The sequence below is a fragment of the Corvus cornix genome, chromosome 4 (genome assembly GCF_000738735.6).
Source record: "Corvus cornix cornix isolate S_Up_H32 chromosome 4, ASM73873v5, whole genome shotgun sequence".
NCBI lineage: Eukaryota > Metazoa > Chordata > Aves > Passeriformes > Corvidae > Corvus > Corvus cornix.
Window position 1 is genome coordinate 13501021 of NC_046334.1, and position 72089 is coordinate 13573109.

Consider the following 72089-nt stretch of genomic DNA (forward strand, 5'->3'; position numbering starts at 1 on the left):
AAAGCATGTGTTTAAAGTCAAGCATGTGCTTAAGTGTTTTCCTGAATAAGTAAACTTAAAGTGAATGAACCCTATGTGAAGAGGAAACATCTTTTCCACGTAATTGTTCCATGTCATACCAAAGTCTGAGCTTCTGTTAATATATTTTTCTTTTAGTTTAGAGAAAAAAAATGGATCACATGAATTCCTTTTTTCATTGCATATTTTTTCTTTAGTTGTAGGATATTATATTACTGTTAGAGCAAATCTCTTGTTCAGGGATACAAAGGAATAAAGAAATATTCTTTAAAATGTAGTGGCATGTCATCATTGGTCTGTAAATTTATGAACTTATATGAATATTAGTGTTTCTTTCAGAGAGATTATGGTCTACCTTTGATTATTTTTTGGAGAAGCCTCTTTCATTTGTCACCTGTGCAGTCATTTATAAAACATTAAAGCTTATATATAGCAAAATCAATGAAGGAGTGTTGTTTTTTGATATTTTTAATGCCTTTTTTAAAGGTAATCTGTTTGTACCTTATTACTAGTGAACTAAATGGCTGTTTAGGATTAACTTGTTGTTTGTCTGTTGATAACAATGGCTGCCATTTTTTAAAATTGAAGGCTAATATTTGCAGTATGAAAAATGAAATATTTTCAGCTGTAGCCCAGCAGCAGGACAGTTTTAACTTGCTAATACTTTTGCATTGTTTTGGGGAATGTATTGAGTCCTTGTTATGGTAATGCAATTTGCAGTGTTAAAAAAATCTAATGTTGGTATTTCATGGTACAGAAATCTGCCCTACCTTTTAGGTACCAGGTTTCCAGAGCAGCAGAATGGTGGGATATTCTGAAGAGTGGAGGTTGCCTTTCAGGAGTTAAAAAATTATGATGCTCCTTTTAAGAGTGTTCATTTGCTTTCAAATCCAGTTCAAAATCCTATTATAAATTTTGAGCATGCTGAGAACTGCTGCAATGCTCTCATTTTTACAGTTTTCTTTTAGTTTTGGCATTTCCCCAACTTGCCTGATAGCTGGCATTCTGACATATATATGTGTTCAAGTGCTTTCAAATCCAATTAATGCACAGAGTGCAAAATGTAGCTCCTGTACCTTTCAGTAATTGTGGGAGTTACTCATGGCATCAAATGAACAGAAAAAGAAGACAAGTATGAGGAGATACTGTGGGGTTTTTTGATGTCTTTATAAAGCATCCACCATACTTCACCCTGTAACTTTTGGGAACTACTGTAATGGATGCAGTACAAATAGATAGAAGGAAAAAGAATATTTTTAGTAATATGAAAGAATTTAATTTAAATTTTAAGATTCTTTACCTAAACCACGCAGCTAATTATGTGGTTCCTTGAGAAGAAAATAGGAAGAGGATGCTCTTAATCTCCCTCTGGAGGAGGAGCCTACATCTCTCCACTAGAGAGAAAACCCAAATATTTGCCTCCTTAGGCGAACCTCAGCCCTTTGGAATCTCTTGCAAGGCTGCCATATATGGCATATATATGGCATTTTTGCCATGGTGTACAAGGCATTGGCAGCCATTAAATCCATTATTAGGATGGCTGCTGATTATTTGACATTGCAACTGCTTGTTGCTCTTTTCTATTTACCTTCTGCTCATTTCACAGGAGTGCAAGATTATACCCAGAGCATTCGGCATCTCTGCAAGTCTGTTCTTTGTGGAGATACCAGGCACAGCATTTGATGATTATCAGGAATGTGCAGATATGTGTTTTTCTGGGGTCTACTGAGCTGGGAGAAAGACTTCAGTGGAGTCCTATGTATTTTGGATCAGGCTCATTGTTCTGAAATTTCACTCTGAAAAATAGTGGTCATCTATTTAATTCTTTGTGAACATCAAAATTGAAGGTAATTGAGAGTTTTAAAAATAGGACACAGTGTAAAAATATATAAGAGATGTATTAACTCTAATTTTTTATAGCTGTTTTCTATTATATGAATGTAATTTATTGTGCCCGCAGCAACCTGAGGACATGCTGGAAAATTAGATGATTCATTTCAAGTGTTTTATCCTAGTGAGCAAAATTTTAATCAGTCAGTTTTCAAATCCCAGCTCTGTTATTGGCACAGTCTGTAAACTTGGCAAGGTCAGAGAAGGACTCCATTTTAGACACAGCGTAGCATCTCAGCTAAATCATTACTGCATATGGTTTCCTTTATCTGCATTACAGGATTTTTAAGGAAATAGAGCTGTAGAAAGGTGCTCCTCGGAGGAGCTATGACAAAGGTAATCTAACAACATAAATTACGATGAATGTAAGATTTATCTTGAGCTATGGTTGTTATTTCCTATGCAAATATTTTACAGCCTCACCGTAAAAACCCCAAACCTGTAAACTAGTATAAAAGAAAGTAAAAATTTCATAACACATGGACCACTGTCCTGACACTCTCACAGGTTTGTGACTGCATTGTTCACTGAGCATTGTAAGTTTTACCGTGCAGTGACCCGGACCTGTGTTATCAGTTTGCTCTACCTCAAATCTTGCTGTTAGCTTTCATCAGGAACCTTCTACTTTAGATGATGTTGGTGTTAATTCAGAAATGTAAAGCAGTCCAGTATCCAATAATCAGTTGACTATGTCAAATGCGTGCTAATGCCAACGTAGGAAAAAATCTAATTGCCTTAATTACTAGGCAATAAAAACAACAAAAATTATCATGAACTAAAATTCTCAAAAGTAAAAAATGCCTTCCTTTTAAAGGGCATAGAGAAGCCTAACATCCACTGAAAGCAAATAGAATTCGGCCCCAATACTCACAGCTGGATTTTGCAAATGTGACATAGACTCCCAAAAAATACTAAAAAAGTTTTAGCCATGGATGACCATGAAAACTACAAGCTCTTCAGGGTGATAGACTGATACATCCCAACATTATACTGAGAGTGGAATCATGAAACACATTGGACACTGCATTTTTTGAGGTAGGGGTTCAATATCTTCACAAAGCAAATGTAATTTTTTTCCCCTGGCTATCAGAAATCAGAATGCATTTCAAATAACCTGCCACATTAAGAATCAGAAACAGACTAAGCCAAAACAGTGACTATTATTAGTAAATCATAGAATAAGAGAATAGAAGCCATAAAACAAAAGATGTTTAAAGGGAATAACATTTACAAAGACTCAGAAATGTTTAGTGGAGTGTTAAATTAAGTAAATGTGTAAGCAAGTTGTTACAGACATTAAGAAAGGCCACAAGTAAATTAATTCTAAGTAGGAAGGGATGTAGGATTATATATATTGTAATACATACCTATATTTATATATAAATACGTGCACATAAATATATGTATAAATGGATATATGTCATATAGATTGATATAGATATAGATATAAAAACACATATATGTATATGAATATGTGGATATTATAACCACAAAAATCAAATGAGTTAAAAAAAAAATTTCCTATGTCCTGTGTACATCTTGCATATCTTTCCAAATTTGTATTAAGGCAGTTCAATTGATCAGTAAATTGAAACGTCTTCAGTTTTAAATATTGTCTCATGGTATATTGCTTTTCTATTATCTCACTTCCAAAAGTTTTAAATTACACTGCTCCCAAGCCCCACTTTTGATTTTGTTTTGCATTACTTATGCTGCACTTGGGGATTTGATTTAGTGGTGAACATGGTGGGCCTGGGTTAATGGTTGGATTTGGTGATCAGAAGGATCTTGACAGATGGGACAGATGGGTGGGGAAGAACTCTCTGAAATTCAGATTCAGGGTCCTGCACCTGGGGAGGAATAACCCCAGGCACCAGCGCAAGCTGGGGACTGAGCTGCTGGGACCAGCTCTGTGGAGAAGGACCTGTGGATCCTGGTGGACAACAAGCTGGCCATGAGCCAGCAGTGAGTCCTTGTGCCCAAGAAGGTCAATGGTGTCCTGGCGTCCATTAGGAGAAACATTGCCAGCAGGTCAAGGGAAGTGCATCTGGAGTGCTGTGTCCAGATCTGGGCTCCTCAGCACAGGAGGGACATGGAGCTCCTGGAGCTGGTCCAGAAGGTGACAAGAAAGATGATTAAAGGACTGGAGAATCTCTCTTATGAGGAAAGGCTGAGGGAGCTGGACCTCCTCAGCCTTCAAAGGAGGTAAATGAGGGGCCCTCATCAGTGTCTGTCAGTGTCTGCAGAGAGGTTTCAGAAGAGGTTTCCAGGCTCTGCTCGGTGGTGCTGAGCAACAGGACAAGAGGCAATGGCAGAAACTGATGCCCAGGAAGTTCCACCTGAACACGAGAAAGAACATCCTTACTGTGCAGTGACCACACACTGGAACAGATTGGCCAGAGAGGGTGTGGAGTCACCCTCACTGGAGATATTCCAGAACTGTCTGGGCACAGCCCAGTGCCAGGTGCTCTTGGATGACCCCACTTGTGCAGGGAGGTTGGACCAGATGACCCACTGTGGTCCCTTCCAACCTGACCCATTCTATGATTCTGTGATTTATGTGTCTTCTTAATTAAAAGGCCAAAAAACTATAACAGGTGTGCAAATTGGAATCCATTCTGGACCACTTATTCTGACAGATAACTCAGATGAATTCTCACAATAGTAAAAATGGAGTGATGCTAAGGAAACTAGCATTCCAGTGTAATCACAGATTTCAGTTTTCCCAGGAAAACAGAGGATAGTAAGTGAGCGTGGGTTCTCAGGTCTTTTCTGGAACTTTCAGGACAGATATTATGGAAGTAGAGTGACAACAGAGTTTTTGAAAAATGCACTTTTAGTTAGAATTCAATGTAAGGATTTTTGGAGTAATTTTTAGTAATGGTCATTACCTTGTTGAAAACCATGTCTAAATAATATTTACAGGGATTGAAATAAAAAATGCGTGTGTTATGTATCTTATTCTTACTTTCTTGAGTGAATATATCTACTTTATTGAGACTTTCATTAAGGTTTGGGTTTTTTCACCTGAATATTTTTTGGAGGTCATTTTTTGGGAGTGGTTGCCTTTTTGTTTTAACCTGTTAATTGTAAAATCCCAGATAAATGCCTAGGTATGACTAATAGTGATGCTGCATTTCTTTGAAAGCCCTAATGATGCCACCCTACCAGCAAAACAGCAGCATACAGTGTCATCACACACAGATGCCCGTTTCTAGTCTATTTTTCACCTGTGTCTCTTGACTTTCTCTGAAATCGCTTCATTTTTAAAGAATTCTGCAAGAGTTGATATATGAGGTTCTAGGAGCTGAAAAAATCACTGATCCATTTTAATAAATACTATATTGTCATGCATTTGCTAACTAATTTATCCAGTGATTCATCAGTTTAGCTTTCAATATACATAATACCATTAAGATTTAGTAGATCATATATTTGATTCAAAAGATGTATTAGATTTGGTAGGTCCCCGACTTCCATTCAACATGACTTTATCTGTCTTATGAGGATATATGTGATTTCCAAAAGCAATGTATCTGGTTTTGAAAAATCCCGCAGTGGAAAGGGAAGAAAAAATAATTTATTACAAGGAACGCAACATTCATTTTAGAAATCTGAATATAGAAGTGACCTAAATTTATATTAGAATTTCACAGCAAAGCAATATACTGTGCCTGTCTCACATTTCCCATACTGAAAGGAGTATTTTGATAATGATAACTTCATTGCATGTATTGCTGAGTCCTGAACTGAAAACCACTTTGCTCTGTAGAATAGAAAAATCAATTTAGCATAAGGTGATCTCATTACACTCTATTTATCCAAGATTACAACAATTTAGAAAAAGATTGAGAGTGAAAGTAATTGTTCTTTTATTAATCCAAGTAGCTTTTAAAAAGAAATCTACTGATTAGGAAGCTCTTCTTGGCTTCTAACTTGAATCTCCCAGGACTTTTTCTGTGAGGTTCTGATTTCAGTGATGTGTTCTGGTGATATCATAAGCAACAGTGGCTATATCTTGCTGAAGTTACAGAAACAAGATGAAAAACAGGTTAATGTGATCTATTAATGCTTTTCAGCGTTAATTTGCCATAGAAATCCTAATATTTTTAAATGTTCTGCATATATGCTCTTGCCAAATGGTGATTTAAAAGCTGAAGCTTTAGGCAACCCTTTCACTTTTTAGGGATGTAGATTTCTGATTTTAGTTTGAAAAATTACTACAGTGCTTTGAAGATGCAGTGCAATCCCCTGTGCACCAAGGTTCCACTACTGACCCTTCTGGATGTCAAGTCCCTGCCTCATATCCCTTCACGTATGATTTCCTGCCAAACACAAGAATAAAAATCAGCTGAAGAAGTGCTTGTTATGTTTCCAACTTGCAGCTACAAACTTTATCTCACTGTGCCTGTGAGCATTCAGTTGGATCTTACAATTTTTGATTCAACTCCAGTGAATCAAATAATGCAGCTGCTGAAGCAGGGTCATGCAGTCTCTACAGGCTTTTGTTCATTTAACTTTTTTATCTTAAAAAATCCCCTCAAACCACCTTGTAGACTCTCACACAAAATTCAGCCATTTAGGTAAAAAATGGCAAAGAAGGCAGAAGTCCTTATTTGGTAATTTAACCAAATATTTCCTTACCTTGTGGGGAAGAATGGTGGACAGAGGGTCTGAAAGTAACCGAGTTGGTGGTTTATGGGTATAAACCAAAAATATGCAAGGATCTCTGCAATGTAGCAAATCCATGGTTTCTCTGCCCCAAATGCCAACTTCTCCTTGGACTGGGACCTGTCCCTGCACTCTGACTCTTTGCAGGCACAGGTCTGTCCAGCTGTACTCCAGACTGAATGTGCATAACCTTTTAGAAAGCAGAACTTGCATTTTTAGTGAGGTCAGGTGCTCTAGCTACTTTGGTCTTTTTCATGCATTTTGATGTTGGCAAAGAGAAAATTTATGGCAAACGAAGCTCTTGTGTGACACCATCAGAGTGAGGTGCATATTTGGTGGGTTAGTAGAGTGAGATGTAGAATAAATGGAGAGGAGACTTACAAGGACTGGTAAAATGGAGTATTAGTTTAGAGGTACCTTTTCGTTTATTTGGATATCTCAGACTGAAAAATGCTCTGCTGCTTTGCAAAGAGATGTACAGTTTTTTACATAAGGCCCCAGTGCTAGATAAGGTAAGGGAGTATAAGGCCATGTCCCTGTTTTGTAAGGCTGTATGGAAGATCAGCGACCATGGCTAATACAGCTATTGTGCTTTTTAATGTTTTTTTGCTGTCAAAGTAGTACTTTGGTCATATTTTAGGTCATAGAAATTCCATTGGAGATAGTCACCCGGACTATCAGTGAGTGGAGACAGCCCTCAGGTGTAGCACAGAACCTACAAAGAGGTTCTGAAGAAAGAAACCTTAGTATATTTGAATTAATTCTTAGTTTTTCAAATTTGAACGTCATTTGGCTTTGAGAGGTTGAATTGAAAGATCTTCATAACTTAAGTTGTTTCTGAGTACTTCTAAGTTAAAAGTTCACCATGGTTAAAGCTGTAACAGATGAGCAGGAAAACAAATGTTTTTAATTGTTTCTCTCTTTCCTTTCCAGAACTAATTGGAGAACTTTGTGCTTCTTCAGTATTCCACTCTCCCAGTAAAGAGAGGTACCACAGCTGCTGTCTTAATCCTCTTTTTTTGTAGTTATTATGGGGGGTTTTGGTGAGTTTTTGTTTGTTCATTTTGTTTTCTGGTGTTTGTTTGTTTGTTTTTGTTACAAGGTGTGGAAAAATGAAGAAGAGAGCTACATTTTTAGAAGAGAGAAGTTTATGATGCTTGAGAGTATGCTTCAGAGCTATGTCTGTAGACAGTGCTGGGCTAGAGGATCTGCTGAGTGAGCAATGCAGGTTTCTTCAGAATGAGTCTACAGCTATTGTGGCTTCATAGAGACATTTTGATTCCCAGAGAACTGACAATGAAAGTAAATGCAATGTCTACATTGTATGCTAGGGCAGCATGAGTGGTCTACTACATGGCCACTAAAGGCATCTGATTGACCAAAACCAGTTAGACTTCTTCCCACATTGTTTGAAAATTCGATGTTAAGATGCCTACTTATTCCCAGCTGTGATAAAGTAGCAGTTTATGATTAACAATTCCTACTTCCTTTAGCAATGTGCCCGGTAAGTCTTCAGCTTGGACACCTAAAGTCTCTAAATGACTCATTGCTGGGGATTTCTCTATTAGTATGATATGCTATCCTAACTTCTGATACTGTTCTCAGAGTTGTGGAAGTAATATTGCTTTAAATATTTGTTGAACTGATCTGTAAATCTAAAATTCACACTTCTTAGAACTTTAATTTGTTAGAATATTTAGATAAACAGAAGTGTTGACTGCAAAAAATGGTGCAAAGCTGCAGTATCTCAATATTGGGGTTTTGGAAAGATTATTCTGCACCTCAGAATACTGAAAGTCTCAGTGTCACAAGGCTCTGAGTGTGCATGTTGTTTCTGAACAACTTAAATTTAGCTTTTTCATGTTATATTTTGAACTTGGTGTTTCTTTATGAAGAACTTCTCTGCATATCCCTGTGGCACAGACAACAACCATCTATGCAGTGTCAAATAGAAACAACTGTAAACATCTGTCAACAGTGATGATTTTTTACCATCTCTTAGGAGAGCTTCAGAAGTTCTGTTTTGAAAGGTTAAACTACAGATGTTCAGAGCTGCTACTAAAATCTCTCATAGATTCATAGATTTTTTTTTTCCTTTGGAGTACCTTCACCTTTTCCTCCATTTGTCAGCCACATCTATTATATTTCATATTGTATTTCTCTCTTGCTGGACATTTCCTAGTTGTGTGTCTTGTTGCTAACACCATTCCATCTCAGATACACTTGTGATGTGGTACCTATTCTGTTGCGCTGTTTTCCTGCAGTACTGTTTTTATCCTATATTTTCTTTTCCATAGATATGTTTATCTTTAGACTGACATAATGCTTTTCTTTCTCCAGCAGCTTCAGATATTTGCAGCTGACCCTATAGTTTCCTCTTTTTTTCTTAGCCTTTAATATTTGCAGTTATAAGTCAAGCTGATATTTTTATTTCCCAAGTGACTGCTAGAGCTAATACCATTTTGGGATTGATCCGCAACTTTGCAGAAAGTAGCATTGCTGTGATGTCATTGCTGTACTTTCCTGCAATGGCCACAGAGTGCTCTTGCCTCTGCTTCCCCATTAAAAACAAAATTCAAACAAACAACCTCACCCCCCTCCCCTCAAAGCAAACCAAAAACCTGGGCACAGTTTTCTTGGAAGAACCTTTAAGAGAAACCTGACACCTCTTAATTTAAAATATCAGTTGTTTAAATACACTAGATAAGCAAAGCTTTCTGAAAATGTTAATTGACTGATTTTATGTCTATTAGGGAAAGCAAAAGAAGTCAGGAGGTCTGTGGGTGGTGTTCTGAGTGTTGATAACGGTATAGTGGCCACAGAATGGTTTGCAAAAACTCCAGGGGTTGTGTGGTGTCCACAGCACCATTTTACAGATGATGAAAACAAGTCAGAGCACTTTAGTTATGAAGCTGAAATATTGAGCCTGTCTTGTGAATAGCCAGGGGCTCCCCCTTCCCTGATCCTCTTTACACAGAGTTGACTGGCCAAATTCCAGGCTCTTTGCCTTTAAAACTATAGCTGTGGCATCCTGCATGTGCTTGCAAAACCTCTAACAGAGGTGCTCAGCAGATTCCCATAACAATCCATGACAGTGTTTCCTACCTATTACATTGTTTTTTCCTCATAATTAACCTGTATCTACCCTGCTGCAATTGTAGTGGGTTATTTCTTGTTTTGTTGTTGATAGACCTTACGTTTTGCAGATGACTGTGTACAAAAGCTCTTTATTTTTCCCCTTCTATTGTTTTATTAGTTGTCCCTGTGAAATTAAGGTATCTTTGTGTGTGTGTGTGAATAAGAGGGGCTTTCTGTGAACAGTAATGCAGAGAAAAAGGGGGATAAAATGAAAGTGTCTCCAAAAGCCCCCTTTCTCTTTCATCCTATATGTTGTGCACCTTCCCACCAGCTAAACTTCCAAACATATTGAGAAGCTATACCTTTAATGACACCACTCCAAGGTTATTCCTTGCTATTTAACAGCTGGTAGGAATGCACTGGGGAACACAGATAGAGTAAGTCTAACCTGGGTTAAAATAGTAGTTTGAAGGTAAAAACAGTGTGGTCAATTTACAAAGAATTGCAGGTTCATTTCTTGGAGACATCCCAGAAAAATAAGGCCCGGCTCACTGCATCTGCTCTAATAAAATCCTCCTTTGACTAAACACTGCTCCTTCAATATTGTCATTTTCAAGAATCAGATCAGGAACTCCAGGATCATTTTGATGAAGAAGTCATCTTTCCAATGATTGGAATTAAGAAGTTTCTCACAGAGTCTCCTGCTGCTCGAGCAGTCATTGCTTCTGTAACGAGAGGTTACCCTGCCGTGATGGTATCAAACTTTTCTGCTTCCCATGGTGCATTCAGAGGTCAGCTGCAATGAGAATACAGATGTCTGCTTAACAGAATAAAAGAGAAACTGCAATTTTATAAATCATCATGAACAAGGTAAAAATTGATGTCTTAAGAAAATGCCATTTCTTTTTTTGTTCAGATAGGAGGAAAAGTGCAGAGGTTATATTTTTGAACATCCTTGGGAAAAGGAAGAGGTAAAGGCTCTGCAGAATTTACAGTCACGGAGAGTAGTGCTGGTTTTGGCTGGAATTGCCACAATGTGAAGGTTGAAGGGGAACTTTCTTCATGCATTCACATTTTTAAAAATTATTTTCACCTGTGCTGTAATTCTGAGATGATTTTAGATAAAAATAATCTATGAAGCTTTAAATTCAGGGTCAGTGATATCGAATAAAGCCTTATTTTCAAATATGGTAAATCCATATTCAGGAAGGAAATGGTTGTGCCATACATCTAAATTATTTGATAATTTTTATCTTGGCTCCTTTGCTTCCCTCCAGTTTGCTTCCTACCAGCTATTTATCATGGAACCTGCTGTCACAAAAAATATTGCATGTTATATTTTACATAATTATAGATTTCTTCTCTGTATATATTTTCTTTCCCTGCAGAAATTATCTACATTGTTATTATTATTTGTTGCTATAAATATTACCATGTATCTGACAAAATAAAATCAGCATAATCTAAAGTAAATTACTACAGATTAATATTTCATACTGTTCTCTGTAACAGAGAATGTTTTAAAGATACAACAGGAATTTATTTGGAAATATCACACAGAATACTTCAGGCTAATAATAAACAATATTTAAACCTTTAAAAATGAAGCTGCTGCTGAAAACCTAACAAATTAAGAGTATTTCTAGGTGATTAGTCACTGTGTGTACAGTTCTTTGAAAGGAAATGCTCCATCCTTGGTTAATTATGAGTGTCCTTGGAATTATTAGATGCAGTCTGAAAAAATATGAAAACATATGGATGTTCATTTTAATTGTTGATGCCCCTCTTACCCTTCTGGGTCTTCCTTCCCCCCATTCCTTTTCTAAAATGTATTTTCAAGAAAGCTGGATCACCTACCCTTCACCAGCAGATGAGGATTCATTTAGTACATGGTCTGTCTGTACATGCTACTGCTTCTCTCTGTTGCAATTTATCTTTTCTGTTGCAGTGGGATTTAGTAATGCCTCTATTTTTCACTGTTTCAATGAATTCAAAGCTAGAAAAATAATGGAGACTGGCTTCCTGCATAACATGTGTGAGTAAATCTTACATGATGCTGTCACTTTTGAAATGTATTTTTTAGATAAACATCCAATCTTGATTTAAAGATTCCAGATTATCGAAAATCTAACACCTGAGTTTCATCAACAGGTATCTTCAGTGTAAACAAGTTCACTTCCTTTTAATTCAACATGTTGGTTTTTGCTGTCTAATTTACTATTTGAAATCTTCTCATATAGGCTCAAAGAGACTGTGATTTGTTGCACAAAACTTTTCCTGATATTACAGAAGATTTTCTCTCTTCCTGTAAGTAAGGAAATAAGAATTTGATAGTAGGTCCACCAGGTTTATATCGTATTTGTTTTTTGGGAGTAATACTATAAGTGTTGCTGTTTTGCAGGTAATGAAATTTAATTTTTATTGAGAATTGATATTGGCTATCTATGGTAAGGTATTTCTAAAGGAATCATCCTTTCAACTTTCACACATTTTTTCTTTATTTGCAATGTTGTTGTTTAAAAAAAGAGAAAGCAACAGACCCCAAAAGCCACACCTCCAAGCTCTTATCCCCCCCATTTAATGTCTCCATATGTAGTTTCATCCTCTATTCAAATCTGAATTTATCTTAATCCTTCTTTGACTGACTGCTCCATATCACTTTGTCCCTCCTTTATGAAGGAGTGGTGAAAGAAAATATATTCTTCATAGTGTTTTCAGCTGGTGATTAAACTTGTGTCTTTACTGTCTGGTCTGAACATGATTGGTGATAAGACAACATTTTCTTAACCCTGGCGTTGGCTCTTTTCCTGATTTCTTGGAAATTAACACTTCCAATCTCTCATTCTAAGAGCAATGATATCCTTTCTAGTGATACTCACAGGAAGCAAGGGAAAACACCTTCTACAGCTACAGAATCAAACTATTTAAGTTGCCATCTATCTGTATGAATTCTATACATATAACATGCACAAGTTCCTCTAAACAGGTGGGACTTTTACATTATCTCCTTCCATACTTCCTGCTGGTTTACTCTGATCTTCTTTCAGCATGAACAAGTACTTTTCTAGCATTCTCTTGATTAAAATATGCATATTGATCTTATCTGGCCTCAAGGCAGATTTTTCAGGTGTCAAAATATGCTTTAATTGACTTTTGAATATTTTCAGTTTTTTCATATGTTTTTAAAAATTAAAACCCCAGATTAAACACAGTGTTCCAGCATTGGTGACTTCAGTTTTTGAATTTGGAAATAATCAAAAGAATCTACTTCTTTTCAATATCCCTTTACTCTCTCAAGGATCAAATTAGTTCATTTAGCCACAGTGTTGCACTGGGAGTTCACAGAAAGTTCCTTACCCCCCCACAGTTTTAGAATCAGTTTTTTTCCAGTGTTCCATCCTGTAACTATGACCTGCATTCCCTGTGCTTAGATTTATGTCTTTGCATTTGTCCTTATTAAAATTTATCTTGTTCAAATGAAGCCACCTAGCCAACTGAGACAGGTCATTCTATAGAACATTTGCCTTATTACTTGCCACTCCACCAATTTTTGCATGCTCTTCAAGTTTTACCAGCAATCACTTTGTATTTTCTTCCAGATCACTGAAAACGATACTTAAGGTTTAGATGCTGGCTAGTCCACATTCAAAACACTGGTTGTTTAGAGAGGCATTCCTATAGATTCCTTTATGGCTGAAGAGGAATGCAGAATATATTAATAACCCTTATAGGTAATAACAAATTTATCATTTTAAAAATGTATAATTAAAAAAAATTAAAAGTATCATTAAAAAATAAACCTTAATTATTTAAATGCCATTTTAGCCCATTGTGTTTAATACAATTCATTTTTTTAATATGTATTTAATACTCCTTACTCTGAGAAATCAGCAAGAACGTGTTAGCTCAGAATGTGGAAATATGCCAAATGCTTTACAGTCATGTAAGTACAGTATATTAACCAATTTTCTTCTCTCAAGCTTGCAGCCAGAGTGCTCAAGGTACAATCCTCCATTTCCATAAAATCAATTAAACTTTTGGGGAAGATAAGAAAGCCACATTTCACAATTCTTTTTTCTAATAGCAGGATATAAGCTGAAAAATGTTATTTAAATTTTAAAGCAGCAGTTTATTCTAAGCTTGCAGAAGATTAGTGCATTAAGATGTCCCTTCTGGACTGTGAAAAAGGAAATTTGGAACTAGAAAATGGAGTCAGGTGCTCTGGTTATGGGGATGGTCGCACCTCTGTCTCCTTGTTGGTCTGTTCCTAATGAAGCAGCTCCAAAACAGAGTGAGCTGACCTAAGACAGAGCTGACCTAAGACAGAGTGGCTGCAGTCCCTTGTCCCTCACACTGCCCAGAGCTCTGTGCTTTGTGTCAGTGTTCACCTGTGGAATGCAGGCCTGGGGCATTAAACCAGCTGAAAACTAGGAGGGTGGTGATGATTTAACATCAGATTTAGCAGCCTGTGCAATTTTTTTAGTCTGCTGTGACTCCCCATTTTGTAAACTGAGTCACATGATTTTTCAGTTCTTTGACTGGCAGGGTCTTAAAAAGTATTTGGGTTTGTCTAGCTCTGTTTTCTGCTGGAGCCAATGGGACTTACCTTCCTGCAAATGATGGGAGAGGAAGGAGTTATTTACTCAACTGCAACATTTCCTTATGGAGTTTGTGCTCAGAAAATAGCTCCAACGCAGAGGCAGCTGTAAGGAGAAGAGATAAATCTTTCTTTATCGTATTGCACATTAATTTTGTCATGCAAGCACCATCTTGGTGATAAGTTTTTATTTGTCATCAACAAAACTAAGCTATGTGAGCAAACACAGAAATTATGCAGAGAAGTGTGATGTAGCAGGCATTTACAACGGGAAGTGACATGTATTCACAGATAATTTTTTCTGCAGGTAGATGATTAGAAATTAAATACATGTTGTTGTTTTCCATAGAAACCTAAAAAGAGTGGTTCAATCAGATTAAATCATTTATAGATACTATGGGCCACATAATTACCTACACAATACCTCGAGCTGCAGGCAAGTCTCCCTTCAGTAATTTTCACTGCTCTATTTCTTTAAAAATCTAAATTCATTGGCTCTGCAAACAGAAGTATTTAAGTCTTTTCTGTAACTACATCTTGAGTCACTTCTAATCAGCTTTCAGTCTCAACATTTTCCTGAAACTCCTCTCAGCCAGCCAAATCTTGGAATTGCTTGGAATATCTTCCACTCTTTTCCTCTCCTTTATTCCACTGACATTTTCAATCCTATCTTTCCTTTCAAAATACTATCCCTTGCAGAGTTTGGTGAAATTTCTTCTAATTTTCTGCCCACCCCTCTGCTTAATTCTCCAGCATCTCTTTCAGCATGTTTCTTTTCACACTGAGAGTGCCAAGGGCTTTCTATCTGCTCCCTCTGCACTGAATCCACCACAATTTTACTGCTGACTTATTTCTAACCCATCTCCTGCAACTACCAGTCTTGGTTCTCGTCACCCATTTTGGTAGGATTCCTGTCTCCAGCTTTATCGACCCCAGACTGTGCATCTCTCCAGATCACCTATATTGCCTATCGTATCCTTTCAGTCCTTCTATTGTCTCTTTCCTTCTTGCTAAATTAAATTGTTTCTATTAATTATCTCTGAGTTTCTTCCAAAGCTCCACTTTTGTCCTGTGTACTTTTACCTCTGCTAAATCTTTGGTGCTCTCTAATGAAAACAAATGTGATGAGTGCTACTTTTGTGCCTCTCTTATGCCTGACAAGATCATATCCTTCTTGAGACAAGCTACATAGGAAACTTCTCCCTCTTGCACATGCCTTCTAGAGCTGGTGTCAAATAAAATGTCTCACATAAATAATTAATTTGTAATGTTCAGGGAAAAGGCAGTTGAGCATGGCTGCATTTTCTTCCTTTTCACTCCTATTTCATGTTGCCTGTCTTTGATTGTAGGTGCCTTGAATTTGGGATTGAATCTCTACCCAAGTTTGGAGAGTGAATAGCCCAGTATGGAGATAATGCTTTTAGAAGAGATTCTCTTGGCTTACGAAGAACAAACTCCATCACAGTATTTAAATATTTACTACTGCTTGCTGTGTTAAGCACATATACCCAAATAACTTCTAGCTGCCTTATCCTGAGTGCAGTGTTACAGCTGTTTCTACTAAAATTCCTGAAAACTCACATGGTTCTCCTCATTTATGTGATTCTATTGATTTGGCATCAGTAAGCCAATAAAGCTCTTGAAGCGTAAATATCACCTGGCACCTGTAATTTACTAAGCAGAAGACAACATTGTTTCTGACCATTGAAAAGATTTTCAGCTGGGCGCCAAAGAAGGGATAAAGGAAGGATTGTCGCCCTTTGACAGAGATGAAATCAACAGAAGAATGAAAATCTCTCTTATTACATCTTGAACAGAGCATTGGTGGAAAGGAAGTCACAAGCTTCAAGGAGACTATAAGAAATTCTGAATAAGGATAAACCTCTTGAGGGAGGTCTCAGATAAGCTAAGTTGTAAAAGACCTTTAGGATATTCTCTCCTACTTAAGAGTAATTGAGGCCTTGAAAATGAACCCCTCTTTTGTGGTAAAACAGCCTGCAGCAAAACCAGGCTCAGTGTTTAGATGGATGAAGGAGACTAAAATATGGTGCTAATACTATAGTAATTCACCTCTGCTGAACTACCGATAGATAATGTCTGTAAAATGATTGTCAATTCGACTTTTCTTCATTAAATCTCTAGTAATTTTCCCTGTATGAGCATTACAAAATGCGCCAGTACAGTGATCCTTGTTAGAACAGGGACCTACTCCATATGTTTTCTAGATAAGACAGGGATCTCTGTACTTCATATCTGTGAGCCACTGATAGTGCTGCAGGTGTGACGGAATACTAAACAGCAGTAACAGATTTGAAACATAATTACAAGTATTTGATGACATTCATCCATAGCATAATGGGGCAGCTGTATGATTAGACTGTCCTTAGAAAATTGAATTACTCTAATACATGAAAATGACTGTTATCTAAATGGAAGACTATTTGCATAAAATAGGCCAATGTTAAGTGACCAGCTGCTAAATAGGTATAAAGTCTGATCTCATAGTTCTGGGTCAGAGATGGATGGGTTCTTGCCAAAGACTTTTGGGCGCTAACCCTATAAATACAAATTTGGTAGTCAGAAGGAGCTTCCAGATCCGAAAACTGCAGCTCAATTTATTAACTTCTATTTTTCATTTTTTTTTTTTTCTATGAGAACAAGCTACTGATTTTCTTTACAAACAAAATCAACAATTTCTCATAAATGGAAATAAAAAGAATAAAAAGTCAGGTGATGACATTCCTTTTCATAATGGACTTGTGACATTCCTGAGATAGTTGTTCGATTCACTGTTATCTTATTCAATATTGTGAGCTTGGAGATAATTCAGTGTAACAGAAATAATTAAAAACTATAAGCACCTTAATAAAAAATACAGTCACTTTATCAACAGAAATGCAACAGGCCCATTTCTTCCCTGCAACTTTCTGTACCTTATTGCAGCTGGGAATCAATTCAAACTGTTGTGAGAGCTCCTTCTATTTTGGAAAACAGCAGCAAGTCCTGTGACATTGCCTGAGAAACCTGTCAAGGTTTGCAAGGCTTGCACGTACCTATCTCCAGAAACAGCTGTGGGCCAAGAGGTGAAAGGCTTTTTCTTTCATATATAAGTTTTAAACACAAGGAAATTCAGTGCTTTACTCTTTGCCCACTGCTGCCTTTTCTGTCATGAGGCCACATTCTCATGTGGCTTGACATTGGGATTTTTCCATGTCCATTAATAGATTTATGCAGCTCATGAACTACATCATAATCTTCATGGTCTGTAGGCTATAATATAGATTTGTTTATGAATAATAAACACTAACAAAACTGCATTCTTTTCCCCTTAACCTTTGGAGGATTGCACCTCATTTCAAATACTCTGTTTCAAACCAACTTCACCATAAGTACCCATGTAGATATAAAACTAAATATATTTAACTAAATTTAGAGATCAAAACCTAGAAGTCAAACCTCAGCAAATAATAGTAGGTAGAGGAGACTAATACTGTGATGCATAGTTAGATATATAAGTGATCCAGTTAACTATATAAGTGATCCCCTTGTAAAAGGTGATAGTGATGTGGAACTTGCACTGGTTCCTTTATTTAGCTGAGTTTAGGCCCAACAAGGAGATGTTGACTGATACCTGCCAACTTATTGTGTGGTTCGAATAGTTCTCTCCAGGAATAACACAAGATGAGAGCTTTTCTGGAGAGAAAGTGTCTAAGGCAAAGTTGTTTCTACAAAGAAAATCCCTAAACAACAGAGAAAAGGGAAGAAAAAAATTGCTGAACAGCAATGGGGGGGAAATCTGAAATTTCTATTTTCATGAGCTTTTACTTTCTTCCGGTTTTGGTACCCTAGTCCTTGAGTTAGAAATATAGTGGTAGCTTAAATTATCTCTTTTTCTGCGTGTCTTTATCCTTGCACTGGTAAAAATGTAAAACAGACAATTAGATCTACTCTACCTAGTTAAAATTACAGTTCTTTAGTAGCTAATGGGCCAAGATCCTCTTAGAGATTAAACTTTCTCCCCTAAAGACAGCTTTCTGAAACCTTGAATTATACTTGCCAAAGTGAACAGAGTGATTAGGTTGCATCTCTTTTAATATTTTCTTGGTTTGAGAGTCCTTTCTTCTGTAATACAAGGGTAAGGTAACTACAGAAAGGTTAGCATGAGTGTAACTATATTAGCACACTGTGGTAAATTGTCATGCTCATCATGAAATCTCTGTTTCTACATGGTGGAGTAGGCTTGAGCTGCTACTAAAGTGAACTCAGAAAAGGTTTGGGGACTTCTGAAAAAATCAGACCTCTGGAGTGTGTTCCCTCACCTAACTGAATATTTCAGTAGACTCAATGCAATTATTTATCAGGGCAGGACTGGCACAGAATATGTGAGTAGTCTCCCCTTCTTAGCTATGTTCATAAAACTGCCCAAATTCCATTAAATAAAATTTTCCCTTAAATAATCAGTTTCATATCTTCCGGTAACCTTCAGTACCAACCTTTTTAGATACTTGTGAAATTAGATCTCCTGAACCTCTCATGAAATCATCAGAAATGTGTAATGCATTAGGATTGTATTTGTTTTACTGCATAAATACAAGCAAGCAGATTTATTCATTTCCAGAGTGCTCTCCTCCCCATTAAGATTTTCTAAAGACACTGTTGTTTTTTTCGTAAATGTGAGTGGCAAAGAAAACTGTCCCAGGCATGTAATTTTAGTAGCGTCTTCTTCCCTTATGACTCATTACTGCTGAAATCAACACAACTTGGGATGTGCTCAGGAACTTTAGTAGCTCTTTAATGTTTTCAAATAGTAACATCTGTGCATGTTTATGACTTCATGCTCTGCCTTAGCATTGGCCTTGGCCAATGTTTCTGGCTGTTAAGTGGTTGTACTTTCAGAGAGCAGGGTCCCTGCACTTTGCAAGAAGCAAGATAATACAATTATTGAATATTTAATTGAGCAGAACAGCAGCAATGCTGCAGAAACAGACTTGCTTTTATCAGAGTTGTACATGCTTGTTTAGAACTTGCATATATTCAGAGGTAACTGATACGGTATTTTATTTTAGTTTTCCCCACAAGTCATGACCAAATCCTTCCTTTTACTTTCTACTTTCATTTTGAGACAATGATGCTTCTGGATGTGACCACTCCTCTGCTTATTCTTGCAGAGAATATTATTATTATTAATATTTCAGCTTGCCATCTAACATGATGGCTGGCTGAGGGGAGAAGAGATACAGACAGAGAGAAGCAATGCAGGTGAAGTAAAGGCTGCCTTGAAGATGTAGTGAGAAAGGGACAGAACAGATCTCAGGGACCAGTAGTGACTTAAAACACCCTTTTGTTAGGAGGTGGCTGAAAAGAAATCTAGCAGTGGAAACCTGCAACCATTCTTGCTTGTACTTACACAGACAGTATCAGCTGGAAATGCCATAGAATTAATGCTAATAATAAGTCTAATAACAGATGTGTACCTGATATTTGGAACTGTAGTTTACTGCAGTTTATCCAGGGGAAGTTCTGTATGTCCTGTAAAGCTTTTCCATGTCCTTGATGATACATATAGAAATCTTGAAAGGTTTATGCCAACAACAGAAGTTTTCTGCTTGATTTCCACTTTTGAAATTCAAAGTCTCCAGGGAAAATTCTCTGTTGATTGAGGAGCTAATGACATGTTACTAATCACAAGAACTAAGAGACTGAAAATTGTACAACTTGTAGGAGAATGGGTTTAGGATAACTCTATTTAAAAGAGATTGAAAACCTGAAGAAATATAGGAAATAAAGAGACCAAAAATATGCAACCTAACTTCCCCTGTGGAATGTGTGAATTTACTGATGACACTGAAACTAAACAAACTTTTACCTGTGTTAAAGAAACATGAACACATTTTGAATGCAAAAGAGTAGTATATGCTTTACTTTCAAATTACAGGTTACACCTGTATTTCACACTCCATTTTACTGAAATTAAGGGCCTTCATTTGTTTTCTTCCCAGTATTTTTTATCTCTGGCAGTGTGCTGAATCGGCGTGATGGGGCATCTTCAATTTTTCCTTGCCCATGCTGTAGCTGTGGTATGATAATGTGGATGTTAAACGAAATAGAAAACTTCCAAATTCATCAACATATTACAAGATAGAAAACATTGTTAAAGCTAGAATATGTTCATTTGGGGAAGTAAATGGGAAGTAAGCACAGAAGGAATAATTTTATCGTTTAAGGAAAGCTTCTGAAGGGAGCAATGGGAAAGAAATGGTACTTGCATATACATATTTGAAGGCTATTAAATGTTTTTGCTATCTTTGGTACTTCTATAACAATTGCTGAATGCATACATTCCTAATAAGATCTTCTCTAAAGCAATTTTGGTTCTTAAAAGTGGTCCAGCTTTCTCTGTGCAAGTAAATATAAACCAGACCTATGTGGAGTGTGCAGTCCACTTGCATAATGGTTTGGAGCCCAAAATTAAATGCAGAGTGACACTGCAGAAGATGTGTGTTTGCAGTATTTTATATGTTTTCCTGAGAAATGTCTCATACTTTTGTAGAAAAACATGATGTTTTAATGTCTCTTGAACTGGTTGTGCCTTTATGTTGCAGTGGGGATACTGCAACATGCATATATCAAACCAGGAGTCCCGTGGAAAGGAAATATATAGGACAGACAGATTCTTGCTAGATGTTTCAGAGAGATGTTTATTTCTCCAGCCGCATGGCCGGAGCTCTGCCGAGGAACTGTTCCAGTCACGGGACCAAGGGTCCTTCTGCCCGCGCAGGGAACACAAACCAACCAATGGGAACGAGGCTGAGCAGGGGCAGGGAAACCCCGTGTCTGTGCCCTCAGGGCCCCTCTCCCAGGGCTACATGGCAGGGGAGGGACCCCAACACCTCACCCGTTTTATTTTAATAAAAGGAGAATGAAAACAACTGGATAAACACAACAAGAACAGTTTCAAAACAAAACAAGCCACCCTCCTGAGTCTTTAAATGTCCAAACAGATTCTGTGGAACATCTTAGGGCTGACAGAAGGGAGACAGAATTCTCTGAGCATGCTTTGGGGGAAACTGAGGCAGGAGAGGGTTTAACTTCTTCCCTTCCCCTTTTCATCCCCCACTTGGCATTGGAAAGGGATTTTTGGGGAAACAATTGGCAAAGGTATGGTTTTGTGAGGGAAACCATGGGTGAAAAAACGGATTGGGAATACACTGGGGGTAATAGGACACAGGGTAAAAGGGAAAGGTGGGATTAGGAAAGGGAGACTGTAGGGGGGGTTTACAAGGGAGATATTGTCTAACATGACTAAGATTTTTTGCATATATACTGCCTTTCACAGAAACACCATCAGGCCCAGTGACCTGCGATGCTTGTAACCCTTTTCTACCTCGTATAATTTTGAATTCCACCACCTCTCCATCTCCCAAGCTTGGGATGCATTTTTCAGGGTTATTCTTTTTAATAGCAGGTCTATGCACGAATATGTCTTGCTGGTTGTCACACCTCGTTATAAAACCATAATTTTGCTTAACATTATACCATTTTACTATCCCTAAGGTCTTAGTTACTATGATCTTTTCCTTTTTTCGAGTGGCTGCTGTTTTCTGTCTCGCTGCGTCTTTGCTCTCTCCTTCGGTCGCTCCCGTGTTGGAATTGTCGGGGCTGCTGGTGCCTGCGTGCTCTTCCCGGGGTCGTGTTCAGGGCTGCGCGGGCCGGGCCGGGCCGCGCCGCTCAGTTCTCCGTGCGTCGCCTCTTCTGGTTGCAGCTTCGCTGCCGCTGCCAGGCGCTGTACCCACGTCTCGGCCGGGCCCCCGAGCGACGACTCCCCCGCGCCCTGCTCCAGCACACGTTTCGGTTGGGCACGGCTCCGCTCCACCACCACCGCCGCCCGCGCACCGCCCCTCTCGGTCGGGCATTCACGGGGCTCGCTCCACCACGCGCTGTGCTGGGCCGGGCGGGCACCGCCGGGTCCCGCCGCTCCTGCCACGCCTCGCTCCGCCACCGACACTGCGGCTCGCGTGGCTCCGCCCGCGTGCGGGAACTGCCTCGCTGCTGCTCGGAGAGCGCTCGGCGCACGTGGCCTGGGCCGCACGGTCCCTGCGCCAGGCTTCCCTTCGCCAGGACACAGCTGACATTGCTCAACAGTCTCAGTAACTAAATAATATTCACGAAAATATTCTTCCATCGGCATGTGTTTTGACTGAAATATTAACTGTGTCCAAACGGTTTTCCAGAAGCCCTTGGTAAGAATTAAATCCCAAGAAACATAGAAAAAGTTCTTAAACAACCATGCCAGGAAGTGTTTCAGTTCTTTTTGAGCTTGAATCAAGCTAAAATTTACAAATCGTTGTTCAAGAATCATTTTAAGTTTAAGATAAATGTCCATATGCAGCTCTGAGAGCCAAGAGTCTTCCCACCGTTCCTCCATAGTTTAGATATGGAATAGCAAAGCAAAACCAAGAAGAGGAATCCAGAGTTTCCAGGGTTTACTCACACAAATCAGTCGCTTAGGGATCGGGGATCGTTCTACTCACAATTCTCCACCATTATGTTGCAGTGGGGATCCCGCAACATGCATATACCAAACCAGGAGTCCCGTGGAAAGGAAACACATACGGACAGACAGATTCTTGCTAGCTGTTTCAGAGATGTTTATTTCTCCAGCCGCATGGCCGGAGCTCTGCCGAGGAACTGTTCCAGTCACGGGACCAAGGGTCCTTCTGCCCGCGCAGGGAACACAAACCAACCAATGGGAACGAGGCTGAGCAGGGGCAGGGAAACCCCGTGTCTGTGCCCTCAGGGCCCCTCTCCCAGGGCTACATGGCAGGGGAGGGACCCCAACACCTTTATGTATAAGAATCAAAGTATTTTAAATCTTTGTTATATCACTGGCTTTTTCATAGAGAGATTAAGTTGTTTTCTGGGATTGACTCTGGGAATAGAGCTTTGGAGAACTTTCCATCTTTCAGGTAAGACCTGGGATAACTGGCTGGACTATTAATTGTTCTTCATTTTGAAACCAAATAAGAAGTTGACTGCTTTTTACAGGCAATATATTCTATTTACTGTACCTTTCTTACTGTAAACTCTTTGAGAAATCATAAAGTTCCACAAAATCTAGGAATAGGAGTTCTACTGGATTGGATTGGTTATTTGCATTTATTTTTATGGAGTTCCCTACTTTTTCTTCCATATGTAGATTATTCCCAGGATTTCACTGAAAAATGCAAAATGAGGTATCTTGGCAATGATACATTTGAGAGACTTACATTTTCATAGATGAACTGAATCTTCCTTTCTATATGTATAAACTTAGTCTAAATTCCTGGGGTTTTTTTTCTTATTGATTTAGTGGTCAGACTCGTATCTAATTCTGTGATCAAGCCCTACACTAAAACATTACTGAAGTGCTGTAAAACACTATTGAAAAGAAAACTGGAAAAACCCCAGAAACAACACTCTTTTAAAATTATCAGTTATGCAATAGCCTACCATATCTACAAAACCCAGCAGGTTCGTTGGTTGCCTTGACCTAAGCAAGGTGGTGATAATTTACAGCAGCTGAAAAGATGAACCTTTACGCTTTTGATTATTTGAAAGATTTCTCAAATGTCCTTCCAAGCCATTTAAAACACATTTATAATAATGTTTCAAAATCGTTGACAAAAACTTCCTTTTATCATCTGAGTTCTAACACTTGAAGAAACATTCTTAGTGGAACATTTTCCATTTCAATTTGATATTAAAATATCAGTAGGAGAATATAGAGGTCTAAGTGTGTGGTTTTAGAGACTTATCTGTTTAGCAGGGTAATTATATTTGCCTTGCATGAGCACAATGAAATGGCTACTCAGAGAAAACATTTTAGCTGCATCAGGGAGCTTTGGCTGCTTCTTTCAAGATATTCTTAAAAAGAGAGAAAATTTTAGTTTATGTAGCACCTTGCATTCACCCCTGCTTCCATCCATCCAAATGGCACAAACATTAATAAATTTACTAAAATATTTATTTGATGGTTTTGAAGGGTTTCCACTGCTTATTATCCCTTCTTTATCCTGCACTTCTTGTGTGGACCTGGACAAACAAGAGAAAGGGAACCACAATGAGGGGAGGAAGTAGGGAGTAACAAGGAGCACTAGAAAGCAGAAAAAGCAGCAGGGGAGGACAACTGCATGCAACTCTATTTTGCATCGAGGTCTATAGTCCTGATTTTTTTTTTGGCTTCTTTTTTTGTTTACATTGAGTTTATCTGCACCTTTGTGACAACATTCTTTTTCAGACACAGCCCTGTTTACTTAAAATTCCTGCAAGGGTCTGTTACAATCTCTTTGGAATTTCTCTTTTGCCTTTTCTTACATCAGGCTCTTAAGGTTCTTCAAGTATTCCAGGAAAGCTCATTTAGTCTTCCAAAATCCTTGTGACTTCATGGAAGGTTCCAGTGGTGACACTCCCAAGGAAAAACAAACTATAGCTCTACTTGTGAATTCATCTTGTGTTACATTCAGTGTAACCTTTTTCAGCTGACGATTCTCATGTAACATTTCCCTCTCACAAACAGCTTAAGATCAGCATCCTGACCACCTGCAGAGTTCATTGTAAAAAAAAACCATGAGCGATTTAAAGCTCAGGTTTTTAATAATAATCTGGATTTTTGTTTTGGAAGTGTGACATATCTCAGTAATAAGTGGAATTTGGTACCATGCTTCTGGAGGACAGCTATCCTCAGTGGGTGTCACAAGGATTTGGGGTAAGCAAATGATTAAATACCTTTATCACTGATGAAATCTGATAACCCTCTGCTATCTTCCTATACATATTGTATCCACGATGGCCATTAAATTAGTAAAATAAGGGAAAAAAACCATTCTTTAAAATTTGCCATACTTAAAAACCAAGCTCAATTACATACATAGGCTGTGATAGTGATTTCCTGTCTGTGAATTTCCTGTTATCTTTTGATAGCATCAGGATCCTTGTGACCATGGTTTCACAGCAGGTGTGGGAAAAATGTGCTCCAGTTTTAAAAGCAGTTTGTGTTACTGTTGACTACAACACTTCCCTGTAGTCTTTCTTCCAAGCCAGAGCTGAAACTAAGCTATGTTTTTTCCATGGAGGCCCCTGCGGCTCTCGGCTGCTTCACAACAGTTCTAGAGGCTGTCCATGGCAACAAAACTTGCTCCCTGGGACGAGAATGTTTTACATGTCCAGCATTATGAAAAATTAACCAGCAAAAGCAAGCAGCTAGATTAAAACACGCTAAATGAACCTATTTATGTTATTATAATGTATTTATATATTTAATGGAGCTTCAAAGCACAATCTCCATGACTGAATTAAAATTCAGCAAATATGGGACTGGTACTCATGACCAGTGAGTAGCTCTCAGTAATTGATTTTTCAAATTGAAAATGCTTTTTTATTTCTGAAAATTACCCAACACCATGGCTACAAACCACATTGTTTTAACGGTAAAATCACTGAAACATCTGGAACTGACAGAATTAGTCTGCAGAGCAGCAAGTGAACAGATGAGACAGATTGGCATGGCCATGAAGAAGCAAAGGCCAGGCCAGCCTGCTCATACCCATCCAACAGAGAATGAAGCTTCACAAAAGTGATTCTCCTGGTCTCGCTGACACCCATGATTCACACAGCAGCTACAGCATCTCTGTAGGCAATGCCACTTGCCCAGTGTTCTTTATCAGTATGGACAAATCGGTGGTTTGCAGTGCTACCATAGAAAATACTTATTTACTTCCATTCTTGGACGTGCCAACATGAGCAGCAGATAATTGCAGTCACAATGACAGAAGTCAGTCTGCAAAAACCAGAAGGAAGCCACCAATTTATTTTTCATTCTGACAAAGCAAATTTTAGATTGTAAGGACTTTAAGCACATTAATAAGAGCAGTTAATTTAGAAATTACAGACTTTAGCATTAAGAAGTCACAAACCGGAGAACTAGTGTTTATTCAAAGGGTTATTTTTGACTTTCAAGCATTTAAAAACGTAAGTTGATATTTTACACAGAAAGAGACTTTAACTTACAAGGCCAAGAGACTTAAACTTTTAAGTTTGTAGAGATAGATAAAAATAAAATGTTGCTTTGTTTTTATTTTTATAAAGCAGATCTTGGGACTTACTCTGTGCTTCTTCTAGACCGTATGGTACTCCTGGGTTTCAGATCACAGACAAAGGTAAAGAGAAATAAATTCTATTCTGCTACAGAGAATAGATAGAATATGATTAACCTATAGTTAGTATCAGAAAAGAAAAGTTATCCTGAGTTTTTTGTGGGAGAGATATTTTTATAAAATTCCTCATATTGATTGAATTCTTCCTAATGTTCTGCAAAACTTCAACAGGTTTACAACATTGATGCTAGACAAATTTATGCATATATTTTTTTTAATTTCAGATGATTTTTTTTTTGGTAAATCCATGAATCTCAGGGGCAACACTCCATATTTATCTCCTAATGCCCTCCTACTGAGCAGGCTTTGCTAGTTTACTCGAAACTTTTATGCTGTGCCTTTCAAACCCAAAGTGCAAGGTGTCTGTTCTCCTGTGAGTTTTTACACCTCTTTCTTTGTATGCATGAGCATGTACCAAGATCTTGCCTGACTGACATCACCATTTCTAGCACGCACAAAATCCCTTCCAAAACTGATTTGGATAACCTGGGGACTCCAAGCAGCAGTCAGATCCCCTGGCCACAGTCTGTCCCTCAGGATTTAGGTACTGGGTTGAAAGCTTAACTGATGGTTTTCCCATTGGCCAGGTTTCCCCTCAGGGACTTGGGTCTGGTTCTGGTCTGTGATCCTGAGACCCAACATCTGCTTCTATCTGCTCCAGCCCTTGATCCTGACTCTTGGATAGGTATCCCTCTGGCCTGCCTGCTGTCCCAGCTTATTCCTGCAGCTGAACAGTCAGACTAATCCTGCTCCAGCCTTCTTTGTTTGACAGCTCCATTTTGCAGGATGGATCTTGTAACCCTCAGCTGAGTCTCCCCTTGCCAGCATTTACTGCTTGAGTCCTAAATTTAGCTTGTATTAGCTTTTCACTGGCCTCAGGTGCTGTAGTATAAGGGACAGCTGAGAGCCTGAACTCCTCTTCCTCCATGGAAATTGAGTAAAATTATTGTGACTGAAAAGAGATCTGCAGTAAAAGCTCCTGATGCAAAATTTGAGATGTAATGCTTTTGAGACCTAAGGAGCTTACTCAGTTCTGTCTCTTTCAGTCAAAGCGCATTGAGAAACAGATAAAAAGATCTGACTCCTGAGAAAACAAGACACTTATCTGACCCAAGCTTTCCTTGATAAACAGGAACAATAATAAAGTTTTGTTTGCCATAAATTCTTCTTGGGGCTTTCACAGATTTAACTGGGCTTAACTGAATTATGAAAGCCATTAAACATTTTCTTAATCTACTGTACTTAAAAGTCCCCAGATAGGCCGTTGCTTGCAGCAAAATGATCTGTCTGTTCCGAGCTTCTCTTTTCTGTGCACTCCATAATACTGGTGTAAAGAAATGCAGGGCTGTGAATAGCCATTGGATTCTGAAGTGATCCGGTAATGAGAATGAGTTAACATCCGTTCTGTCTTGAAATGCCTCTGTTTAGGTCTTCTACACATTTCAAAACCTGAATTTTCATGCAAGCAGACAAAAAGAACTGTTTTAAACTGCTATCAATAGGATGCTTCTGACTCAATAAACAGGAATGTTTAGGCTATATCCACACTGTGTTTTTCCAAATATTGTTTAAAAAGGCAAAGAAAGGCTCTGAAAACCTGTGCTTGATTGTTCTTCAGGATAAATTGCAGCATGACATTTTGCCTTAAGCTGCTTCAACAGCAGCCTACGGTTGTCCACCCCCAGCTCAGAGCAGGCGGGGAGCTCGCTCTCAATTATGGTCTGTGCTTTGGTCCCTCATTCTTTACAGGAGGAAGCAATCTGTTACAGTCTGTTCACACGGGATTACTTTTGCTATCTGGTCCAGATCTGCTGGCCAACAAGGCTGCAAATTCTTCTCCCACCAGTCTTGCAGCACACATCAATGCGTGCAATGAAGGGGGGAAGAAACCTCTGTGGAGTCACCGGGAGCTGTGATGCCACTCAGAGGAATAGCAAAAATGTGACACAGTCTTGCAAAAAAATTGCAACTGTCCTTTTTAAAGGACACAGTTGCTTTTAGTTTGTGACTGTCTTCTGTTTGGGTCAAAATGACTGACTCTTACGGGTACTGCTTATGCATTTGTACTATAGGTAGAAGAAACGGTAGCCGAGCATTGGCTGAGCTGTGACATGATGTTTATTGCATATCTTCATAAAAAGCCCTTATAATTATGTCCTCACAGTGCTGATTTCAAAGAAAAAGTGCTTTTAAAATCTGCTATTTAATACATTTAAAGCTTCTAAGCTCATGCATGTGTAAAAATATTATTTTTTTTGGTATACTAAAAGAACTCAAAATGGCAAGTTATTTCTCTTACTTGAGGAAAAAGGGATTCTTTCCTTAGGATAAGTGGATTTTATCATTAAGAGCTAGGAACTGATAAATAGGGGTGAAAATGGCTAGGGCTGTGCAAGAAAGATATGTTTTCTAATAATTTTTTCAATGATTAGTGCCAATATTCCTCAAAATATATTCAAGGAACTGTCAAATTAGCTGAATACCTAAGTCTTCAGTAAAAAAACCAAACCACTGTATAATTCTTTGATTAAAAATGTCAGAATTCATTCTAAAATGTTTCTAGCAAATGACATTAGTTCAGCTGTCTTGTAAAGTAAGACAATCAGAGCTTTTTCCATATCTTCTGAGAACAAAAATTGACTAATTCTGTAAATACAACAGATTTGGTTGTATTCCTTTGAGTCTAAACTGCATATTAAATTATGAATATTGTCATTCCTCTTGTAGTAGAGACGATATACTGTTGAAAAAGCTAAATAATTCATTCAATTAAAAACATGAAGCAAAATCTCTAAGGCTGTGGACAAATAGCAATTCTTCTATGTCAATAGCAATATTTATGTGTTTATCACTAGACATAAGCAAAAATAAATATAAATTCCTAAAATCTACTGAGCCATTTTTCTTACAGATACAGTGAAGTTGATACAGACATATCATTAAGAATGGATATGATCTCTTTATTTGTTAATGCCAAATAAATAGCAACCTTCCTTTTAAAGAAACATTCATAACAAGAAGAACCACTCTCACTAATGTTCTGGGTTTATTAAAACAGTTTCTTACTTGGCCCTCTTGAAGCTGAGGAGAGACTGAGGGAAGAAGAGTAAAGTGCTTCTTTTGCTGTCTTCTACCCATTTTTTGGAGTAAAGTTCATATGAGTAAGAGGGTACAGAGGGACTAGAGAGGTTTACGGTGGAGTAAACTGTAGAAAACCCCTGATTCTTTACTTGTAGTCCACTGTGGCCTAAGGGACCTGCAGGTTGACCTGGAGACCATTTTTCATTCTTTGTCCTCTCAGCAAAATCCTTTGAACAAAACTTTGAGGCTGTTTCTTTCTCTTTATTTTCTGCTGTGAGTTATTCCTCATAAAAAGGTGATAGAATGCGGAATGTTTCTCTTTCAGTGAGTGAGATAGTTCAAGATGTGACTTAGTTCAAGGGTCTAACTTATTTCGATCAGCCAAAAACAATCCAAGCCAAAGGAGCTGATGACAAATATGTGAGAAATCAAACATATTTGATGATAAGGACATAATGCCAGAAACCTTTCATTGACTTGGTTCATCCTTATTCATGAACAGAGATGAGTCACAATCAGGCACTGGTTTGAACTCAGTTCAGCTTTTTTATTTTGTTGCCCACCTCTATTTCTGTCATATGGAATAATGATTTTCTAGCAGAATAATGAATTCAGTTTTTGTCTAGTAGTCTGTTTTTGACTTTTTGATTTTTAAAGTTTCCTCAGTTGGGTTTGTTTTTCTAAGGATGCATTTGCTCAGCAGAGAAATTGTCAGATTCAATAGTTGCAGTTTCTCAAAGCAGCTGAAAACAGACCATTGTAAAGGAAAATCAGTGACCAATTTTGATGGGAAGGGCTGGTAACAACACTCATGTTGCCCATTCATGTAAAAGCATGGTTGAGGAATATCTTAGTGTTGAGTGAAGTGGTGCAAATTAGGCAGCTGATTTGTACTTTGAAAAAATAATGCTATGCTGAAAACACTTGCAAGACCACTCATCTGTTATTGGCCTGACTCAATAAGAGAGTATTGCTCTCTCCAGAATGGCTCATTCTGCCCAACAAGGCCTAATTCAGTTTGTCCAAGTCAGTGTTAGTATATATATTTTCATAGTTAGGCTCTGACAGATATGGTGCTGGAAAGAAAGAGAATCCCAGAAGCCATCCATCTATAAATATGTGCCAAACCCATATTTTCTACAGATAGGTCCTATGTGAAATAATACATTAGTATTAGCACTTCTGAATGCCTTGATAAAAATTAGCTTGCACCAATGAAAGTCAGTTTTTCTCCCATGGCTCAACAGATGATGTTAATAGGAAATCTGTTTTCTGAATTAAAGACTTGGTGCAATGGAGGCCAGAAGCTGAAAGGCCAAGTGTTGGATGGTACTGCTTTATCTAGGACAGCTGAATGGTTTTGAAAATGTGATTTTCAGAGCTGAAGGACTGCCAAAAGCTGGAGGTCTTTGCATGTTGCTCAGGCTCATTACTAAATACAGGGATTGCAGAATCACACTCTCTCTTGAGCTCTCTCGATATAAAAACATCTGCACCCTTTTTTCCTCTCTAAAGGGACATTGGCAAGTTGCTGAGCTTCAGCAGAAGCGTAAGTCTTGCTCTAATTCCCTTTTCCATCACCATTTTTGTTGACCTGTAGTCAGTCACACCTGGGTAGAATGGAAAAAATCAAGGCTGGGATTCAATTTAGGTCCTCAATATAAATGGGTTTTTAAGAAACAATCAAATTACTCCTGTCTGCTTCAGGCACATTTACCTATTGTTTTTTCTTATTATGTAAGAGAAATGACAATTTTTTCTGTCAAAAAGAAAAAAAAATAGCATCAGATGAAGAGATGTTACCCTTTTTAGATTCCAGCATAACTGGTTTCAATTACGTTCTCCTAAAATAGTTGGGCTATTGGTAATTAACAGTATAACAAGTGTAATTTCAAACCATTTAGCACAATTTGTGGGGGCTATGTTTTATGATGGCTCACTTCCATTCTACAACAGGAAACTCTGGAACCGTTTATTTTTCTTCCTCTATTCATCACAGTTCATGCCTATACGTCTATCAGAAAAAAAACCCCAACCCCATACTCTTTTAGTAACATGAAGATAGAGAACCGATGGGGCTTTTTTTGTGGGAAAACATGTAAACTGTTTTGTTTCATAAAGGACAGTATTAGCTGCAAAGAAGATCTGCAGGAAGGAAAGGAGAAGAAAGAGCTGTAGCACTGCAAGTAAATGGTATATTTTCAAATAAAGTTCGAATCATAAAATAAAAAAAGGTGAGGAGATTTTGCGTTCTAAGACAGGAAAACAATCTGAATATGAATAATATTCACACTACACATTCTCAGGACCTTTGATGCTTTGTTGATAGAATCAAAAGCTGTTTAGAGCAAATTAGAGTTATCTTGATTTTGAAGCAATTGAAAAGAGAACAGTTTGCAGAAGTGATAAAAGAGATTTTCAGTCTCCCAACCAACGGCTTAGTTGTTTGAACTACAGTCTTTATTCCTTTCCTCTGTTTCTTCTGACCCAGTATTATTTCTTCTTCTTCTTGTATTTTTGCACTACAGCTGAACAGAAAACTTTGCTGAATGGAACAGGGTTTGTTTGGGACCACAGCTTTGTATTTCTGAAGGGATTTGTAGGCAATCTTTATGAGGGCTGCTATATTTTTAGAAGTCCTCTCACTTGCCTATTAAACACAGGGCTGAACAATAGTAATTACTGCACAAATACCAAGGTCCAAAAGTGGTACCATTCACTTCAATGAGGAGCTGCTGTGAAAGCACATTTGAAAAATAACCCATGGTGACAACGGCTGGGGAAGAAGGGAGAGAAACTGCAGTTCAAAGGGCTTTTTCTGAGGGAGCATAATTCATTCATATGTGTACAAGATTCTTTTCCCTGTAGTTTGCTTTTTCACTACAATAAAACAGGCCCATGGAAGTGCCTTGTGGGCAGAAAGTGAGTTCTTTAATGGAAAGGTTTATATGACTGAAATAAAGAAAGGCTGTGAAACAGGGTATTGCTGGGAGGCTGGAAATGAGCTGGATCAGCTAAGAAGGGATCAGCTACACAAGGAGTTTAGAGGAGAATATTAACTGTGGGATCAGGAGAGAGTAGCAGAGGCCAACAAGAGACCTGAGAGATGTATTAGGAGAGATGTCAAGGAGTGTCAGTGAAGACACTTTTGAAGTGTCTTTTCTGAATTGGAGATTTCAGGGCTATCTTCTATCAAAGTCCCTGTGCCAGGGCAATGACAGTAAGGGACCACCAAGGGATTCACGTGTGTGCTAATAGAGCCTCTATTTTGTTTGTAAATCCAATATTGCTTTGGTGGAGGTGAGCCCTTGTAGGGGCATATTTTGATTATTTGCAAGCACTAGTTATACACTGCAATGGAAATCTCTGTATTAATTTATTTCTTAGTTTATGCTTCTTCTCTTTCAAGAGTACTGCAAACTATGGGGTGTTGGTTCTACTAAACTTTTTTAAAAAAATTAATATTTTCTTGAAAAGTATCGCTCTTGGTTTTGCCAAAAAAAATTTCTTTTCCCTTTAATTTATGGAGCTCACTGTCATTTTCTTTTAGATTATAAAAAGAGTTAGTAAAGGAAGGAATGAAAGAGCAAAAGGAATATGTGTCCTTTTGTCCCAAAATCTTAGGAATGTAGAAGACAGGACATTTGATACTGTTTTCACTCATTCTAGCATTTCACATTTTGTTTTTCTTTCATACTCCACATCTAGGCCAAACTTTTGTGTACATGCTAATACTGTCTCAAGACAGGGCCACTTGGCTTGCTAGACCATGTCATCATTGATGGCAGTCATGGCATTAGGAAAAAGAAAAGAGTCAATGGCTTTGCTCACATTCCTTTTTAAGTAGGATAACTTTGTAGATCTGCCTTACGCATGTTTAGGCAGTGAAATAAAACCCATCAGACATTAAAAAAAAGGAAAAGGTGCTAAATGGGAGCCCTATTTATAACGAGATTTCTGCCATTCGGGCTGAAGACTCCATTCTCTCCCCTGCTGAGGTGTGGGTGTGTTAACCAAGCAGCTGAACCGGGTGAATGAGACTCTGATATTACAGGCACTTGGAAGAGATTTCCAGATTTCTAATGCACAAAAATAAAGCTGATGAGACTGTCATGACATAAACACTTAATTTCATTCTTAATACAAGCAGGAAATGAGACCAAATTTCAGATGTATTTCTGGAATTACTGTGGTTTTTCTAAGTGCCCTTGAAAAGTGTTGCATGTAAACAAACATATCCTCTGGGTTGGATAACCAGGCTAACACATGCATTCTTGATCCTTCCAAAGAGTTTCTTGCCAATATAAAATTAAATTCTAAAGCCTAGGAAAAGCTTAAGAACATATAATTTCAACAGATCTGCCTTTTCCCCCCCCTTTTTTAACCAAAATGAGAAACGCTGTCTGAATTGTTTATGATTTTAAACTTGCTTGGAAAAAGCACACAATTTTAATTGAGGGTGAGTTTATTCTAACTCTAGTATGGGCCTGCTCATCTTTACCACAGGAACTCTTATCAGAGTTAGTGCTAAGCAGACAGCACCATACCAGAAACTCAGTAAACAGAATTTTTATTTCAAGTATTTCATGAATGTAGATGTTTTCAACATTAGCTGGCAAAATCACTTCACATAAAATGTGCAACAATGCTACTACCTTCTCTAAAGAAAAAAAAGTTTGTTCTGTTTGCCTGTTAAGTTAGCTTTAGCAGTTCTTAGAAATGTCATTCATTAAATGTCAAGCTAATTACTTGTAATATCAACCCTGAAAAGCAAACCTTTGTGGGTGCACTTTCAGAAGCCTTATTCTTCTCTATTCACAGTCTGTCTGGTACATTTCTAGTAAACAAAATGCATGTTTTTCCAATGATATGAAGCTATTTGCTAAATACGTATCTTTGTTGAAAATATAGAAGGTTGTTTCACAATACTTTAATGAAAGATAATGAAGAATCCATTTTTCATTTTAAATAACCAGGTTTTTAAAATGTGACTGTGATGCACAACAAATGAGTTCTACAAAATACTCTGTGTCTGGCAGTGACCAGTTCCACTTCTGTGGGTTAGCAGGGATTGGTTTTGTTGTTGCTGTTGAACCTGACACCAAAAGTACAATTACTGCTGATTCAATAGCTGTTTCTATACCATGAATCATTGCATCTCACATTGGCTGCTTGGCACTGCAAGTGTGCTACCAGCAGTAACTGCACTATTAGGAAGAGTAACAGACCTCCCTTTGCTGAGAAAAAGAGGTTAGAGTAAAGAAAACAAATTTCAGTGTTCCAAATCCTTTGTCTGCAGCAACATGTAAATCAATAAAAATGAAGTGAAAGCACAAATTTCATAAACCAGCAGACATAAAAGAAATGGACTGAGAATTTCTATACTATTTAGATTACAAAAAGAGAACTCTTGCATTTGAAAACTCTTAACAAGCCCTGAGGTAGCCCAAGTATATATCTGCAGGAGAAAATGAAGATGAGCACTGTCATGGTGTATTAGTTAAATCCAGTTTACATAGGTAACCTAAAGTAAAATTGCAGCAGTCTAGAGGAACTAGGATAGGGTGAAAGCTGGATTAGAAGTGACAAAGAGTGAAGCTGGGAGATGAAAGGGTTTGGGAATAGTAACAGTAATTTTTGCATAGGTAGCTGCTGTACCTACATGTGGGTAAAGGCAGTTCCTGTCCCAGAAAGTTTGCATTCTACACATAGAAAAATGGTGAGTAAAACGAATGCATTCACAAAATAGCCCAAAAACTGAACATAAAAACTCAGAATTTAGTAATAATTTGGCATGTCAAAATGCAGTCTAAGCACTGGGTATTTTAGGAAAACCCATGAGGTTTTAGTTGTTTTATTTATTCATGTGGGAGTTAAGGTTGTAGGTTGCTCAATATTCCATTGGATGAACACCTAAGTTTTTGGTATACTTTAAAATTTCCACCAAACAAAACGAAAATATCCTAATTCTGTTGACTTCAGCCACTGGAGACATTCAGAAAATACTTATGTCTAATTTCTTGTGCAGCCTTATTTAAAATAAATGTAATGAGAGTTGCAATCCAGACAGGGAGCTCAGTCTCCTATTTTGATGCTTGGATGAAACACAGTCTCATTTAAAATACTCTGGCAGTGTAAAAGACATCAAAGTGAATGCAAACTTCAACCTCTTTCTATGACTGTTTTATAGTTCTAGATCCTGGCTACTATTTTTCCTGTTCACTGTTTAAAGCACCCATAGACTGACTTTTTAGATAAAATTGAAATTATTTGAATTAATTATCTAACACAAAGGTAGTAAACATACAAATAAACTATGAACCACTAACTCTATATTCTAGCTAATAATACCATCAATTAAAAAGAGTGTCCTATTTTAAAAAGGGCATTAGCTAGCTGTGATTCTTCATCAACTTCTTTCTCTTCCCTCACTGCAATCATTTTTGGAGTTTAATGGTAACTGGTAAAGAGGCTTTTTAGAGAAGCTTGGTTTAAACTCTGGCTTTTCTCACTGATTTATCAGATAACACAGATGTATGTTTTGTGGTATTCCTGCAACAGCCTTTGCCTTTAAAAAGGTTAAAAGCTCACCTGGCTGACCCTGCAGAAATCTTCTTTATGAAAAAGAGTTAGATGAAAAAGCCTGGCATAAAAATGGAACACGATGGCAGTTCAGAGGGAAGTTAATTTGGACTGATAAAGTCCAATAAGTGTCAGAAAACTTGGAAAGGTATAAAAAAATATTAATTTACTTATTTTTAAAATTAGATTTTGATTTGCTGGCACCTGGAATTTCGAAGGGTTATAAACATATTTTTTTTCCCCACCGACTTACTTTTGATATTGCTGGAATTTATTAAGTTCTCAGGCTCCAAGGTAAGTAGCGTTGTGCATAGTGGAAAAGCATATTGCTAAGGTGTGGGAATATGCAATTGGAGCAGAGAGCCCAACATATGGGGACCTCTGAATGTCTCTGCATTAAGATATTTACTTGTGATCAGTACACTGTTCCTTTATCTTTCATACCTAAGTGTCTCAGATATTTTTCAAATATAATTTCTCATCTTAGAGGAGGGATTAATGCCAACACAGGCAATAGCCAACATTCTGAAGTATGTCCTGAATGTACAAGGTTTTTAGAAGTGACTCAAATAGCTGAACTTTTCAGTGGATTCCCTGAGTTAGGCATTCACAGAGTTAGAAGTTGTAAAATCCCTCCCACCAAACAGAAATGTGCTTAACCAAACAAATAAAAAAGAGCAATAGAAAGATAAAGCTTTAAATCCCGTTCTCCTTTGCATGTAGAGGCTTAATGCAATTTATTGCCATGATTCCTGATGGTATGGTGAGACTGCTCTATGAAATATAGAGCAGAATTTCCTGTGGTGCGCTTTGATTGTTTGTTTGTTTGTTTGCTTTTTCAAATATATTCTAGGAAGTCATTCAGTCCTAAGTAACAGTAGTTAGGGAACTCATCTCTCCTGGTAGCAGCCATAAGACTCCCATCAGTTCCCTGCAGGAATTACAATTATGTTACATTAGAGAGAATGTTGAATCTAGCAGTTAATGAAGGAAAATCCTACACTGGAAGAAGTTGCAGAAGGCATCTGAAGTAGGAAAATTGATGAGCACAGCCTGAGCCTTAAGCATTTTATCACAGAATTCTTTATATGGTCATTTTTCCCTAGCATTTTTCATCTTTTAACATTAGTGAAATACTTGACAGAATTTTTGTTGAGCTTGGGTAGAAGGCTGAGCTCTTGTGTACTTTTAAACCTAAGTGCTGTGAGCAGTAGAAAAAGGGAAAGTATAATATGTCAAATGTAGAAAGAATTAATGAAGTTTCTTCATAAATAACCAAGGCAGCCTCATCTGAAATATTGTGCAGTCCTGGTCACAGCATTCCAAAAGCACGTGGCAGCACCAGGATGGCCTGTTTACAGTCCAAGGCCTTGACAAAATTTACCTGGATAAAGCTTCAAACAAAGAGTTTGACTGACTATACTACTAAAAAAGGACATTTAAACAGGTACCTATGGCTCAGTGTTGTGGTTTATCTCCACCCAGCAGCTCACTCACTCCCTGTGCTGGGACGGGAAGAGAATCAGAAGAGTTCGAATAAAGAATGTGAAGTAATTTGGATAAATAACGTATTTTCATACTTTCATAGTAATTTTAGCAATTATTTCATGAAAAATACTGAACAGGGCAGAGATTACAAATTCTCAAATTCATATAGTTAAAATGAGGTAAAGCTCAGAAAAGAATAGAAAAATTTGACAAAACTTTATGCATTTTCTACACAAGGTTTAGAAGCTGTATTATTTTGAGGTAAGATTAAATGTTAAGAGTAATTTAAAGTAGCAAGCAGCTGGTGGAGGTAACTTGCCTGCTAAAAGTTTTCTGTTTGATCTTAGAGCTGCATAAATCTTACTATTTACTAAAATAACTGTAAACATATTTTAACCTGTTTGAAAACACTTGTGAAGACTGAAGGGTTTGCAAGAAAAAATTGGAAAATTTATTTTCTATTTAAATATTATTTTTTGTTCTCAAAAAATAAATGTCTAACTCTGTCTAGCTTTGACAGAGTGGAAGTCCTCGGGAGCCTAGATAAAACAGGTTACCTCTTGCCTAGAGAGGCACCTGACGATTAAGCCCAAACTAAAACTCCATATTTGATTTCTTTGAAGTATATTATTTCTAATCTGACATCAAAATGCCTGACCTTAACCTTTCATTAAATAAAGAGTTTCTTGATTTTTAATTTTGCTTGATGTTAAGGATGAGATAAACATGGAATGCTACTTCCATGAAAGGAGGAAAGTGCCATGAGCAGACATTGCTGAGAAGCTACATCCCAGGGTAAGTTTATGGAATTTAGGGATTCAGAGTATCTCCTGCTACACTGCAAACACTCGCATCAAGACATGGGCTGACTATACTGTGCAGTGCTTATTGAAAAGTGTTTTTAGCAGGTAAAAGCTACCACTTCCTCAACAGGGAGCAAATGACTGAGAAAAATATGCTGACTTTATGCAAATCCTGAAGCTCTACAGCTGAAATGTTCCAACACCAGCCCCCCCTTCCCCCCCCCCCCCCCCCCCCCGAAATGAATTTCAATGGTATTTTTGTCAAAAAGAGTCTCTCAGGCCTAAGGTAGAATTTGCTGTGGGGACTAGAGGAGAAAACCAGAAATTCAAACCCTCTCAGGAAACCAAGCATGCAGGGAGGTGTTGTATAGGGAGTTGAAAAAGTGAGGTTGAAATCTCTTTGCTTACCCATTCAAGGCATTTTATTCCACATCTGTTTCTGATGACACAAGTGGTGGCCTTTGCCACCAATGTAGAATCTCTTGATTTTGTTCTGCAGCAAACCAAAACTGAACTTCAAAATCTTGAAATTCTGTGTGAAGTTATGAGTGAATCTATAATGGGCACATCATCCAGAGGCGTGACAGCACTCTTTATTTGTGTAGTTAAATGCCTGCTCAAAAGAGGAGTTGATGACAGGCCTGTATTGCCATGAATTTAAAGTGTTTTCATATCTGAACCTGGTGCACATTCTTTTAATTACTTGCAACTCCAACTCAGCTATTTACAGTACCCATCTTCCTGGTAGGTAAGTTACCATGCAAACTTTTGTGCTTGCATCATGGCATTTCTATGTCATTAAAGCCAGCTACAAAGTCTGAGCTACCAAGAAGAAAAGGTAACCAGGATTGAAATGCAGACAAGAAGTGGGGAAGAAGAAGTAGAAAGCATGTCATGCACAAAGACATCTTTGTTACTGAGTGTTTCATGTGAAAGAAAATCACCTTGCAGAGTATTTCCATGTCTGATTGCATTTCCTTTAGTGAGAAAAGGCAACAGAGATCACATAGCTTGTGAATTTGAATAAAACAGTGTGCTCAGAAGATGCCTGTAGCTTTGCTTGCATCTACACACAAGGGCTATTGTTGTTTCAGAATAACTTTCATGTATTTCCTGTAAAATTAACTGAAAGAAAAATGTGAAAATGGTTTGTTAAACTTTAAAATATGCTTCATAAAATCTTTCCCCAAAAGACACATGGGGAGGAATAGGTTATAGACAAGGTGTTCCATTGCCAGGATGCCGTTATTTTGAATTATTGATTTATTTTCTTTGGGATGAGATAGAATATATCTATGGTGTTTTAAGAGCTGAGATAGCTTTGTTTGCTTGTGATTTGAACTTTAGTAGGATTTTGCACTTGACCTAAAACAGATCATTATTTAAATTGGAAAAGCTTTCAAAGCTAGCTGTGAATTACCCATTTCTGCATCATGATTCAAGGCTGATAGAGTTCTAATGTTTATCATGCAAAGTGCTTTCAGAGTTCAAATTCACCAGTTTAGACAGAATACCACAATAATCTGAATTGAACAAAATATGAAACATCTTTTCCCCTCTATCATCTCTGATTCACAACAGAATGGTCGGCTTCTATTCTTCCCATGCCAGTTTCAATATTCTGGCATGGAATTGCAGGTGATTTTTTTCTGTGCTACCTGGTAGGCTTGGGAGAAACAGATGGTCTAAACCAACCTCTTTAATGCACTTTATGCTCATTCTTAAGCTTAACATTTACTACACTCTCTGCTCTAAAGTAACAACTATTAAGCTCCTGATGTACTGTGACAGCTTTGTGTCATGTCAATTGAATCCACTTCATAGTTTCCTTGTATTATTTTATCTGTCTATGTTCTGTGATTCTGTTGTCTTTTGATCTTTGCTGCAGTTGTGAATTTTCTGGGATATTAATTGTTCTATACTTTATGTATTCAAGCCATGTCCAGCACTATGGGACACCAGGACTGATACTAAAGTCCTCAATTTCTGTGGGATGGTACCACTAACCATAATAGATGAGTGGAATTTTTTTTCTCTGTTTGAAAACTAGTCATCTCTTCCAGTTTTTCATATAACAGTCCAATTTCTGGGCTGTAGTGATTTCTGGTTGGTAGATTTTTTTTTTTTCTTTTTGTTTGGTTTGAGTTTTTTGGTTTTGTTTTTAACAAACTTTGGGGCAGAAGTATTAGTAGTCTTTGAGTAATCATATTCCTGCATTTCAGCCACTCCCCAGTTTCAGAAATGTTTCAAATATTACTCTCTGAAATTGCTGTAAATTTTTAAGTTCCACTTTGAGTAATTTTCTATTCTTTCTGTAGATTAATGTAATTATTATATCCATATAGAACCTGTCTGAGTAAGAAAATTTAAGGTAGTCTTGGACCCTGCACAAAAGAGGAAGCAAACTAGCAGAGTTGAATAGAATAAATTAGTTTGCTATGCCTAGTTCTGGAGTAGTTTTCCATGCAGACATTATACTTAAATGAAACTTACTCTTATTCCAGAATAATTATTCTGCTCACAAAGCAGCACCGGCTCAGAGACAAAGCTGAGACTTCTAACACTTGGTAAGTTTATCTCTGAATTCCTGCTGTGCAGATGGCACAGTGGGCTGGCGAGCAGCAGGACTGGGAAACAGTAGAGAAGTTGGCAGGTTGGCGAGGAAGATAACAGGTGGCTTGTGAAGTGGAAGCAAGGTCTTTATTGTAGGCTACCCTTGTCTCCGGCAGGATTACGTTGGGAACTCGAAGGGGGGACGTAGCCTCACATGAAAGCGTATCCAATCCATTGGACCACATGCTGGAGACTTGAAAGACAGTTTGGGAAGTAAATGGAAGGAATTGTGAACTTTTGGATGGCCATGGGTAAACATTGGAAATGTAGAGGGAGGAATGGCTGTTTGAAGTCACAACACAGTTAGAGGGGTGGTGGACCAGCAGAGATAGAGGACTGTGGAAGAAATACACTCTATGAGGTCTTCAGCTAGATGGTTTGTTGCCTTTTTTTTTTTTTTTTGTCGCTCTCAGCAACCTTATCAGAGTACAGATTGCTGTTAGAGCCAATTAAATTCCTTTTGCAAGTGGGAGGCAGGAGGCTGAACTCAATTGACAAGTGGCTCATCCTGGTGTAAAGTGGGAACAGCGCATTCCAGGTTAAACACATGCTTCACTGCACTGTTTTACATGGAAGATTCTGAGGAGATAAAGCCATTTGACTCCTCTGTTACAGCAGAGTATCAAATAGCCTGGCAGTGCAAATTGTAAAGGACCTTTGCACGTATTTCTCAACTCCCACTTTTCACAGGTTGATGATATGATTTTCTTATTTTTAAAGGAGGACATACTTCAAGTTATGTGGTCGACTTTAAGAAAGCAAGATACAATGTACTTTATTTAAGAAAAAATACTTAAGAAAGTAAGGTGAAAATTACTTTTCACTCAGTATTAAGTATTATGTGTGGCAATATGATGATCGAAGGTGTTTGTAACAAAACGTTCATTTTTGAAATGAACATTATTTTTATGTGTTTGAAACTTGAGTCATGAATATCAGAGATATTCAGAGATCTGGCACATGCTGGTCACTTGCATAGCAGCATTTTAGTTTCTATTGTCAGCTCATAATCAGAATCATACTGATATGCACAGTTGGAGGATCTAAGACTGCCTCAGACGATGTCTTCACAGCATTTGGGAAATTTCATGTGAATTACTAAGATACTCAGTAACTCTTTCTATTACTTCAAGTGTCTATCCTTTCCTGAATTCATACATTTAAGCTTACAAGTGCAAAAGTCACTTACTGTAGTGCTGGATCTTTGCACAGAAAGTAATTTTTGGAGAATGACTCTTGAGGTTTTTATGCGGATCATATGCCTACTGCACCTCTATGTCCACTCTTTTCTCATGTTTTTTTTCCTCAGACAGCTGGTGTTAACATCCAGACTTCATTAAATAACTAGTCACATCTCAATTGCACAAGAGGCATAATTTTGTCTTCATATTAAATTTTGGAGGGTGACTTTATTAGGCATTGTCTTGACTTTAGACCACATGAACTAAAATATAGATAATCTTTCAGCATGTACCTTACATGGCTGACAAGGTTTCCAAATAGATGAATGAGGTTGATAAAATGATAGGCTTTAGCCACTCTGGTTCTGGGAGGAGCAACGTCAGGACTCAAATCCCTAGATCACAACCAGAAGCAAAAACCACTATATAGCTAGTTAATATAATAGCCAACTAAATTGGACAGGACTACTCAGTGGTGACACAGAACTTACTAAATAAATGACCCAAGAATTATACACCTATAAAAAGAGGTACTAAATAGGGCTATTCCTGAGCATCTGCATGCATGTTTGCTCTCCTACCAGATAAGATTGGTGCCTGATGATCATAAAGTGTACAAGGTTGTGGAGAGACAGGTCTTCTATTTGCAATAGCAGTTGCTTGAATTGCATGGTTGGCTTCCTGAGAAGAAGGTTTTTCTCTAATAGTTGAGTTACTCATACCTCCCTGTTGGAAATCTGTAATAGATGTCAGGGCACTGACTTGCAGCCTTTAAAACCTGCACTGTTTGATTAAAAAAATTATAATCAGCATCTAGAATTCAGACTCAGTGTGTAAACTTGCTAATGGAATGCTTGAACAAATGGTTTAGTTGTAGTTGCAATGTAGTTGCCTACATTAGTCTAGCATGTATCATATCTGACTTTTTAAAACAAAATCATGTTATTTGTTCATTAAAACATGCTGGTAATTGGAAAAGTGACGAAAATGTTTGGTGGAGAGAAGCACTTTATATATGCACACCTGAATGAGCCCTGAATTCTGCATTTTCACACAGGCAGGAGCTTAAAATCACCATTTAATTGTATGCACCTGCTAACCCTAAGGAATACAAAACACAGTAGGAGGTTGGATATAGAAAGGAAAATAACTTAGGTCTGAACAGAAAACATCACCGTGTCTGTGTCCCTCGAGGTGGTGTGGCTGTGCTACAGTCACAAATTAGTGACAAAGTACAATGTGCCCATCATACTGCCCTAAAAAGAAAAGAATTCTGGGAGGTAGTGTATGGAATTGCCAGCGGTGTGGGATAGCTTCTGCCATAAAACAGAGTAGAGAAGCTGGGAATAATCAGGTAGGAAAACAATTATGATAACGGATCTCATATGCCAGTCTACCATTCATTGATGGCAACAGAGGTAATGGATGAGGATATCAGATATCCATTCTTTAACATGCTGTGTTTAGTGTTGTGTTTCAGGAACACAGCAATTAAAAGGGCAAGGACATGCTTCAATTATATACTAGGTTATTTTGTTGGGTTTTTTCCTCCCAGTTTTGTTTTTTTTTTTTGATGATGTATCCTTCTTAAGAGGTAGCTAGATCAAAAATACATCACAGCAAAAGCCGAACACCCTGATCTATGAAACTAGAGCAAATGTTTGTGGGGTTTGTATTTTCATAATTCATTAAATGAAAACACTGTTAGAATTATTGGGTAGCAGGACAGAGATTAGTCACTGAGGAGATGGAAAGGGGAAAACAGTATTTTCCTTTTTTGAACCTGTACATTGAAGTTTAAAGCAAAGTATTGGTAAGTTCATCCCTAGCATTTGTGGTTACTGATTAAGAAGATTTATTTCTCTGAAATTTTTTTAGTCCTGTCTAAATTTGGAAGCTTTTAAAATGTATGTAGAGTTCTTGAAATATATGGCAGTTATGAGCTGTCTAAGATTTTACATATCTGATTCACGAGGTCTTTCTTCTGCCTTTTCAGATTACAATAGTCTTCCAAGCCAACTAAAAGTAAAGCTCTGCATCAAATGCTAAGTCAGAAAGGAGGACTATGAGGTACAGATGAAACTGAACTAGTTGTTTTTAAACTTATTTTTCAATGTTTTTCTTTCAGTAATTAATATTGAAAGCTGACTGAGGAATTAGAAAGCATAAGCAGGCTGTAGTCATACATTTACACTATTTGCAAGTAGAACCCTTAGATTCTGAATGTCATGAAGTTGCAAACTCCAGAATGATGATTCTGGCTTCTTCTGTGTGATGAGCGAGGTCTGTTTGTTTGATGTGCATATCAATCTCCCTTTAACATCACAGCAACCTTAGGAAACCAGGCAAGTTTCAGTATCAGGTCCTGAGACCAACCGAACTGGTCCCACAGAGGTTTAAATTGGTGTCTACAACTGGAAGAAAAAGCTGTTGTTGTTCTTGTCATTATTGCTTGTCCTTACGCCTCCATTTTGTTTTACTGTCATATTTTAATCTTCTGTGTGCATCCCAAGTGAATAATTTGGGATGTATGTTTGAGTTTAAGCAGTGTTTCATCCCCTTATTAATCTATGTCCACATGAATTGTAATTAGCTGGTCATCAAAATTCTACTCAGCCATACATTGATTATGTATATGCGTATCTTCAGATTTTATTTGTAAAGTGATAATATCTGGATTGAGAACATACTGACACTTATGAGTAATCACTGGGATGCAGTTCAGCACTCCATCTGTATTCAGCAAAATACTTAAGCATATGCTTAATTTTAACTTTAGCTCAGGTAAGCATGAGATTGCCTCCATCCAAATTCAGCATAGCATTTTAAGTATGTGCCTAACTTTAAACATATCCTTAAATCCTACTAAAGCTGAAATCAAACACATCCTTAAGTGTCTTCATGAATATGGATAACAACTGAATGGGGTTTGATGAAATGAACTCTGTTGGCCATTAAATAACAAAAAATGCCTGGCCACGATTTCATTAATATCCTACAGGCAGGGAAGATATAACAGAAAAATAAAACATTTTTTTCATGTCTTGAAATTCTAGAAGTGAAATTGTGTATTGTTGAAGGTAAAGTATTTTGCAGACTGTGGGAGGTCTTTCTAAGCCTCAAAAGAGCTGTATCCATAGGAAGTCAAGGCTTCATTCTCAGCATTTCATTAAGTTCAGAATGTTCAATAAAATTCTCATTCTTTAAACAAGACATTTCAAATAATGTAACTAAATTTGCCCGAAATTACAAATGATAATGAGAGTGCAGGGGTCACAGATACTCACAAAAGAAAGTGTGTATACAGGTGTTCTGGATGTTACTGCTTACAGAATGTTTTCTGTGATTTTCTTTTATTTTTGCTGCTGATGTGTTTGATTCACATCCCCATTCTTCATTTTAGTCCATTTTCACTTTTGCTGCTTCAACCTCTAAGAGTCTTTCTGCACTATTTATGTGAAAAGCTCTTTGCATTTTTATTTCAGATCCTCTCCTATTGCAGTTCATTAAGTCTTTCAACAGTAGGCTGTTAATCCTTTGCAGATTAATATGATTTCAGTGATAATCCTTTCATTTGTTGAATTTTTAAGACATATAATCATTAAAGAAAGTGCTAGACAGATTTTCCATTAAAGCAGTTCGAAGCAGGTGGTATGTCTTTAATGTATGTCGTAGCACTTCATGTTGCTCATTTATAAAATTAAATTTGCAGATGAAGAGAATAAGTCTAGAGTTAGTTATTGGTCTTTTCCCTGTGGTATTACAGTTCAAACCCAGTCAAGAAAGAAGTATTCAGGGGTTTGCAGGTAAACCAGGGTTAGAATATGTGTTTGAATGCTCTTTTCACAACTCCATTGCTGCTTTTCATCAGGATTAAGGGTCAGCTTGGCTTCTGTCCTGATACTGCAAAGCATTAAGTTAAATATATGTAGAAAAAAAGAGTAAAATTTAAATGTGAGCTTTGCCTTCAGGTAGGCCATAGGATGTAAATTGTATATGGGAGTTATTAAAACTCTCTGTACAAGGCTAATTCTTCTCTTCATTAAAGTTAAGCTTATGACTGAAATACTCTTCCCCAGATGGAACAGAAGTTTACAATTATCTCTCAGTAATGACACCTATGAATCTTGTACCATTAGAGGTTTTGATTTTCTGTTAATTCCCAGCTCAATGTCCATGACTTGTCAACCAAATTCTGTATCCTATTTTTTGTCTTCTTTTTCCTCTGGTTTTCCTTCTCTTTTTTGCACACTGATGAAATGATAGACAGGAAGAGCAGGCACAGGTATTAAAATATAGTGATGCTGAGTACTCTTGTAAACCCCATTTTAATTAAGCTCTCAGAAGCAATGCTTCCAAGCTAGTAGACAAACAGGAGAAATGCTAGAGATCTGAAAAACATTCTAAGTTCATTAAAACCTAATTTTAAACAAGTAGATAGAAGGTGTAGCCTGCCACAGTAGGATGAATTTTTGCTTTTATATGCTGAAAGCTCAGAGGTACTTTAGGCAGGAGGGAAAGGAAGCAGACACCACACACTTAAAGAAAATCAGGTCCTGAACTTGGCAAACCTTTAGCTGATTTTGTCACATATTTGCAGCTTTAAAATTATTTGGCCTTTGCAACAGCCAAAATAAGTGTCCTTTAATCACTTCCAACCTATTAACAGATGGGCAAACAGCTTTTATAAATGGGGCATACAAAATACTCCAATATCAGCCAAAACTAATTAGTAGCATTATCTGAACTGAAATTTGTAAGTGATGGAATATACATCAATGCAGATAAATTGATAGACATTCCTTTTCAAACATCATGCTTGGTATTTGTTCTGCTTTGGTATATTCTAAACACTTATTAAATAAAAAGCACTTGTTTTTCCTGTTTAGTGATATTCTGCCATTAAAACAACACATTTTCCTGTAAAAGTTCTCATTAGAGATATTGTAACTGAGAGAAATTACATTAAGCAAAAGGTAGTTTAGAATACATTTTTTGTGGCATATAAGAGAAAGAGTAGTTTAACTTGAATACAACCTTAAAATTAATTAATCTTAAAGAACAGCACAAAATACTGATATCAGACACTATTTGTACAGCAGTGCCAGAGCATATTAAATATATCTTTGCACTGCACTATTAATCAGAATATGTAAATTTCATGAAATTAAATTGTGATATTATACAAAAAAAATTGCCCCATGTATAATTCAGTAGGAAGAGCCATTCAGTGCATTCCCATCAGATCTGCAGCACGAATTTGATTTTACAAAGACATCTGTAGTGCAGACAGCTGCTGTACCTAAGTGAGGGTTTGATTGTACACTTGATCTTTCAAACAGCCACTTGTCCATATCTTTCACACAAATTTTTTTTTATCATGGATCTACAAAAGAATGTAACGGTAACTTAATCAGAACTGTTCTGCAATACATTTTCACTAAATAAAAGAAATAATTAAATGTGCTGATTTTCAGAAGATTTTCTCTCCTTCTGTCCAAGTACCCTGCCATCCTCAAATAATCTATCTCTTCCTCAACTTACATATTGATTTTAGGATTTTGTTTGAAGAGTCAAACTTTAAACAGAAAGCAATATTATGACAACACTTCAAGCTTTTCTTCCTGCAAGACCGCACAACGGGCCCTGCCCTCCCAACACAGATAATTGCCTTGGATAAATTTTTGCTCAAAATTTGACAAAAAATAATCAGTAGAAATGCTGTTTATACTCTATATATCCATGTAGATAATCAGTCAGGTAGTTCCCTTCTTGTCCATCTCACATAATGTTGTTCCTTGGTCTTTGAAGACAGTGGGTTTGATCAGTCCAGAGATGTAGCTCTTGAGTGCTTGGCACATTCTCCTGTCTTAGAGCAGATATACATCACCTGGAGCTCACTAGGCTTGTCTAGAAAGAATTGTGGTGATGGGTATTCCCTGTGCAACCTAGGAAACTGCAATTTCCTTGAAACCCTACAAACAAATGAAAATGTTGTTCTTCTCTGATAGAATCTCTAGGGAAAATGGTAAATGCATGGTTTCTGCAGATATGGAGCTGAATTAAGATGGTAGAGGGTTCAGCACCTTGTTCAGTGAGAAAGGTTAGAGGGTCTATCAGAATATCAGTGAATGATGAAATTGTGATCCCATATTGTGAGGTTATATGGAATACCTGGAAGATTTTTTAGCCAGTAGAGAGATCAAGATTGATGGAACAGATTTGTCTTTGTGGTATAGAGGGGAGTGATGAATAAGTGCTAATGGTATTTTTTAATTTATAAGAAGATGGTATGATGAGAAATCCTGCAGGCTTTTGATTACATGGAAAAAGTGCTATAGAATACCAGAAAATACTCAGTTTCAGATTAAATTAATCATCTAAGTAATTTTCTTTTTAAAAAACTCAATATATTAAAACCTCAAAAAGAAAGAAAGAAAGAAACAAACAAACAAAACCACCAAAAGACAATATTTTGAGAAATACCCAGATCTCCATTTTATCTTACTAGCACCTTGCTTAATGAAGACCAGGCATAAAACTCCATTTTTCTCTTAATTCAAAGCTATTTGAAGCAGATTGGTTTAGTCTTGGCACAATCTGGATGTGTTAAATAAAATTACAACTGACTTTATGCACACAGCTGTTCATGACCTTAAGTATAAGATGACTATTTCTATTCACAATTGTACCTTCAGGAAAAAAAGAAAATCTAAATGTCATTGATGAAAAATCCTCAGCTATGGTTTGGTTTACATTTCTGTCAGTTACACTGCTTGAAATGCAAAATCTAACATTTTTTTCTAATTTATCATATATATTGTGATCGTTTCCTCAGCTGGGGCATAGTCAGGTAATCACATAGGAAGACTGTAGAGAGGAAACTTCACAGAGTTTCTTTCTAGTCATTCTATATCAAGATAAAATTGAGACCTTTCAGGGTTTTAAAATTACTATTAGCAATTTTACTCTAGCAAATACACGTATAGTCCAGGATATTGAATAGCCTCACTTTTCTGGTATTTCTATTATCTTGTTTTGACAGGCAAATCTCCAATACAGCATTTCCTGGTGTGTTCTTATGAAAAGGATTGGTTTCAATACATTTCTCTTGTCGCCTAAAATACATATATATATTATTTTTTCAGTGTATGTGTGAAATTTCCTGGCAATTTTAATGAATACACATTAATAAAATCCATGAAAGTTTGCATTCATATGGAAGAGACACTCAAAGTTCCCAATGTCTCTCAGCTACAGCTTGTATCACCAGTTCAATTTTAAGAGCTGGCAGGTAAAATATTTCTTTAGTCTTACTCAAATTACAGTGTATTTGCACACAAAAATATGACTTTTCATATTTTTGTTAAAAAACCCAGAAACAAAACCAAAGCTGTACAGTTGAGTAGGAATTCAAAATGTTAACAATTTTGAAAATAACTTAATCCTTATAGTTTGCAAAGCCATGGGCATTGTGCAGATCTACCAGCTGCAGCAGAACACTTGGCAAGAAGATTTGGATGCTAGTTCTGTAATTGTAGATGGTAAATGACCAAGATCTCCTTTTCAATCTTTTCAAGCTATTCATGTAAATAAGAGGACTCTATGTGATTCTGTAATTATTTTAGGTGCTGTAGCGGGTTGGGTTTGTAACCGGGCGGAAACACCAATTAGTGTAGTGGTTTGGTCCAAAATACTCATTACTGTTTACCTTCTGTGAGATAAGAATTAGGAGAAATGCAAAGCAGGCACCAAACTTGAAAGAATATAAAGAAATTTATTAACAGACCTAAAAGAAGAAAAAAAAATTATACCACACCTTCAGAACTCTCCTCCTCTCCCCACCTTCCTCCCTTCTCCCACTGACAATGTGAAAAGACAACCCTTGAGATGTTCAGTCTGTTTACCACTTCCATAATAACCTTGTTCAGTCCATTTAGAAAGAGAAGTCTCTTCTTGCTCGTGCTATGAAAACATTATCACAACGAGACAGCCGCCCACTTCCAAATATTGTTCAGTCCATTTAGGAAGAGGAGTCTCTCTGCCTGCATGTGAGTCCTTTCCCCTGACTTGCAGCTTCTCCCACAACTGCTTTCAAGGGTCCACTCTTGAAGTTTTTGGGGTACAATTTTAAGGTTGAGCCGTTCAGAAACTAAAAACAGAGGCCCTTCTCCTTCCCTGGGAGCAACGGGTCTTCATCATCTTCATCGTTAGGACTATCTCTGGGAGCATCTCTAGGAACTGAGGTTTCTCCTTTCCCATTTGGAGCAAAAGTCCTCATCAGGTTCATCTCTCCCTGTCCAAACTTCTCATGAAATTACAGCTGCGTCAGCATCTGCCTATCTCAGCGCAGGTGCTTTTGCTTACGAGCTGAACACTCCACCCCCCATATCTTCATGGAATTACAACGGGATCCTCTGATATATCATAGCTTCACAACAGAATTTCAGCTTTAAGCATCTCCTCTCTCTCTTCCCTCAGGTTTTCACCTCTTCACAGCAATAAAAGGGTTACTCTCACCTCGGCCTTGCAGCTTTGCAGCTGGAATGTTGAATTTTTCTTATCGCAGTGGGGGGGGGGAAGAGCCGAGCCGCTCCGGCTGCCCACGGCAAGGCAGTGGGGGGGGTTCCATGGCTGGAACAGGTCCATCGACTCCAGGATGGCCGTGGCCCGGCCTGGCCTGGCCCAAGCAGGGCCTGGCCGGGCCCGGTGGCCCCCACACGGGGCCCGCAGTCACCTGTCCCAGCGCCGGAAACGAGAGAGAGCTTGGAGGGGGACTTTGCCTATTCTTAAATGTGGATCACAGAGGCGGTCACAACTTCAAGTGGCTTAAAGAATTGTCCATATTCAAACTGGCCAGCTGATAGGTTCTATCAGGTCCCAGAGGAAGCTGTAAGCACCCCTTAGCAAGGACATCCCTTCCAGGACTATGCTTGCTAACCTATGACAGGTGCACATTACAATTTGCCTTCTAGAGTTTTTATCCATAGTCCACCAAACTGAAAAAATGAATCTGCTGTCCTTTAACTTCTAGTGACCAACACCTTGACCTTCAAACTCACAAGAAAAACGTAACTCACTTGGAAGTCTTCGAAGCTTCTTGAGATAGTAGAAAGAATCCTAGCAATAGAGAAGTACTTAAAGCTGTTGTTTGCATTCAAAGATTCATGAGAAGGGGCTTTGAAAACAGAACATTCAAGAGAGTAAAGATTAAAATACTATCTTGATTGTTTAATACATTCAGCAATTACATTTTAGTAGTGTCAGAATTCTAGATTACTGTTATTTTGCTATGAAAAAACCCCGTGCTCAGCTAGTCTGACTGTCATGGCTGTTCTGCACCTTCAAGGTTAGGGAGAATTCATTGATAGTGAGTGCTGTGCTGGTGCCCATTCCCATCACTTCATCTTCTCTGTATCAGAAGGCTCTGTATCAGTTTCCAGAAGAGAATACCCCATGTGACACTTGATCCCTCTGCCTCCAGAGAGTCTTGCTGTGCATGACTATTGTACTGTTAATGCTGGGGCTTGCAGCTTTTCCGGTGGAGAAACAGCCTGTAACTAACAGAATGTTTATTGCACTCTTCTTCTCCCACTTTGTCTTACATCTCAATTGCTAAAAAAAAATATAGTGTATTCGATAGAATAGAAATATATATAAGTGGAGACAAGGGCTGATATATAAGCAGAGAAGTGTTAAAAGAAGAGGAAACAGTTGCCTGATACCAAACCTGCCTGTTCTTTAGCTCCAAGTGCTCTGCTCACTTCCATCTGCATTCTTCTGAATATTTTTGTTTGTGTTGTCTTTACCTCAAGGATTATATGAAGATACTAAGGAAAAGACAAAAGAAAAGTCTAATCTAAACTTCCTTTTTGTCTCATCCTTTGCCCTTCAAATTCCTCTTCCAGTATAAGGGTGGCCATCTCATCACAGAATATGATCAAGATTAGCCAAGTGTGTACACTAGAAAATAGCTTCCCTCATGGGAAAAAAACTGAGAAAAACACAATTGGTATGTGATTTCAACCATGCATCCAAACACAGCACTGCAAGTTGGACTTAGGTGACCATTTATTCACACCTAAGATTTAGAAATGTGCTGAATTTTTTTAATCTTGTTTAAAAGACATTTCAGAGAAATATAAATGTCCCACCCATTAAATAAGAGGTTGCAGCCCAATGTGAAGTCTTTTTTTTTTTTTTCTGTTTCTCCTTTATGGTCTTCAAAGATTAGAGTACAAACTCTGCCTTAGAAGGCAGATGCTGTTTTTCTGAAATGTTAAAGTGACATTAATCTTTTCTGCTCTGAAGACAGAAAGAAACATGTTATAGATGCTCATGCACAACATGGAGCACAATATGATCTAGTGGTGTTAACCCTTAGAGGAAATCTGACGGTTTTGTTAATCAATAGTACATCAGCTAGATCCCAAACCTATGCCTCTCAGGGAGAAAGGTTTACAGAATCTCACCAAATCTGCAAAAAGCTGTGAGTTAGAGGTAGATCACCTGAAATGTTTTGTGGACATGAAGGTATAGGAGATTGTGAACCTTTTATATTTTTATTTTGTACTTTTCCTTTCCTGAGCAGTACAAAAATAAATCATTCAACAGCTATCTCTGAGTTAGTCTCCTTGACTGAAGCTATATTATTTAATACATTAAATTTCTCAAGAAAATGATTGATTGTTAGCCTACTGCTATAGTTCTCCTTGTTTGGTTGTTTTTTTTAAATACCTGGGGAAAGGCATCTCTCAGCATTTCCATTACAGTAATACTAGGGAAAATTGCTTCCACTCTGAATTTTCCTCTTACCTTTTACCCTAGGGGGAGAGGTTTCGTACACTGATTTAGGTTGAGTGTATCTGCCAAGTAAAAAAAGAGCATTAACCACTATAATTTTTTCACTTACCTCAACCTCTTTCTACAAGTACTGCTGACCATCACCTTTTCATACTGAGAGATTCTAATAAGGGAAAGAGATATGTTTCAGCACAGCTGTTCTCCTTTTCATCAGCAAGGATGATGCATGACTTTCCCTTCAGTGCAGGAGTAAGTCAGGACCAAAGTATCCCATCATGTAACCTCTGCATGGGCCTATGTTTTCATACAAAGCGTTTCAAGCATGCTAACTTGGTTTTGAAGAAGTATTTCTACAGAAAGAGAACATATTTTTGAGGAATATATTTCTAAAAAAAACCATAAGTGCCTTATACCTCATTGTAAAGATGTATCTGACAAAAGCTTTTCTTTTTCAGTTTGTGAAACCATGTTTTCCCAAAGAGAATTTGACAAAAAGATGAACAGAAACGATCTGTCGGAAGTTTTGAGATACTGTGGATACTCAATGCTTCCTAGTGGGATACAGTATGTCCTCCAGCTGGCCTGTTCAGGTAGGTGGTTTCTTGTAAATACTTTACAATGGCACAAAATTTTCACCTTCAGGTGCTGCAGGCGTTGGGCTTTTTGCTTGTTTGTTTTTTTCTTTTTCCTTGCATGAATAAGAAACTACTATTCTTAGAAGTATAGTCACGACAAACCTTACCTGATGCTGATGATCTTTTTCAAATTGAACATTTTATTATTATACTTGAAATAAAGTACATATTTTCAGAATTCCACTGTGTCTAAGAATGCTGGACAATAATCTCATATTATTTACAAATATGCTTAAGGGGGTACAGGTCTGCGCTTGCAGATGTCTTCAGGCAAACATTAACCCCTTTGTACATTCAGTGGTGTTCGTGGTGTTTGCCTTCCAACACCTTTAAATAGCTCAGTGCAGGAAACTTTCAGAAACATTCAGAGATGAAAACATTCTTAGATGACTGTAAATAAGGCAGGATGTGGGAGATGACACTGGCAGCTTCTCCTGTAACACACTTTATTAGTCCACTTTTGGGTTGTAGTGACACATGTAGGTGCTGTGAACCAAAGCTGGTCTAAACACGAGTTGTCCTAAGTTTGACTGTCACAACTGGGGGATTCTTGTGGACAGCGATCTTCTTTGGAGGTTATGGTTAATTTTATGTATTAGCAGCTCCAAAGAATGCTTTTGGAGTCCAACTTTATTTAGTGAGAGAAACCCACATGTAATTGGTGCTTTTGACTTGTTAATGATCTACATGTGGTTTCTTTTGATCATAATTTTTTGCATGCCTTGTCCCAGGGAGTTTTCTTTCCAAGATGCATCTTTGAGAAGGTGGTCTCTTTCAATGTCTGACAACACATGTTTCTTGCTTTCCAGTGTTAGCTCCTTATAAATGCCATCAATTTCTCATGGAAAATCATCTATTACGTGTCATTTAGGTCACATTCCTAAGACAGCATGAATAAGACCAGGTATTTTTAGTCATTTGCTCAGTCCCCATCACTATGGTAACAGCAGATTTTGTGACTGTGAGACAGATTTTTGTCTTATATCCTAGATTTGGGAGACTTTTTACCGTGTTCACAGACACACTAGGAAAGGTTCATGCTTCCCTACTAATAATTTAATTTATTTATCTCTTAAGTGTGAAGTGTTATCAAGACTTGTTCGGTCACTTGAGGCTGTGTGTAGGCTTCTGATGCATTTTGATTTTAAAACTCTTCTAAATTGTGAACATGTAAATGATGAATAATTGCTAAAACATGGAGATGCGCCTGAGTCTAAAGGGCACCCATAAAATGATTTTTAACGTGGAAGCATTTTGAATAAATTCCACTTATCTGCAAAGTGCCTCTCTTCCTCAATTTTATAATACAGATGTCATTATTTCTGAAGACAAGTTATGAGCAGAGTAAAACCTTGCTAAATTGCTTGGGAGAGACACTGCAACTGGTTGAATGTTTGGATTCCCTGAATACTGATTTGATGCAACCATATTCCGTGGAAGTGCAAAAGCATCCCATAGCATCAGTCTGCCTATTCAGGAGTGGAAAGATAAGTGAGAAGAAGAGGTCTGTGTGTCTAGACAGAATGCTACAGAGATCTACACTGGACTTTTTCAGGCTGTCATTGCATCCTGCATAGCTGTGGACTGATCCATGGAAGATTAAAACAAGAAAAGGGACCGTGTGGCTATTTAGTCTGAGCACGGGTCAAACAAAAAATATTCAGATCTCTTGAAAATTTTCCCAACTCATTTTACTCTTACTAGTTTTGTTGTTGCTGGTTTTTTTTAATTGAATCTAAACATTACTGAAGAAGCAGTGCCCAGATGTTAAATGTCCTGTTGATTTTCCATTTGCAGTCATTAACGAACAGTGTCTTTGGCCAACAGTAATTAAGATAGGAAAAGCTTGAAGACTTTTAATTTTACATATTCTCTAGTGAGTTTTAATTACATCAGTACCATTCATAACTACAAAAATATCTGCTTTTTTTTTGTAAAGGTTAGACACTGAAGGTAGTAAAATTATCAGAATAATAAAAATATTAATTAAATTAATTATTTAATAACTTAATTATTTAATAAAAATATTTGCAGCAAAATGCAGATGTTCATCATTAAATAACAAATATCTTGCTGTCAAAATAGGAAAGAAGACTATATGTTATAAAATACTGTGAAATGTGCATGAGAAATAATAGCTGGGATTAAAAAAAAAGGGGGAATATGGGATGCTGTCCTCACACACTGTGAGCTGGTACAATAATTTGACCAAACCAGACTATGCAGTGCCATCACTGTCAGGAACTGAAGAAAAGAATGATACTTAGAGTGGACTCAGGAGTGCTGAAAGGAAGCTTTTACAGACAAACATGTTTGTGATTTCCTTATGAAATCCGCTTTTCAGCTTCTGGGAAAGCAAGGGAGCTTCCTTTAGGTCAGATGAATGTAACTGAAGACTATTCTCTAGATATATCTATACATATCCTGTTCCCCACAGTGTGAGGGAAAATCAGTGGCTGTGTTACTACCTAACACATTGCTGGTTGAGGAGTTAGGAACTGACTACAAATAATTGAATGAATTTCCATCAGTGGTGAGGTTTAGCTGCTGGCTTCCTGAAAAAGCAAATTAAAATTAAGGCCATAGTGCAGTGATTTTGAGATTTCATACACAAGTAATGATGCTATTTCATCATATTTCAAATCAATTTGTGCTGCTACTCCATTCTGCTGTTGAAAAGCAGAATGCCATGCACTGTGCAGTCAGGAGAAATCCTCACTGCAGCACTGCTGTACTTTGTTTGAATATAACAGAAAAGATGGAGGTAACGAACCAATCTATTTTGGACAAATTCTTTGCAGTATCCATTGACATCGTAGCTAATTCTCATGAAAAATATTTCTTTAAACATTTTTTTGGAAAGCAATATTGTAGCCCGTGTTTAACATACTTTTTTCCCCCTCTGGTTGATTCAAAGTCCTGCATGTTCAATTCAGGTTCACTTTTACATTGAGTTCAGAGGAACCATGCATGCCGGGAGGTTAGGTATTGGGAGTGCTAGTTATTTTGCTTCAATATTTGCTGAAGAGTCCAGCCACAGTATCTTGGTATTTGCTTTATTCTGTAGTCACTGAAATTACTGTTATTAATGCTGGTTGGGACTAGATTGGGGAAATAGTTGTAGCTGTTTATATGTTGTTAAGGCGAACTGTTCACAGTTGCAGCATCCTGATAATTGGATTGTTTTCAAATAACATGTAAACACAGTAAGGATTTTCTCTGCAATTGGCTCTTCGGAGTTGCCTCTACTAAAATCCGTATTTTTTTCATCTTTGTGTTTGTGATCTTGATAACTAGTCCTGTATTTACACAAAATATCTGGTGTTTAGGCTAAGAACATGCAATATTGCATAGAATTTGAATCACTGGCTTTAAGCCATCACAATTTATACTGGCCTAGCCTCATTGTAGGTTTTTCTGTATTTACAGGGAGGCAGTAAACTATCTCTTCATTTAAGCACAGAAGTACCCAGATTTTTCATTTATTTAAATTTTCACACATATTAGTGGAAGGCAAGGTTTTTATAGGAGCTTTTAGGTTGCAAACTGGTCTGGCTTGAACTGAAACAACAAATGAAAGTGCAGAACAATGATCTCTAAGAGACATTTCAAAGCAACGTATCCCTGTTAATGCCAATTCCCTCTCAAGCTGCAGAGAGGCAGGGGAGGCACAGGAGGTCCCCGGGATTTGGTCCTTTGCATGAAGCCAAGAGAGGATATTAGAGCAGTCCCTTGTCACAAGTTCAGAGCTTGACTCATGCTGAACTTTCATCAGTTTTCAGTCTCACTGGCTATTCCATGATAACTGGCACTCATTACTGGGGCTTTTGGGAAGCTCTTGTGGTTTTGGAGGTTCAGCTCAGTAGTGGCACTGGCTGACTGCAGCTCTCACCAGTGCACCCTGCAGTTATTTTCTCTCTCTGTTCTTCCTTATTGTGGATTACATATGTAACTATGCATAAATAGTTAAATAAACAACACCTAACAGCAATTTCTGTTGCAGTCATTGCCAGAAAAGCCTTATTTATAGAGCAGGACCCTTCTGTGTTGAGTACCCTGCACTTTCTGAAGAAAAATATGCTTCCTGCATCACTGGCAGAAAATTGCCTCCTAGAACTGTTTATTTTTCATTAAACAAAATCTTAAAGGACAAGCAGCAGAAAGCTGTGCATTCTGTAGTGGGAACAAAGCTGTAGTAGCTCTCATGCATCTGGCAGAACACAACACTCAGGAGTTTCTTCCGTTGTACTGTTGTTTAATAATATTCTCCACACCTATGCAATAATGAGCCCTGAGGGAGATGAAGGTTATCCTTCTGACCATTTAAGCCAAATATAACGTCAAGAAATTTAAATTCCACTGTGTAAAAACTCTGCGAGAGTGCTAGTGATAATGAATAGATGCATTAATAAAATGTCTTAATAGAGCTATTGTAAAGCTTTGCATTTCCTACCTAACGGTTTCTGGATCAAGGCTAAATGCAAATCTATCTAATGATTCCTTCAGGTCTTTAAGACTACGGGTCATTCAGTGTCAACTGCAGCAAAAGGAAATAAAATACACAGACTATACCCTTCTCCTTGACTGCTGATCCTCTCCCGAAAGAATTACAGATTAATGTGGGTTTAAAAGGTTAAAGAACTCCCACAACATCTGGAATGTTTGTCAACAAGCATGCAAGAATCCCTGCTGGATGCAAAAGCTATCTAATCAATGTTTGTTCTAACCTTCCACATATATACAAACAAAAGCCTGTGTTTCTCTTTCTGTTGTTTCCTTTTTAAAGAAAGATAAAATTCGTGCTTAAGAACTTAATTTGCTTGAGTACTTTGCTCTTAGCTTATGATCACTATGCTCCTCCTGGGAGTGGCAAATAGAAACAGAAAATGCAATTTGGGTCACCCACACAAGCCAGAGTACCCTAGTCCAGCCACCAACCCTGCTTTAAACATGGCTAAAATGTAATTTCTTTTTGACAGTAATATCATTCCAAAGCATCATTATGGCTTTATTAATAATATTCTAAAGCACCATTATGGCTTTATTAAGACATTTTGATAAGAAGTTGAGAACTAAACAAAAAAAAATCCTTCTTTGTTGATGAAGAGAGTTTTTTCAGGTCTGTTCATATTTTGTATCACATTTAGAATTAATCTAAAAATCTACATCAGAACAACCATCTGAAAAGTAAACTTTCCCCTTAAAATTCTCCTTTGCTACAATGTCTATAGAACAGTTGACAACAGTTGAACTAGCAGTGTGCTGACACTGCTGCCTGTCATCCAGGCTGATGCTGTCTTTTATTTATTTATTCTCCTGTGCTGTCTCTTCCTGCTATACCTAAGCTATAAAATCTTGGACTGGCTTTTTGTTCCAACTGTGTTAGAATCTGAGGGCACTGAGGGTCTTCTTCTGTGCCTAGGGCTCCTGAGCACTATCCTAGCACCTGTAGATTGTACAAATAATGATGCAGTGTCAAATCTGCTCTAAAGAAAGGTGGGGAAATTTTAAAGGATGGATCTTCTCTACACCTAGAGATAGGGTGTAAATCCTTACATCTGACTACTTTTCTATGTCAATTGCCTCTCCCTACCCCCAAATACAAGAAGGATGATTCCTATCACAGAGAATCCAGTGGCAGGTTGTGAGTGGGAAGCAGAGCAGGCTTCCAGTACTTACCCATCAGCATACGGCCTGTGGTGGAAACAGAGCAGTTTTCTTCTGGGACCATCTGACTGCAACTCAGGGAGAAAGGACCTCCCTTGGACCAGCATTCTTCATTACAAAGGCTCATCTCAAATCTGTGGGGAGTAACCTCCTGACTGAAGCAGTTGGGATGGGTTTTTTTTCTCCTCTCTCCAATGACACCATTTAGGATCACTGCAATAGGGTGGCTTGATCAAATTTCCTGTGTCATCCTTTAGCCATTTGGTCTTTCACATGTCCAGAAGGAGATTTCTCATCACTACCCTTCAGCACTTGAAGGAGGTCTACAAGAAAGATGGGGACAAACATTTTACTGGGCCTATTGTGAAGGAGTAATGGTTTTAAGCAGGAAGAGGGTCCATTTATATTGAATACAAGGAAGAAGCTCTTTTTACAATTAGGGTGGTAAAACACTGGAATGGGTTGGCCACAGAGGTGGTGGGTGCCCCATCCCTGGAAACATCCAAGGTCAGGTTGGATGGGTCACTACATGACTTGATCCAGTCGAAGATGTCCCTTTAAGGGGCCCTTCCAACTCAAACAATTCCACCAGTCTGTGATTCTATGATTTCCTGTGCCACATCCTTTTTCACCTGGCAATTTGTGTTTTCATTAATGTCACTACATTTCAGGGAAATTGTATTTTTATATAAACATTAGTGTCTCAGTTTGCTAATATATTTCATGCAATAGTAAGTGCAATTCATTCCCTTGGTATGATAACGCACACATCTAAAAAGCTTTTTAAATGAATAAGTAAATTAGCATATGTGCTATGCTGAAATGGTTAACAAATAACCATAATGCTGCTGTGTCTACTTTGCATTTGCATTTCACTTGTGTCTTAATGGCACTGCCTTTTAAAACTTGTTTTCATGTAAATTTTGACTTTAGTCCCTTAATTGGAGGAACTGCTCTTTAGGACTCACTGGTGCTGATAGAACAAGTTCATCACTTCACATACTTGAATCGCAGCATATCAGTTAAAACACCTCAGGATGACACTTGTTCCTTTTGCAGTTGTGTTGTTGACTGCTCTTCTGATGGTTGTTCTCTATAGCACAAGTCTTTCCTGCTGCCTAGACAGTCTTCCACATTTTTGAGCATTTGATAATTTCTTTCCAAATTTACTACTTTGCACTTGTCTTTATTGAATTTCCTCTTATTGACTTTGGGCCATTTTTCCAATTTATCAAGACAATTTTGAGTTTGACTGCTTGTAAGTGCTTCCAGCATGGTGTCACCTAGAAGCTCTGTAAAGTGACTTCTCCATTCCATTATCTTAGTAGTCATTAATGAAAATATTGAATAGAACCGGACTTAGGACAGACCTCTCCAAGACCTCACTTTATATTTCACCTCAGTTTTGACAGGAAAGCATTTATCTGTCCTTAAAGTAGGATATTTTGATCCGTAGTAAGAAAGAATGGGTCAGCAGAAAATATGAGCTTAAAGATTTGGTAGCTGTTAAGAGATTCCCAAATTCCAGAATAGAATAGCAGCATGTGGGATAGAAATTAAATGCTCACTATTTTTTGCAACAAATATATCTTTTACATGATTTAAGAAGGTTTATTCTTCAATAGTAAATGAAAAGCTTTATCATTGCAGTGTTCTTGGTCAGAAAGATATAAAGTAGGATTTAAAAGTTTGAAGACCTTGCTGGCTGCAAGGATATGGAAAATAAAAATTGATTCAACACCACCCCTATTAAAGAATGTATAGTCATATTTATATTTTGTATTTCAGAATATGCACAGCACAATGCATCTACACAGGTACACCAATATGTATTTTTAGTACATATAGAATATATAAAGTTGAAAATTTGCATAATGTATCTTGAAATTAAAAAAAATAAATTATCCAGTGAAAGAAATCCCTGGTTACACAGCAGGAAATGGGAATAATCACGAGTTCCCATACTCAAATATTTCTTGACAGGGCAAGGAATGTAAAGAGTTTAAGCATATTTTTTGATAACTATGAAGAGAGGATCATTCTAATATCCAGTTTATATATTACTCTATGGATTATTATAGAGTTTAATATCTTTTTTAGCAATTTTTAATCATACTTTAAAAGTGCAATAATAGTTCCTCTACTGCTATGTTGTAGACAAGTATATATTATTCTCATTTCTTAAATGGAGAAATAAAGAAGAGTTTAAATTATTTGTCTCTGATTGTATACTGAACTAGCTTTAGAAGTTTGGGCTGAATTATTTAAAATTGACTTCAAACTGGTTCTTATACCCATACTGAACAAGTAGGTGCTGTCTAAGGGGCAGCTTATTTTTTTGTCTTTCTTTCACACGTGTAGCCACATACACGCTCATGCTTAGTTCTTTCCTCCAGGAACTTACCTAACACACATGCTCTTAACTTCTTCTTGCCTCTTGAGACAGGTACTACTCACAGAAAAAGGTCCTTGAATTCTTTCCGTCAATAGTGAATATGTGCAAGAGATTGGTTAAGATAAAAGGGTTTTTCAACAAAATCAGACTTGTCTTTAACAAGGCAAGATATTTGTCGAAGTAGAGAATCTACCCAATTTCTTTAATAGAACCCTAAAATTGTAACACTGGGTTGTTTTTTCTTTTTTTCTTTTCCTGCTAGGTTTTGATAGTTTGCTGCATTTTAGGCAAATTCCAATCTATCAGTAGTAACAACATTCAACTCTTTGTCAGGATTACAAAAGCAGGAGCACAGGGGCTTAATTTTAAGCCCCATTAAAATTACTTTGCTGATTAACTCTATGATACTACACAGATTTTTTTCCAGTTGAAAGAAGTGGCAAAAAACCCCCTTCATGTTGTAAAATGGAAAAACTAATATTTGTAGTGAATTATTTTAATTGTATAATTTATCTGTACGACTTTATATTTAAAATAACAGGATTGTTATATGCCATCATCTTAACAGTTTGTTAGCAATATTTTCATGCATTTTTCCTTACTTCAGTAAAGGTAGTCTTTGTTTTATGTTGCTATCTAAGCTATTTGAGTAACAGAATTTTGTTACTTTAAATGTCCTTTCACATGTTCCTGTAATCCATTGTTGCATTTAAAATTCTCTTAGGTATACGGCATAAAATTAATCAATTATTTGATTTACACAGCTATGCTTCCTTTTTTTTGTACAATAGTCCTCTATAAAGCCACTCATCCAACCTTGAAACATAAGCCAAAAAAAACCCTCCAACATCTACAACAAATTTATGTGCAAAATTGTCGAATTAACCATTTGTGATATCAACAACTGATTTTTATGTAAACCATTTCCTTTAAGCTCATGTCCAGAAGAATATTTTATAGGCTGATTCTGCCCCCTTTCACACTTGGTTTAAAAATGATACAGCTACAAAAAAATCTAATTAGAGTGCCCTATAGTTATATGAATTCCAGCCTTTGAGCATTCTGTGTATCAAGACTTATCAAGAGCTTTTTTTTCCTTTTTGATTGTGGTCTTTTTGCATTCTGTTGTAGTAACTCTATATGAAGTAGTATTACTTGATCTAGTGAGTAATATTTTCTTTTTCCTCTAAATTGTCTTTTTGCGTTCTATTCAGCAGAAGGATTGAATACTTGTCTTCGTATCAACTGTTAGATCTGCTTGATCAAAATAAACACAAAACATTGTCTTTAACACTGTAACTCTCCTAGAAATTTTCCAGTCCTTCTACCAGTGTGGGATTTGGCCATCAGTGTTTGTGTTTCTCCTAAAGAAAGCAGATTTAGTTGTCAGTTCTGATGATGAGTAACTTCTAGGTTTTCTATTATTTGTTTTGCTGGGATTACAGTGTTCTCAGTTCTGCTATTCTATCTGAAACTAAGTTTTAGTGTATGTCCCGGTTTGAGACCAACTCGGAGGAACATCCAAATTTGAATGTCCTCTGATAGAAGGCAGGTCACAGCCACCCTCCCCCACCAGGTTCGGGAAGAAATTCCTCGGAGGAAAGTGAAGGAAAAAAACCCTATTTATTTAACAGACACACAGGAAAAGAATAATAATGCTAAGTAATAAAACCTCTCGCTGTGGAGAGAAACTTGGGAAGATTTTAGAGTCCTTTCTTTGGGGGTGGTCTCTCTCTCTCCTCTTCAGAGCTGGGTTGGCAAAGGCACCCCTCCAGGCCTACGGTGTAGGGTCTCCTGGTGTGTTCTGGTATTGTTGAACAGTCCAGAAGAGAAGAAGAAGAAACCAAAGTCCCAGGGGAAAAAAACCAACTCTCTTGCCTCAGCTTGCAGACTAGCTGAAAAGCAAAGGGGTTTAACTCTCTGTCTCTCTGCTAAGAGCTGAGAAAAGCAGGAAGGTGCTGGTCTCCGCTCTTGCCGCCGCAGAAGCACGCAGAGATAGAGTGACCTTGGAGCACAAACTGCTTTGAAAAGTTCGTCTGGCTTTTCTTCTTTCTCTTGCACCCAGTTTTAAAGGCACAGAAAGGCACAGGAATCATGTCCAGGCATAGAGCTGCGATACGGGATACCCATCATAAAGTCACCCCAAGACAGTGTATTATTGCTAATTTTGTCTGTCACCCAGCAAGAAGGGGACATCTCTCATCATGACCATCATTGCTGGAGTTTTCTCTTCTGATTCATGGGTTATTATTTTAATTTCTTTAAGTTGTTCTGAAAGCTGCGTATTTGTGCTAATTTCTTCTGAATCCAGAGTCTGAAACTGCACCCCGAGCACTGGATGCCTTTGTGATAACCATACAACTTCTTGAAACAAAGTCTCTAGAATAAGATATGGAGGACAAGATCCAAGATGCTCTCTGCTGTAGTTCAAGACTGCACCTAATAAATATCTGTGTGGTAGACGATTGAATACTGTAGAATAGCCATCAACAGCCTGCATTCTCTTAAAGAAAGCTATTAACACTGTAGGCTAGAAACTCCAGTTAATATATTTCTACCACTTAAAAAGCTATGAAAAATGGTGGGTTTCTGTGTTTGTATATCAATAAACATTTCTTGTTAAATGAAAAATAAAATGCTATTTCCTATATCCTAGTTATCCTAGTTTCTTATCCAAGAACATGCAATAATTGCTGTAGCTCTTTTGTTAGAAAACATTCAAAACTAAATAGATATTTCCTTTGAAATGTTATTGTCTTCTAAATATACAGACAGGCCCCTGCTTGTAGTGTTTAATCCAGAGGCCAGTGACATAATAGAAAAACTGATTTGAATTAAGCTCATCACTCCAAATAATTGTTTTAGTCATAGGATTAGAGACATGAGAGCAGCTTTCATTTAAGTGTTGGCATAATGCTTTCACGCTGAGTTAAATATTTGTGTGAAAGTAATTAAATAATGACTTAAGTCACTTATATCCCTGTTTTGAAACAGTTCAAGATTGAATCTCTGTAAAAATTGAAAGTTTATGCTAACAGAATGAATACAGTTACTAAATATGCTTTTGCTGTTTTGTTTTTCCAGTTCTGGAAGGCTATTTGAATGTAAAAGAAAGGGTCTAGGTAAAATCCTAATAATCTGAAATGAAATTTTTTATTAATGTCTTTATACTGAAAAAAAAAAAAAGGAGCATGTGCATTATACAGATTCACTTATGCTCCACTCCACCAGATTCTGTAGATAAAATTGCGAAGTCTCTGCAAAATTCTTGCATCTTATTGTATTGAATTATTATCTCTTGTATCTGTTGTATTGATGGTTTCAGCACTGCATTTTCCAGAACTTCTATCAAAGTACTGGGAAAAAAAAAGTGCTACTATACTGGTTCTCCCTTTCCCTTGAATATGGAGTATTTTGAACAATACATCATGCAAAGGAAATCTTCTTCTATGTTTTCTGTTTTTAAATATGTTGTCAGTGATACCTTAACATGAAGTGTACTGGCCACAGATAAAATTATAGAAATGACAGGGAAAGGGTAGAATGTAGAGAATGGAGATAACTACCCAAAATTGTCTGAATATGAATCCTAGTAAGTAAATAGACTTTGTGGTACAAGATGTACAAAAGTTCAATTTGGAACAAAATGAAATTCTTTTATTCTTCCAAGTTCAGCCCACATATAATTAAAATTTCCCAAGGACTATCACCTGCAGGAAATTTCATTCAAATAGTGAAAAATTTGGCATAGAACTTATCTTCTGACAGTTTCAAATGTAGACATTTCTCTAAGTTTAGAGGATCACTCTTCACAACCTTGGTTCTGTCAAATACAAGCATGTATTTATTTACAATTTCTCCTCAGACTTCGCCATAGCCTACACAAATTTGAAGGCACACAGTTATCTCTTCACCCCAAAACTACCAATAGTGTTTGTTTGTATGTGGTAGAGCAAACACACAGAATTTTTATACTTTTTTCCTAACTGGTGTAATTCCTCTTTCCCTTTAAATGAATATAAAATTGAGGTAAATAACTGCTTAAATGTTCACAAAAAGTAATGGGACATGGTGCTTTGTGGATAAACTGAGATGGAATAAAATATGTAATAGTTGAGCCTTTATTGCCTTAGGAGATGTAGCTCATCTTTGTTTCCCATTTACCCCTTCTCCAAAGTGGGATACTTTCTAGAAAGAATAAATTTCAGCTTGCACAGTGTTCGAAATACTATACACTAGGTGAAGTATAAATATGTAGGAGTGGCTTAATTGCTGCAAGGTGTTCAACCTTTCAGGCTATCAAAATGCCCGTTGTAGAATATGGTGAGGTTTGGATGGTTTTACAGCATATTAAATACAAACTCATATTTTAAGATGTATGCCAGGGCCAGCATTAGACCTTCCTGTCTTCAAAGGCTGTGTCAAAGTTCTCATTAACTGATAGTGGATGATTAGGGAATAACATAGGAGACTCAGAGTCAACTCCCCTATGCCATCTATATGTTCCCCATCACCATGCTGTCCTCAGTTAATTTTGCATGTGAGATGAGGTCAATGTATGTATGAAGTAACAGCTGAAACTTTGAAATTCTGGTGTCTTTTGTTGGTTCGTGTCACAACCTGAGTGTTATTTAAACATCTATTTTTTCACGTTTAATACCGGGTAATACTCTAGGGGCCTCTATAAAACAGCTAATGTTCCCTTTGGCATCGAAATCCACTTACCTTAACTGACTTCTGTTATACTTCAACCTGATCCTCAGAGTCGCAATGGTAATATTCATTTTAATGTCCCAATAGACTCTTAGTATTCATCAAATATTTGATTTACATTTCTAATAAGGCTTATGGAATGCAGAGACATGAAACCCATACTCTGCCATGATTCTAACTACTGTCTCTTTCATTAACACTGAGAATTATTTCTCCAAAATAATTAAAATCTGTAATTGAATATACTAGAATAATTTTGGAAAATTAGTTTAATTATTCTAGTGCTTCTATTTGGAAAGATCACATAATTTATAATGAGAGAATAGGCAAATACGAATTTACTCTCACAGAGTCTCCTTTTGTTTATACTTACCTTTAAAGAAAACATATATACTTGAAATGCTTGCTAAGCAATTCAACGTAGATGCTTTGTAATCCAGAATTCTACTGGAAAAGAAATCAGTCTCAGAATTATTTCAACTTAATAGGCATGTTTTTCCCTTCAGGAATTTGGGCTTTTTTCTCTATGCATCCTGTAACATAAAAACTATTCATTACCTGGGCTGACTGTTGCATATAATACCAGCCTCCCAGTACCAGAAGGGAGCCTATGAGAAAGATGGAGAGCCTATTTGCAAGGGCAAGATGTGACAGGACAGAGGGGAATGGTTTTAAACTGAGAGTAGGTTTAGATTGGATATTAGTAAGAAATTATTTGCTGAGTGGGTGGGGAGGCACTGGCACAGGTTGTCCAGAGCTGTGGATGCCCTAGCCCTGGAAGCGTTCAAGGCCAGGCTGAGTGGGGCTCTGAGCAGCCTGGTCTAGGGAAAGGTGTCCCTGCCCGTGGCAGGGTTTGGAAAAAGATGATCTTTATGGTCCCTTCCAACCCAAATCACTTGGTGAATCTGTGTGTATTCAGTAAAACTGAATACAAAAATGAAGCATATATTCTAGATGAATAATTACTTATACACCAGAAACCACTACCTTACGTACACAAAAACCAGAGTGCAACTGCAGTAACTAGGGGATGAATTGGAAAGGTTAAAAATTCCTGGCATATCCACACTTAACCAATACACTGCTGTTGTATAGGCAACAGCAAACCCTTGTTAGGGTTCATCAGTGGCTGCTTGGGCAAGAAATTAAGGAAGTTTGTGGTTCATCAGAGGCATGACCACAAGCTCTGAAAACTGGCCATAAACATGTGGACAGTGCTTTCCAGCTGCTGCCACAACGTACTGAGCCGTGGGACTGAATGACGTTTTGACCATTATAAACATAAGGAAGAGAACAGAAAAAAAATGCTAAAAGAAGACCTGAACTAGAAAATTTGTAGGAAAGAGAACTGGATTGAAGGATTCCTGGTTGCTCAGATTTCCTACAGTCCCAGGAATCCCAGTAAGTTCTTTGCCAAGATGCCAGAAGTTTTGTGGCTAGGGACCTGATCCCAGCAATGGTTATATCTAAATTCTCTGAGTTATTGGACTGATGTGGTGTGGGTAAGCACAGGGCAGCCTCTCATCCATAACCAGCGGTGATTGCTGGGTTTTTTTCAGTATGGGTTATAGCAGTAGTTCGGACTTGCAAAGTTTTAAAAGTCTTGTGTGTGTTACTTTAGGGGCTGCTCTTGTTGTGTGATGGAATTTAGTTTGTAGCACTGCAAAGTTAGCACTGCTAAGTTAGCAGTGGTTAGCTCTTCAAGCAGGACAATACCACCATGTCAGCACACATGTGGAACCTGGACTAATTAGACTTGCTTGGAGAAATGGCTAATCAGTCGAGATTTAACACGAATCTCATCATGTTTCTGGAAGCTGAGCTGGTAATGCTGCATGATATATGTCAGCCTACTAATTCATTCAGAGGTCTCTGTGGGCTCTCTAAGCAGACTGAGTCATCAGCTACGCCCTCAGTTGGCTCTCTTTTTGGGAGACCTTATGGCACAGAAGCTCTTAGGCTTTCGCCAGCTTTAACCTCAAAGGACTGACAAAGGTCTCCAACACATTTTCCTTATTCTAATTTTTTTTTCCATACCCAGTCTGCCAAGTTTTCTGTTCTTTAGTTCATGTCAGAGGCTTGTTTGCTCATCCAGGCTCCTTAGTTTTTTGTTCTTCTCCATCTTACTGGCTCTGGCAGGTGGATCTTCAGTGTCAGAGTCCTCTTTCCGGTCCTGGCAGAGCCCCAGGCTCTGTGCAGGGTGCAGGGGACATTATTCATTACTGCTCCCACGTTTCACACTCTGGAGCAATGCTGAGGGCTGCTGAACCACTCAGCTGCTACGGGTGTCCTTTACAGCACCCTTTACCAACCATGCTTTGGCAAAAGTGGGAACAGATCTTTTTGTCTAAAGGAAATTATTTCCTGCAGCAGTGATACAAGAAGAAAGGGATAGAATCTGTTTGATTCCACCTAATTTCAGTCTGTTTCAAATCAACGGCTGGTATTTTGTCACCTAGCCGTGCTTAGTTTCATATTTGTCTCCTGCAAACTGCATGAAAATGTCGCAGAGTGCATCTCAGGAAGAACAAATAAAAGCCATGTGAGGGGAAGATGGAGTGCATGGCAGGGGAAGAATAGTAGACTATTTCCCTGTATTTGTCCCTCCAAGCAAACAATGTTAAGTGGTTGAATTGCTTAGTAAATGTTATTCTTTTCATCTGGTCTTAATCCATACATTTTACCAAAGTGAATAGTGACTATTAATAATAAGTGAGATTTTAATAGGTATTATAAAAATAATGTATCATGTAAAGATTGCTTTAATCCAAAAGAACTATTACAACAGCTGTGTATAATTACTTTTTTCTGAAATACTAGAGTTTGGACAGCTGGGGCTTCATGTGTACATGGGGGGCAGAAAATAGCTTTTATTGTTGTCCTATTATTTCAAAAAAGGAGATTATTGAGTAACCTGAGAACTCTTGGAGCTGCTTAGTGCTTTCCCTGTTCATGCCAGAGAGAATCACACATTTACTGCTAATGAGCAGAATGCAGCTTTATGACTTTGTCTGAATATTTTCCCTGAGATGACTTCCTTTACCACTAAAATCATTGGCAGGGCCCCTCCTGTTGGTTTTAATGAGGAAGAATTGGACCTTTAATAAGCATCATGGTCACGTAAGCTTGGGGTTTGTTTTTTTAGCATCGTGCTTTTTAAGTGTTTTTAGTTACTGCCTGCAGTGTATACAGCTGTGAACTTGGATAATAAATAAGGATTATTTCTATGAAGAAACCTTTGGCAGCAATTTTTGCTTTGCTGAGGTAAGCTGTTAGTCATCTGCCACCAAAGGGTAATCAGCTAGATTTTAAATATTGCTGTGTCTTTCTACTTTTACTGTATTTTTGATTAGTCAATAAGTACATGTTCAGTTTTTTTCCAAAGCCCAGCAATCAGTGTAGATGCAAGATGCATTGCCGAAAAGGAACAAACCAGCACCAGCTAATTGTAAAGCTTTTGCTTGTTCTAAGAGAAGGTCGAGCTCACTTGGAAATTAGTGGAAGGTGGTAAAGCTTCATTTTAAAAACATCACAGCCAAAAAGTGGTGTTGACAGGTGGTAAAGTGCATTCTCGAGACTGAATAAGCTTATTCACTGATGGTAAAAGTGAAGCCAGAGAAACTGCACTCCCTGATATGAAGGGTGAATTTGAGCTTGGGCACCCTGCAGGCAAATACATTTCAGATTCAAGAGCCTAAATTTAGGCTTTTAAACCCATGTTTTGGAACATGGCAGAGTTTTGAAAGAGCTTAGTATGGAGTCAAGGAGAATGTCTTGTATATTAAAATAAATATAGAGATAAGAGAGGAATCATAGTTTTCTATTTTTGTTTTTTGATGAAATAATTCAGATCTGAACGCCCTTGCCAGCCTAACTCTCCCTCCTGAATCCCCAAACAAAAAGTGCTGTAAAAATCTAAGAAGTTGTAACAAAATGTACTGTGTAATGGAACTTTTTGGCATATTGAGTAAATAAAAATGCCAATGGCCCGACATAGTTAGGAACCAATAGATATATCCCGGCTCCCAGGTAGAGGGTAAGGAAATTAGCTGTTTGGGTCCTTACTTACCCCACAAAAAAGAGAGTTATTAGTTGCATTACAGGCAAAATGGGTGTGAGCTGTATTCAGTCATTGGATATATTGCAACAATACACCAAATAAAAAGTTGTGATTCAGCCATATCTAAAGAAACTCTGCTGATAAATAAAGAACATGGTGTATCAGCAGGTGTTTTTCAGCATCTCTGCTATTTTTTGCCTCTGATATGGATGCAGAGAAGGATGTGTGCATTATGCATCTGCATAATGACTTCTGGTTCAAATTTGGTTTGAATAAACCCCTACTTGGTATTTTTGCTTGTAAAGCCTTTAGGTGATAGCAAAGGATTGGGTTGCATAAAATTTCTTCACCTCAATAAAGCAGTCCTTGCTCTAAAAGACTTCATTCCTTGGAGTAATCAAGATCTTGTTTGTTATCATGTAGCAAAGCCTTTCTCTTTTCCAGCCATCTCAGTAACAAGGAATTTTCAGTTAGAAGGTAAATAGATAACATAAAAACTGCTGTTACACAAAATAATCAGATTTGACTGTACATTTCTAAAAGATATGAAACTGTGAGCATTTTCAAGCCCATTGATAAAGCTGTCAAGAGAAACTGCTTGAATATTCCACTTCCCAGGTGTCATCCAGGTTTGTAATGTAGGAATGCCATGATTTTCCGCTGCTGTATCTTCAACGGTGCATTGGCATGTATGTCCTACAACATGCCAAAGGACAGAATTGAAGGTTTCAATCATCACAAGTTTTTCTTTATGCCTCATTTTGTGGTTTTTTTTTTTTTAGACTATGCCAGTTTTTAGGAGAAAGCTGTCCTTCAGCTTTTTTGGGCTATATTCAGTCACTGGCTATATTTCAACGATACAGCGAATGGATTGTGCAAACTGAGCACAGAAAACAAATTTATTAAGATTGTGCACTACATTGTTCATTCTGCATGTCCCCATTTGTTCCTTATCTTTGGGATATAGTAGTGCCTTAGAGAACTCTGCTGGTAAATGGTAGGTCAAACTGAATTTTAGAACTTTCACAAAAAAAAAGTGAAGTAAAATCCTAAAATTAAGAGGCATTGCAGAAAATCAAGCAACATGAGTAATTGTGACACATGGCAATAGTCTCAGGAAAACTGTAGCACCTACAAAGCTGGAAAATGTGTTGCAGCCAGCCAGTGCTGAGCTGCCATGGATGGCAGAAGAACACACAAGTGGATTAGTTTGCAGTCAGGTCTGGGAAGCAGGGCACAAAAACAGAACTGTGGAGCCTTGGGAATTATGCCCAGCTCTGCCACGGTCTTACTGGGCAACCTGAATAGTTGTTTCCTATTTTTCTTTCTTTCTAACACTCTGACTACTCCTGTCCTGATGTTATAACATGGATGTTGAGGGGAAATCAGGGTTTTGACTGTAAATCCCCCTGGGCAGAGCACCATCCTGTGTGCCTGTACAATGCCTGGCACAACAGAGCTAGTGTCTCTGGGGGGGGACTGAAGGCATTACTGTAATAAAAGTATCAATATTTTAATCATCTGCCTTATTCCATCCCTTATCTCATGGTTGTTTAGAGTAATTTGGACATTTGTTTCCTTTGCACATTTAAAGCGGTCCCAGGGAGACTTCAGTGGATTGAG